The sequence below is a fragment of the Mytilus trossulus genome, chromosome 13 (assembly GCF_036588685.1).
Source record: "Mytilus trossulus isolate FHL-02 chromosome 13, PNRI_Mtr1.1.1.hap1, whole genome shotgun sequence".
NCBI classification, from domain to species: Eukaryota; Metazoa; Mollusca; class Bivalvia; order Mytilida; family Mytilidae; genus Mytilus; species Mytilus trossulus.
This window is the reverse complement of record NC_086385.1, coordinates 39,344,778-39,416,866: the sequence shown is the minus strand read 5'-3', so window position 1 is coordinate 39,416,866 and position 72,089 is coordinate 39,344,778. Positions and strand designations below refer to the sequence as shown.

Here is a 72,089-nt window from a genome sequence, read left to right as displayed (position 1 = left end):
ATTGATATCCGAAGAATATCAATAAATCTACAGTACTTCAAAAATGTGATTTTACAGCACTGGGTCGATATCTCTGCTTTTTGGACTATTAATCCAAGGGTTATGATAAGATCAGAAGCTAGTACTACGGTACTAGCATGACTTATAAAAAAACTTAAATTGTCCTTTAATACATTGTAATAAGTTTCGAAATTATTAGAAACTAATGTTTTAATTACCTCAGAAAAAGTTAAGCTTAGTAGGATTAATTGGTCCTTTTTGGTTATCTAAACCACCAACCCAAAAGAATGTTATACACCCTTGGCTCCCAAATAGTCAGTTGTGAGCGTATTTGATGAAGGTAAAACACTTCGGACGCATGAAATTTATAACACATTGTTTTAATTTTTTTTAATTTTTCAATAAACAAAAAATAACAAACTCTAATGCAAATTTAGAAAGGTGAAGTCCATAAAGTATAGTCACAATCGAATTCTATTAATCTCCAGTACAAGCTCATAACAAATTACATAATTCACATATTAATGCATGTGTACATTGTCGTTGTACATTGCTCATGTTGGTGGTCAGCGATTTTGCGATTTATCTAGATTAAAACCTGCAAGCTATGCTAAGGGTCGTTTTAAAAATAACTACATAAGCATGATGTCACTGCACATGCTGTAAACAGTGAAATAACTAAAAACTGTACTTCCAAGGAAAATTAAAAACGGAAATTCCTTTATCAAACGTCACTATCAAAAGCAAAAACGCATCAATAGAAATGACGACAACTAAGGTCATATTGTACATGGCATATGTCAGGAATCTGATGGTCAGTGGTTGTAATGTGTTTATGTGGTTCATAAGTATTTCTCGTGTCTCGTTTTTTTACAGATTGGACTGTTGGTTTTCTCGTTTGAATGGTTTTACATTAGTAATTTTTGGGGCCCTTTGTAGCTTGCTGTTCGGATCCGTGTTAAAGGGCGTACATCGACATATGAATGTTTACTATTATATATCGTTACTTGAATGGAGAGTTGTCTCATTGGCACTCATGCCACATCTTCCTGTATCTACTTAGTACAGCCATTTCCTTTTGTCAAAAATTATTGATTAAACCTGGTGTTACAGCTAGCAAAGCCTCTCAATTGAATGACAGTCACGTAAAGTAATGTGTTCATCCAAAAACATAATCTATACACTGTTAGTTTTGAATATGTACTATTTCTGTACTAAAAATCTGTAGTACGGAAATTTACTTCTTATATTAAGTACTATTTCTTCACCTTAAGATTATTGCAATAATTAGGTATCTGTCTTTATAGTGCTTGATTTGTACTGCACATTTTTGGTACAGAAATAATACCAACAGTGATCACAATAATCCTTCTATGAAAATCATAATTCTAAGAGATTTGAAATCGACAAACTTTTAAAACGCTGGAAATTAAATTATGTAGCCAAAAATCTGAAGTACTTAAATTTCTAGTACAAATCAAGTATTTTAAAATACAGGCACCAAAATATTACAAAAATTTAAACGTAACAAAATAGTACTGAATATTTCCTGCATCACATATTTTTAGTAAAGAAATAGTACCAAATTGATGCAAAAAATAGCTGTGAATAACGAGGTTTTAGTGCAGATTTTTCATATTTAGTTTAAGGATTTTATTTTATCGTTCAGCTATTTCCATAAAAGTTTAATTTGCATTATTTGTTTGGAGTTTTGAGAGTTCTTGCTATCAGAATTAGTGGTTAAGCCTATTTACTGTCGACTAGATTATAATTAAGATTTATTTATGTAACATTCTGATAGAACCGGCTTACTTTTAACCCAATTCTAACAAAAATGATTAAATGATTAATTACTGTTTTACGTCCTGTTACTGGGTTGATTAACGTGATAGTTCACATGGTAACAGTCTTTAGTTTTGCATTACATGATTGTGTAATAGTGGCAAATAAAATGCATTTTCAGGACGAGAACATGATTATTTAATATGCATATAAACACTATGATAACTAAGACAAACAACTGAGCTGGATTTTAACGTGCTACCTAGTTGAGAAGGTACCAGTCCACAGGGATATATTTAACCCATTCGTACACATCATTCCGATTCCGGAGCAACCAGTCTTGGATCTTGCTGTTAAGCGTCTCGTGCAGAGAGTAGAATCAGCACATACCAATTCTCAATTAGGTTTGGCGTTTCAGGCAGCTGGAGTTTGAATTCACGACCTCGTATGATCGTAGAAAGAGCGTTTCCAGGAGATTTATAAGTGCAATCGGTTTATTTCAGTTCGAACAATCCCAAAAGTACCATACTTAGAATATGTAAAACTTACTTATCTTATCGTTGGAAAAAACATGTAAACATGCAAATCTATATTCTGACAGAAAATATTACAAGGTATAATACGTTATGAATGATTACAAATGGTGCTTGTAAAATAATCCGAAACAACATACAGAACTTAACTTAATATCAATATAGGTTTTCAGATAAAGACAATTATATAAATATCAAGATAATTTGACTTACCTTTTTCTTGTTCACAGCTCGGATGTCGTTTTGATCCGTTTCATTCCCCGGAACGTTGCTACCCCATATTCTGTGAGCTACGCGAATGTAAACAACACTTATAATAGATAAAGGCACGACGTACTGCAACAAAAGTAAATATGTGAAGTAAAAACGAGAAAATTCCTTTGAAGGCCATTCTACTCTACAAATTGGTTTCTTAGTCCAATACTTAAGGTCAAATATTGTTTCTACGTTGTAAAATACTAAGTCAGGCACACTCGACACGGTACCTATTGTCCAGATCATAAATAATACAATGATAGCAATTTTCTTCCTGAAACCAGCTCGCAAAGGATACATCACAGCAACATATCGATCAATGGCAATAAGCGTCAGCGTCAATATGCTAATAATCACGGATAGATTTTTCACAAATGTAGCTGTTTTACACATGAACCTCGCTACCACCCATCTTTGTAGCAGTGCGGAATGAAACTGAAAAGGGGTGGAAAATATACCAATTACAACATCTGCTACTGCTAAATTCGCAAGAAAAACATTTGTCACAGTTTGCATTTTTCGTCTGCTTGCTACAACAAATATAACAAGGCCATTGCCAACAATAGCAATTAGAGATATAGAACCATATAGTAAAGCGAGAATTGTAAGTACGCCTGTCGATACGGGAAATATCCCTTTTTGACCGGATAAATTACGCCATGATTCCAAATATTGTAATTCCGTATTTGTAAGGTTTTCACTAAAATTGTATAAATTAAGAACTTCATCAAATTCTGACATTTTTTGGCTAATGGTATATTTCCATGCAAGTTTATTTGGTTTGTTATTTCTCCGCTTCTGCTGTTCGAATAGTCTTTAACTTTGACAGATGGTAGTGCTTAGGATACAATATGAAAAATCAATATCGAAAAATACGTCAATCATAGCGTTAATCCAATGACAATCTTTAAATAACGTGCAAATGTTGTAGTAGGTTGTTTACTTTTAACATGCAAATTGATATAAATTGATGTACACGGATTCTTCTAATATAAATTTAGTCCTGGTATCTATGATGAGTTTATATACACTAAAAAAAGGTTGACAGAATATATAATTAATCCGACGACAATTTTTAAAATAATGTGCAAATGTTGTTGTAGGTTGTTTACTTTTAACATGCAAATTGATATATATTGATGTGCACGGATTCTTTTAGTATACACAAAAAAAAGGTTGACAGAATATATAATTAGATCAATGACAATTTTTAAAATAATGTGCAAATGTTGAAGTAGGTTGTTTATTTTTAAAATGCAAATTGATATATATTGATGTGCACGGATTTTGTTAGTATACACCAAAAAAAAGGTTGACAGAATATATAATTAGATCAATGACAATTTTTAAATTGTAGGTTGTTTACTTTTAACATGCAAATTGATATAAATTGATGTGCACGGAATTTTCTAATATGCACCAAAAAAATGTTGTCCGAATATATAATTAGTCCGATGACAATTTTTAAAGTAATGTGCAAATGTTGTAGTAGGTTGTTTACTTTTAACATGCAAATTGATATCAATTGATGTTCACAAATTTTTCTAATATGCACCAAAAAAAGGTTGACAGAATATATGATTAGTCCGATGACAATTTTTAAAGTAATGTGCAAATGTTGTAGTAGGTTGTTTACTTTTAACATGCAAATTGATTTAAATTGATGCGCACGGATTCTTCTAATATGCAACAAAAAAAAAGGTTGACAGAATATATAATTAGTCCGATGAAAGTTTTTTTAAATAATGTGCAAATGTTGTAGTAGGTTGTTTACCTTTAACATGCAAATTGATATAAATTGATGTGCACGGATTCTATATAATTAGATCAATGACATTTTTAAAGTAATGTGCAAATGTTGAAGTAGGTTGCTTACTTTTAACATGCAAATTGATGTGCACGGATTCTTCTAATATGCAACAAAAAAAAGGTTGACAGAATATATGATTAGTCCGATGACAATCTTTAAAATAATGTGCAAATGTTGTAGTAGGTTGTTTACTTTTAACATGCAAATTGATATAAATTGATGTACACGGATTCTTCTAATATAAATTTAGTCCTGGTATCTATGATGAGTTTATATACACTAAAAAAGGTTGACGGAATATATAATTAATCCGACGACAATTTTTAAAAATAATGTGCAAATGTTGTAGTAGGTTGTTTACTTTTAACATGCAAATTGATATAAATTGATATGCACGGATTCTAATATGCAACAAAAATAGGTTGAAAGAATATATAATTAATCCGATGACTATTTTTAAAATAATGTGCAAATGTTGTAGTAGGTTGTTTACTTTTAACATGCAAATTGATATAAATTGATGTACACGGATTATTCTAATATAAATTTAGTCCTGGTATCTATGATGGGTTTATATACACTAAAAAAAGGTTGACAGAATATATCATGTATATTATTAATCCGACGAAATTTTTTAAAATAATGTGCAAATGTTGTTGTAGGTTGTTTACTTTTAACATGCAAATTGATATATATTGATGTGCACGGATTATTTTAGTATACACCAAAAAAAAGGTTGACCGAATATATAATTAGTCCGATGACAATTTTTAAAGTAATGTGCAAATGTTGTAGTAGGTTGTTTATCTTTAACATGCAAATTGATATAAATTGATGTACACGGATTCTTCTAATATGCAACAAAAAAAAAGGTTAACAGAATATATATTTAGTCCGATGACATTTTTTAAAATAACGTGCAAATGTTGTAGTAGGTTGTTTACTTTTAACATGCAAATTGATAAAAATTGATGTACACGGATTCTTCTAATATGCAACAAAAAAAAAGGTTGACAGAATATATATTTAGTCCGATGACATTTTTTAAAATAACGTGCAAATGTTGTAGTAGGTTGTTTACTTTTAACATGCAAATTGATATAAATTGATGTGCACGGATTCTTCTAATATGCGACAAAAAAAAGATTGACAGAATATATAATTAGATCAATGACAATTTTTAAAGTAATGTGCAAATGTTGTAGTAGGTTGTTTATCTTTAACATGCAAATTGATATAAATTGATGTGCACGAATTTTTCTAATATGCACCAGAAATTGGTGGACACAAGATATGATTTTTAATGATTTTTGTCCACGGGACGTTACATGCCATTCAATTTTGTATTACGTAAAAATAATCCGATTGATTTGCACGGATACTGTTTATATGTACCAAAAATTTGGTTGACACAAGATGTAATAGTTACTGTCTAATGTCAACAGGACGTAACATGCCATTCAATTTTGTATTACGTACAAATAAGCAGACTGATTTGCACAGATTCTGTTAATATGCACCAAAAATTTGGTTGACATAAGATATGGTTTTAATTATAATGTCCACGGAACGTAATATTCCATTCAATGTTGTAATAGGTGATGTTTTTATTATTAATACATCAATACACGGCTCATGTCAATCAAGATTAATATTACACCTGCAACTTTGTTTATCATGTCAAAATTGACTGAAAAGTTGAATAATAATTAGTGTTGTCAACGGTAAACCGATTGAACGACCAAATACCGAATACCCAAAACGCTAAGCGATTAACCGGACTTTTTTCAATTTTGATAGATTTTATATAAATTTGTATTGAAATCATTAAAAAAATAGGTTTTATTTTAAAAATATCGTCGTGGTTATTAATTTGACAGATCAGTTGTCCAGTGAATTGATTGCTATAGTTAATCCTATAAACATAAAAATTAATTAGAACTTGTCTCTCAGCTCGGGGCAGGATCTTAAAGAAACATAATATTTATACATGTTCTTTTAACAGTAACTCTAAATCAGTCATGGGATTACATTTTACGATTTACTTCATTATTTCGTTTCTGATCTAATATTGTGTAAACCTACATCTAAATGTGCAACCTCCATCGTGCAAGGCTTAGTCTTACTTTAAACGAAATGCTTACTAAAAAATTGTGAAATGCAAACCAATGTGAATGTGCTCAATGTATACGTGATAGTACGAGTAACATGCAAACGAAGTAAAGAAACAGGTCGTACGATGACCTATAGTTGTTAATTTCTGTGTCATTTTGATCTCTTGGGGAGAATTGTCTCATTGGTAATCATACCTTATCTTCTTTTTTTATAATTAATCGCTCTAAATGAAACACTCTACATCATTTTCGGAGACAACAAGTGAAAAGGAAACAGACTTGTTCAATTCTACGAGATCAAGAAGTTTTTTATTTTATTTTTCAATCTGAAGTTGGTACAAACGCTATAGTTGATACGGTGTAGTTGATTATTAAAAGTCAAACTTCGCTAGGAATCCTCACAGACAAGCCTGATAATGCCAGAGGACAAACTTCAATTCTAAAAGCGTAAATTTATGACTTTGATGAAAGTTTGTCATATTGACACTCAAACAACGTCTTATATATATATGTGTAGGGCACGATTGATAAGGCTTGCAAGCACCAACTCAAACTACCGGTTAACCGGTTAATCGGTAGACGATTATCCTATTAACCGGTTAATTAGGCAAAAGTGTACGATTTGACAACACTTATAATAATTAATATTGTTTATAATTCTGGTTAATTTTTGTTGTATAAATGAAAGAAAAATAAGAAAATGAGGTATGATTGCAAATGAGACATACAACTTTCCACATGTTCCACAAAAGATTCATTGTTTAAGTGGCACCGTGTAAGCCGTTAAAGAAGTTCTTACGGATTTATTGCATTATATATATTTACAGAAATGCAAAATTTTTAGTTTAAATAAATTTTGGACATTTGTTGATTTTAGATTGAAATCATTATTAAATGATAAAATCATATTTAAGAAGCAGCTGTGTTTGTCGTGGTGGATTAAAATAAACAGGTAATGAAATAGTTGTTAACGGCCAAACATTCTGTATATCTGATGCTTTTGTCTAAAATGAAAGTGGCTGTATTCCTAATCACCATCAACATTTATAATTATATTGTATGTACGTTATATCATTAGATACAGCATATGGATTAAATATTAAGAATAGAATGAACACAAGTGCAGACACGTCCATTTTAGACAAAAACCGTCCTAAAATTAGCACTTATGTTTAAATTGTGAAGATATCAGTATTTCTGCATGAAATACTTATGCTAGTACCTGATGCATCTCCATTTTATTATCAAAAACAGCCCATATTTATGTAACAAGGCATTCTAATGTCCATTATTTAAGTAAAAGTTAAAAATTTAAGAACTTAAAAGATGGGTCTAACTGGGCCTACTCCTTTTTAGATTCTGAACACAATATAGGTCGTGTTACAGATTTGTAAATCACATAGCAACTAGCCATGGTCAGGAAAGAAAATATACGAAACAATTTGTCCTTTTGCCGTTTTAGAATTAAATGACTGTGAGTTATGCAATGTTAGTAAACCCGAAATGAACACAAATTCACACTATTAGTTGACCTTCCCTTTGTTTGTGATATTATCAGTCAATCAGAACGTTTTGGTATATGCTTTCGAAAAATACTGTTTTCGATTCTGAAACAAAAAAATGAATAATACTTCTGTATGTATTTAGAGGCACTCAAAAATCCATTTGTTTTTGTTTGGATTCGGAGAATATCAAACTATTATTAATTAAAATATGCGGTCGATGTTTACGAGTTAATGGGAAATAAAATAGGAAATAATCGCACTGTTCAAAAGTCATATACCCTAATGTGTCAATATCTCCCTAAGTAATAGTGATAATATTTAAATATCTCTTCTGGTAAATAGTATCATGAAACTCTTTTTTACGGATTTAACTGATAACAAAACTGAAGTTCTTTATAAACATATAACTTTAGAACACAACATTATACTTGTACATACATGTAGTAAATAGACATTTATTATTGTAGGAGTTCTTATCATCCATTCAAATTGTCATTTTATTTTTCATTTGTAGTCTCTTATTATATTGCCGTCACTTGCTTACATGTCACATACACTGCTTTTCAAACGCCAGGAGCAGCTGAACAGGAAAACACATCAATTGTACATTAAACATTTCACTCAATGATTTTATTTTGATTTAGCAGTAACGTCACAGAAACAAACAAAAAGTCGGTTTAAGACGTCATAAATGATTACCTTTTTTTTCTTATTATTCCTGCCAATTATACGTAACTTCCATTATGCACAAATGTAATAGACACATGTTAAATATTTTATTTTTATCTAATCAATACATTTTTTTTCTTAAAATGCATTTTATTTTAAAGTAAACGTATTTAAGATAGAATGTAACACAGTCTTAACCGCAGGGAGAAAGAGAAGATAGAAAGAGAGAGATTAAGGACAATAAAACATATACTTTAAGTAGGAGTAGGTCAAGTAAGACCCCTGTTTGGCCCAAACATATAGCTGTTTTACAAAATCGCTGTTTATTGGAGAGTAAAATACTTCTGTTTAAAATATAAATAAGAGAAGTTTTTGACAATGCAATGCACATATATTGGTACTAGCATCATGAGGCCAAGCGAAGTTACTAAAATCGTCACGTTTTAGCATTTGATTGTAATTTTAGACGGTATTCGTCGTCTTAAATGGAAGTTGCCGAAGTTGTGTTCATTCTTAATATTAAAATGAAAGCTGTTTTGATGATAATGCATAACATAAATAAAGGATAAGAGTGAACACGGATATGGCCACATTCATTTTTGACCAAAATCATCCGAAAAGTGACATATCATGGCATATTTGATGGATTTTTCCTATGTAAGCTTTAATTTGATGTATTAAATGACTAAACAAGTTCAACTCTTTTACATAAACTGATTGAATTAAATGACGTAGACACTGAAGTGTTTAAAAGGTGTCCATAATCTGTCATCAGATGAAACTAAAGTTTCATGCCAAAATCGGTCCTTACAGGACCTACTTCTTTATGAGAAACGTTCAATTCTTTTAAACAGATAAAATTGCATTTTTTGCCAAACTTATGTAGGAATACGGCACATCATTGGCATCTGTACGTTTGATAAAATACCCTTCATTGATATAGCCAAGACCGACCAGGAAAAAACTAATTGTAGAAAACTTTTTTCCGAATCAGTACTAGTGCTCGTTAGAACCAAAAATGTACAAAAGCAAAACATTTTTTTTTCTAACAATAGATATATCGAAACATCGTTCCAAATTATGGAATTTACTTGGTCAACAACGGTTGAAAAGTGAAGCTTTCACACGAAAATAAGCTTAAATATGACCACAAAAAACAGCCCCTGATTGGACAGCTAAAAAATTAACAGCTACAAACCAAGAAAACAACATTTCCGTGCTAAACTGATGGATACACAAGGAATTAAATAATCATATAAGGAGAAAAAGAGTATTTCTGCATTACCTTTTGATATTATTGCAATGTTACCTAAACAAAAAAAAATATATATGTAACCATTACCAAAGTTTGAAATACGTCTATACATGTATAACCATAATCCAAGTTTGAAATACATCTATACATTTTCATACTGCATGCGGATTCATTGATTTTTTGTGGGTACCAATTTTCGTGGTTTGGGGAAAACCAATAATTTTCGCTTATATTTAATTTCGTGGTTTTGGCAAAGTCATTCCTTTAGAAAATTGTAATGCTTTGAATATTTAAATTCATGGTTACACTGTACCAACGAAATTCACAAAAATTGGTATCCAACGAATATTAATGCATCCACAGTATTGTACTTCGGATACAAATAATCCATCTTCATTACAAAACTTCGATGCAAAATTCAAAAACAGATTTAACAAAAGTAGGATTGATTTCCCATTTATTTATTTCACACAAGGGCCATTGTCATATAGTTCTCCATTTATTATTGAAAGCATGATATTACAGCACAACTGATTCCGCGTATCTGACATAATGACTAATTTCTGATCACTCAGATTATTACATCATAGGAATACGATGACCTTCAAAATGAAGATTCAAAAAAATAATTCTTTCAGGGCAACTTATTCAAAATAGATTTGCGTTTCCTTCAATTCTGTCATGTTCAGTTCAAAGACAATGACAAAATATAAACCCTACAGGAAAATAGCGAGCGTAAAATTCTAACTGGTTATTAACACCAAATCAATTTAAAGACGATTCAAAGGTTCAAAAGATTATCTGTCACAAAGGCCTTTGAGACAGATGTGTTGAATATGTAAATTAAAGCAAGCATGGTAAAGTTAAAGTTTCTTTTCTTACTTATTGTTACTCGTTCATTATTTCATGTTCATTCTTATTGGTGCAAACACACACACACATCAACCATTCACACATACATCACTCGTTCACACAAGCACTTCCACTCATTTTCACACAATTCGTCACTCGTTCATACATGCCATGCATTTCCACTCATTTTCACACAATTCGTCGCTCGTTCACACACACATCATATTCTTCCTCGTTAACTCTCCCAGTTAATTCTCTGTCTACAAGAACAACACCCAGAGTGTCATTTGTGACATACAAGTGAGAGGTTTAGCTAGCTATACAACCAGGTTCAATCCACCATTTTCTACATTAGAAAATGCATGTACCAAGTCAGGAATATGACAGTTGTAATCAATTCGTTTGATGTGTTTGGACTTTTGATTTTGCCTTTTGATTTTGAACTTTCCTTTTTGAGTTTTCCTCGGAGTTCAGTATTTTTGTGTTTTAATTTTTGACCACGTACCCCATAATATTTAGACAAACCATCTGACTTATCCGTACTAATAGTAAAAAGTGCACGATTGATGATATATAAATGGTCAATGCTCCGTGTTGACGACTATCATCTTTCGCTTATTTATAATCGATGGCTAACAACCGGTCCTAACGGGGTGATATACGTATTTTGAATAAAAATATTACAATTTTGATATATCTTTTTGCATGCAGAAAAATCATTAACTTAGAAGTAGTATATCAATTGTTTTATTTTATTGATATAGAGACAATGTTAACTGTTGTGACCCAATATTTGACACTTCTACCAATTATGTCAGTTTATCTTTTTTTTTTTTTTTTTTTCACACATTCTATCAACATAATGGAATTTTGGTAAAACTGTCATTCAAGTGAGAAATTTAGCTAGCTATACAACCATTTTTATTAATAAGGAATTGCCGTTCGTTGTATGTGGTTGAAGCTTATGATTCTGGTATTTGTCAAGGGACTTTCCTTTAAATTTTCTATGGAGTTCGGTATTTGTGTTTGTTATTTTTTTGCTACGTTAACAATGGTTTTCTCTTGTGACAAATACAACCATTTTTATTAATAAGGAATTGCCGTTCGTTGTATGTGGTTGAAGCTTGTGATTCTGGTATTTGTCAAGGGAATTTCCTTTTAATTTTCTATGGAGTTCGGTATTTGTGTTTGTTAAAGTTTTGCTACGTTGACAATGGTTTTCTCTTGTGACAAATGCATATGTGTGTTTGCCATTGCGTTCATAATGTCCAAACCAATAACAATGTCGTTATAAAGTCTTTAAATAATATTGAAATGAGCTTTTTCTAAAAACTGAATTAAGTCATTTTCTTAATTGAACAAACAACATGCATAACAAAATTAAAGTAAAATTGGCTTTTTTCTATTTCATTTGATCTTGGTAATGTCAATATATTCCGTCATACATCACAATAAATGTTTTAGTAAGAATTATCTCAAGTTCTTAGCAGTTCTTTCATTATTAAATTACTCCCTAATACATGTAATAACACGGGTAGTATTTACCAACGTATTATGACTAATACACTGACTCTTCCTTAAATTTTGACCAGGAGAAATAAATCTGATTGTCTAGCTAATTGACCATCACAATATGGTGGTTTAAATTAAAAAAAACAAAAATACTTAACTTCAAGGACAATTCAAAACGGAACGTCCCCAATCAAATGTCAAAATCAAAAGCTAAAAACACATCAAACGAATGGATGATCATGACAACAGCCATATTCTTGACTTGGTACAGGCATTTTCTTGGTGTATTAAACCTGGTTTTATTACTAGCTAAACCTCTCATTTGTATATGACAGTCGCATAAAATCTATGATAATGAACGTCCGTTTGAACTGTTACATGATCATACAGTAATAACTATTTTGTGAGACCGTAAGTGGTCTTCAGCATGTCATCATTTCAACCTTTCTATCTAATATACCCTCTGCATCGAGTGACAATCTTAAGTTTGCCCCACCTACATTATACAATATGCACGGTTAGTTAATGTCCTTGTGTTTTCTTTTTAGAAATATATTCCGTTTTAATTTTAATACAACTTGTGTATATGTGTAGCGGAATCGGTTTTTTATATATCTAAAATTATATGTTAGATTGCTTATTTCAATTTACAATTCATTTTCATTGTTATTATTTTGCTTACATGTTCGTATCTAGGGTAAACTAAAAAGTGTAGTTGATTTCCATTGGTTAATCACTAAGGGTTCTCGGTGTTTTACATAAGATAAATGATAAAAAAAGCTTTTTTTTCCTTCTCGGTAGTAATCAATAGTTGTTTGGATTAAAATATATTCGAGTGCACCTTTATATACAAGTTTGTATCGAAGTACGCGGTTGGTTAAAGTTGTTATTTCTTCACCTGTAATTAGTATATAAAGTAGATATTTTATTAATTCGGCCGCTTGATCGTATATAGCCAAGGTCTGTATAAGACATAATCGACATTTGGTTTGAATAAAACCGCCGTTGTTTATCTTTATTATTAAGGGCTTACGGGTGTATTATACCCCGATGTCTGAATAAGACACTGCAACTTGGTTTGAATAAAACCGATATGCTTTATTTCTTAGGGTGATTCTTCGTTGCTGTATTTGGTCCGCTTTTAGTCCATAGCGTGTTCTAGTAAGAATTAAGTAAAGAAGCTTTTATATTTTTGGGGGTTTGAATTTAATATTTAATGAGATTACGATAGAGTTTAACAGTTTAGGGTATTTACGGTAAAATGCCATTTGTTTAGAAGCCGAAACTTAATATTCATTTTACATTTTTGATAGGAGCTTTTACATTATTTTACAATGTAATAATTTATGTGACTTTGATACTTTGTATTGTTATTGCAATATAATTTACATCTGTTGATATTTTGAGAGACCTTATTAAATTATATAAACTTACTTATCTCGATCTCTTCAGCCAAGGAGACTCAGGGCCCAGTGGTTCGAACCTTTACATAAGGTTAACAGACGGTTTTATACAATTTATAGTCGGAAATATCAAGTAGACTTGTGTTTCGGGAATTAATCATTTCCGAGCCATAAGATCAATTACGCTTGATTTAATATAATTGTCCGATTACAGGTGTTTCAATTTGTAGTTAACTTAGGGATATTGAGGTCAATGTCAAGTATTGATTTATCGGTGTACTTATAGGTAAAGGTGTGTTCAAAGAGTAGACACACGTATTTATGGTATTGTTGATTTAAACACACGATAAAAAGGAACTCGTCATTACAATGTAGAAATACCTATAGTTTTAGAGGCTGAGTTAACATTATAGCTGACTTTAACAAATAAAACACACAGATAATAAAAGAAAGATATTTTATACATAGAAAAATACTGAGGTTAAACCGTCTCCTGTTACATATGCATTAAGACAATTTTGATATCCTCTTGGTCCTTGTCTAAAAATACAATGCCTTGTGTTCCATCTGCGGAGACAGTCATAACATGTGCACTTTATTCAATACAGCTGTTTATGTTTACGTCTTGGTAGCGAACCAAAGATACAATTTAATTGGTAATGTGAAATTTATACCATCTATATATGATTTTGATATAAAGTGTGATTAAACAGCTATTGCATGTTCATTACGTGCAAAGACCCCTCATGAAAGTGATATATTTGTTGAAAATATCTTTTATATTTGTTATTATTCACAGTAATTGTTATAGATGGTGCTTCTCTTTCAACAAACATTGAATTTAGTTTATATTCGAGTTATAGAAGCCATACAACGGATTTTTTAAGGATTTATCTTAATTGTTTATTACTTCTTTTGTGTCTTGAGGTGAACAATCAGTAAGAGGAAAAACATAAATGTACATAACAGCAATTAAAGTGTCGTTTCCATAGTTAAAATATAAAAATCACGAGATGTGCGTGGTATGATTGCAAACTATCTCCTAGAGACAAATAACGCGAAATGAAGCAACCGTAAGTCACCATACAGCCAAATTTGCTTTGTGTGTATATGGATTTTGTTTCATAAATGAATAAACCATAACTTATTTTTGACATTTTTACCTTTTTTGTATGTTAGTTTTGTTCACACGTCGTTGTCAACATAATGGAATGTATGCGGATGTCATACAAGTGAGAGGTTCAATCAACCATGTTAAACCCACTATTTCCTACATACGAAAATGCCTGTACCAAGACATATGACAGTTACTTTCTATTCGTTTGAAGTGTTTGAGCTTTTGATTTTAAGGTGGTATCGGAGTCTAAAATAAAAATGATAGAATTTGTTCATACTTTGCCAAAACTGAGTATCTTTTGATATATGTTGAAAAATATAATAAAAATGATAGGTCACCGCTAATTTTATCAAGTAACAGGATGTGACAAAATGACACATTTTGCATGGATTATACAGGAAAAAACACCATTTTGTGATTAGAAACTTAACAAAATGATAGAATTGTTAAATACTTAAGGAAAATATAGCTTTCAAACAATGCTTTGAGAATATCAAAAGAAAAGATAGGGTCACCGTACGTTTTTTTCGGCTAAAATGAAAAATAAGAAAATTCTATGTAGAATCCTTCAGAAAATGCACTCTTCTAGAGTTACCTCCACTAAAAATGCCAATTTAAAAAAATAAATAAAAAACAACCAAAAATAATCAACATTTGTAAAAATATTAATATTTATAAGTTATATTCTTATAAATTGGTTCTTTTAAATAAAAATTCATATTGAATATCTGCATTTCTGCATCAAATTTTGACTTGATAGAAAATCTGGACCTTTGGTTCTCTGTTTTTTATAATCAAAGATGGAGGAAGACACCCATACCACCTTAACATTTGATTAGGAACTTTCCGTTTACAATTTTCCTCGGAGTTCGATATTTTTGTTATTTTTTTACTTTTTTCTGTTCTGTTTATCTCAAGTATACGTTATTTTTTTTTTTACAATAAGTGCTAAAAACAACACGTTAATAATTTCTTGCGTCCGAAGCGCTTTTTCTGGATTTATCTTCATCAGGAACGCGTCAAGCCAAACATTTGAAATCCTCTTCCATCAAACATTGAACTATCATGTTTAAATTTGATGAATAGAAGCCATAAGACGGATTTTATAGGGATGTATCTTGATTGTTTATCATTCCTTCTCTATTTTGAGGTGAACAACCAGTAAAATGACAAATATAAAAATATACATATGATATAATGTATACGGCAATGAAAACGGAGACACTGTAATAAGAAAATAACGAGATATACGTGGTATGATTGCCAACTATCCTCAAGAGACAAAAAACGCTGACGAAGGCAATTGTAGGTCAACGTACATCCAAATTTCTGCTTGGTGCATTTATTGATTTTGTTTCATGTAATATGACAGATATTAGTGTAAACCTATTTTATGAAATAACTTCAAGTTAAATAAACTACACAATAGTGCGTTAATCGGATGTTCAGTAGTTTGTTGGTGTGATTCATTCGTGTTTTTCGTTCCTCGTTTTTCCTATATAGATTATACCATTTGTTTTCCATTTTTTGGAATGGTTGTACATTAGTCGTTTTGGAATCCCTTTATAGCTTCTTGTTCGGTGTGAGACAAGGCTCCGTGTTGAAGGTCGTACATTGACCTATAATGGTTTACTTTTTTTTTAAATTGTTATTTGGATGGAGAGTTGTCTCATTGGCACTCACACCGCATCTTCCTATATCTATATACCGTTGGTTTTCCATTTTTTATAGTTTTACATAAGCCGTTTTGAGAGCCCTTTATAGCTTATTGTTCGGTGTGAACCAAGGCTCCGTGTTGACTGTACGTTGACCTATACTGGTTTACTTTTACAAATTGTTATATAAATCCGTTTCCTAGATATCTGTGACAGATATTTAAAATACATTTTGAATGTAAATTACATACAATTATCGATTCAATTTTATGTTTACTTAGTAAGAAATGGTTAATAGTTTAAGTATCATTATGTATACCAGGACTTCAAATAGCTTTCCGATCAAGTAAACTTTATTAACATAGTCATGGTTAAAGTGACCTCTCTATTATAGTGGGGATATTTACTTCATACTTCGACCCTATTTCACACAATAACAATAGTTGGTAATTCTTTTAAAATGCTGATAAAGGCAATGATATTGGCATACCATCAATGATGATTGCTTAATTGCTATATATAAAAGTGAAAACGCTGCTTTGAGACATCAAAATTTGTATTTTGAAACTTATAGGTGCCAGTTGAGTTTTGAAACTTATAGGTGACAGTTGAATTTTGAAACTTATAGGTGCCAGTCGATCGACCCCGTCCTGCCTCTACAACGACAAGAACGCCAGGCCCGTATATAAGTCGACAGCAATGTCATACACCATCATGTAATCATCAAGACCTGTTGGTGATCTTCTGGTGTTGTCTGTTCTATGGTCGGGTTGTTGTCTCTTTGACACATTCCCCATTTCCATTCTCAATTTTAGCAAGAACCAACTCTTATTCAATTCTTCTGATGATAGTTTGAGGGAAAGAACAGTAAGCAGACCATGTTACATTACGTCAATATCAACATCCATACAATACATAAAATTGAGAATGGAAATGGGGAATGTCAAAGAAACAACAACCCGACCATAGAACAGACAACAGCAGCAGGTCACCAATAGGTCTTCAATGCAGTGAGAGACTCCCGCCCCCGGAGGCGTCCTTCAGCAGGCCCACAAACAAATATCTATAGTAGTTCAGTGTATGGACTTCGTACTAAACTCCGAATTATACACAAGAAACTAAAATTAAAAATGTGTAAATAGGACGTATCCTTGCTAAAGAAAATCAGATCTTTGGAATACTACGGTGATTGAACCACTGTGACATAATATTTCAATGGATATAAAATCTATTTCGTGATTCTCGACAATGAAGCTTAACTTTGCTTCCTAAACTGTAGGTGCTAATTATGATTAATGCTGAATATGACAGAAATTCTTTTTAAACGAAATAGTGAATAAAGAGTAAATAACAATACGCAAGGGAATCATAACTGCAATTATAATGAAAAAAGTAGATCTATATGTAGATTGTTCAGTGAACTCGTATTATAGTTGTCATAATCATTCATACCGAATATATGAAAAGGAAGATTGGGTATAATTGCCAATGAGACAACTCTCCACAAGAGACCAAATGACACAGAAATTAACAACTATAAGTCACCGTACGGCTTAGACACTAGTCGTGTTTTACAAAGTCTCAGTTGCAGCTGCAAGCTCTTGAATGCCGAATTAGTTGAGAAATGTATGTACCATTTGCAGGTCAAGTTAGATAGATCTTCATATAACTGTGCATGTGTTCTGTTAATAAATTCATCGAATTAGGCTGAGCATCGAACAGCGGACGGAAAGCTAAACTAAAATATTGTAGAAAGAATGAATAACAATATGTTAATGAATTTTAACTGTAGTGATAATGCAAAAAGTAGTTATATATGTAGATTGTTCATATATCTTCTATTATAATTGTTAGAATACATTAAAAAGTAAACTCACAAAAATACTGAACTCAGAGGAAAATCCAATCGGAAAGTCTATAATCACATGGCAAAATCAAACAACAAAACACACCAAAAACAAATGGACAAGAACTGGCATATTCCTGACTTGGTACAGGCATTCTCAAATGTACAAAATGGGGATTAAACCTGATTTTATAGCGCTAAAGTATAAACCTTTCACTTTGTTGACAGTCTCATCAAATGTCGTTAAATTTACAATGATGCTTGACTAACAGACATAATAGATAAAATAGTCAAAATATGGCCACAGCAGTCATCATCGTGTAACAATTCCAAAAGGAACAATTTAACAGAACACAAAAACATCTATCTTACAAATACATTCATCGATTCGCGTGTCTGACGTCAGAAAATTTTATATACGTCACATATTTTTTCGTTCAATGCTTATACAAACAATTTTAAAAAACATGGGCATTGTTAGCATAAAGTGTTAAAAATCAAAAGTATGTAAGAATTAATTTCAGAAATAGACCGATCTTTAAAATAGATCAAAATTTCTATGGAATCTAAGAATCCACAAATAGTTCATTCCACTACGCGATTGAATAATTTTGACGTTCTTGGTTCAACGTATTTTCTAATTCATAACAGAAATATAAAAGAATAACATATAACAATAACATACTGACGGGATATTCTAAAGTACAGGGTCACGTTATAAGAACCAAAGAAACACAAAATGTTGCATACATACAAAACACACCAGCAAAACATGACAGATAATACATTGACGAGATGTTTAAGTACCGAGCCACGTTAATTTGATATCACATTGAATAATCCAACAGTAAAAGTTATATCAATAACAGAACAAAGACAAATGAAAGAACAATATAACACGTTGCTAAGATGATAAACAACATCAGTACGCAGAATGTATACATCAAGACCGTCATACATGTATTATTTGTGAAGTTGATACGGAATATTTATTAACAGCCGGTCTTAGTATATATATTTTTTTTAAACATACGAGACGTTTTAATTTACATTAACCTGGTTCTTCAACTCTCTGCTAAGACACACTGATGACGTTTTACAAAGTCTGAGAAGCAGCTGCAATCTCTTGTACATCGAATGTATGTCACATATACAGGTGAAGTTGTTATATTGCTACTAAATGTAAGTTGGGAGAAATTGGTAATTTGAAAATAAAAATAAATGGTCTCGTTTATCATAGATTCTGGTACTGAGATGATCACTTATGTCAAATTCGAGGTATAAGTATACAAATGTGACAGAGGAAGTCGTGTCTGTAATTTCTTATCTTTCTAGTTCTGAGGATATATCAATGAAGCCCAATCAGAAACGTTTTGAATTGTCAATGGAAAGACCATCATCAATTTATCTGAATGTGAGATTAATTGATCTGGCTTCTTTGAACTGCTTGCTTTTGACAACTGTCTGATAAATTCGACTAATATGAAAATGAGAAGATTTCTACAAGGAGAGGCGAACAGCTCGTTTCCATAGGAATGCAGTCAATTTGTTGAAAAAATCAACAAATATGTTGTCAATATAACTGAAGCATAGTGATCACTTATTCCTCAGTGTAGCAGGGTTTACTTTTTGTTTACTAGCTAGCTGTTAATAAAATATGCAGTATGGTATCCCCAAGTAATAGTGTATGCTACCATTTTTTTGTATTGAAAAGGCATTGTGGATTATTTCTTTTAGACGATTTTTCAATTTCACATTGGAAATGGTGGTTTACGGGGTTGAAAATCTGTCTATATTCTTCATATAACTAATTTCAGAGAAAGATCGAGATTTAAAAATATGGTTTCAATTCGAGTAAACAGTTTCATGTATTTCTAAAGACCCTCTTGCGCTGCGGAAAGAATCTATGTCAATCCAATTCTTTCGTCGAACATTCAGATTAGTCGGCAAAGTACAGTTGTTTGTATGCAATTTTGTGAAGCTTAAATTCCGATACAAACAAGTTAAGTCCGCCGATTTACTGCTCAATGTAATCAATAAAGCAATGGAGGACTTATGATTCGCCAAAATAACATCCTTGTCAAATGATGTTTTGTATGTGGTATCACATGAGTGTTCATTTATTCCAAATTTTGTACACTACACTTGTAATGGTACGATTTGCATACAAAGAAAAGACACGAAAAGTAAAAATGGTTTAATGTACGCTTTGCCGATTACTACCTCCAAATTTAGTTTCAAAGGTGTTTTTTCTTTTCTTTTTCATATAGTCAGTTTTAAATTGTCTAATTTTGTTTGATTACACGCGGTTTCAAACATACTATCAAATGAGCTGAAACACATATTTATATTAGTTTGTATCCAACTATGACAAACTTGATCAAAACAATGACGAATTTCTAGACACTTATCAAACCATTTTTGCGCCCTATGTTATTCTTGTATGTGCATGTGATGTGTATATCCTATTTAAAATTCCCGTTTACCTTTTATTTAGTAGAAATACTTATATATATCATATAAATGATGTGCAGTGGTTGCCGTCTGTTTTTGTAGTACATGTATAAGTGTTTCTCGTTTCACGTTTTACATATATTAAACAGTTGGTTTTCCCATTGGAATAAATTTACACCAGTAATGTGGAGGGACTTAATAGCTTGTTGCTCGGTGTGAGCCGATGTCGAAGATCGTACCTTGACATATAAGGGTTTACTTTTATAAATTGTTACTTGGATGGAAAGTTGTCTCATTGGCAACCATACCACATCTTCCTATATCTATTTTAATTTTTCTTCGTGATTTATGTACTAGTATATTCAGTAACTGTAAAAAAAAAGAAGGTTAAAAATAGGACAATTACATACTAGAGGGCCCTCATGGGGTTTTTGATTATGTGATTACTTGGCCGTTTTTTTAATGATTATTTGATTATTAAGCCAAATATTTCATGATTATTTGACTACCTAGGACTGTATTTTTAGTTTATGATTATTTGATTACTAAGGATAAGCAAATATTTAATGATTATGTGATTATATTGGCAAAAAAAATGGTGATTATGTGATTACTAGGATCCCCCCCCCCCCCATGAGGGGCCTCATACTATATCTGCGATTTGTTCATATCGAGATGACATAACAGCTAAAGCATCCGTCCATAATACTGACTTTATAAATAATGTAAAACTCCTTTAACAAACAAACGACTGATTTTGTTGTTCTCAATACTCTTTAACTTTGTACTTTATTTGGCCTTTTTAACTTTTTTTGATTCGAGCATCACTGATGGGTCTTTTGTAGACGAAACACGCGTCTGGGGGAAATACAAATTTTCCATCCTGGTTTTTACGATGAGTTTGTTTACATTACAAAGTAATAAAGCCATATCTTCTTATATCTTTACATGAATTAATTCACTGGTATCAGTTTCAAAACTTACCACATAAATGAAAGTTAAATTAAAAACGTTGGAATGTTGTTTTTTTTGTTTGTACTACTAAAATATACTTCCATCGTGGCTATTCGAGAAATGATACTTCTATTCAAAGTGAGATAACTAGAAAAAAATATGTTTTTATCAACCACAAGACTTCTCTGCGAATCAAATTGAGAATAAAAACGGAGGATGTGTCAAAGAGATATATCAGCCCGACTAAAGAGCAAAAACAACCAGCCCAAGTTCACCAATGGGTTTTCAACACAGCGAGACAATCTCCCACCATGAGGTAAGCTTCAGTTAGCCCCAAGACAAATACGTGAATACTAGTTTAATAAAAACCGAAGGAGCTGAATGACATGGTATGGGGGATGTAACGAAGTCTGAAACTATTCATTTTAGATATTATCTCTTTGAATTTGATTGTCGTCTTTTTGTCATTGTTCACTGAAAGGGAATACAAGTGAAAAGTACTAGAAGATCTCATGTATGTATATGCAGTTTGGTTGCATTTAATTTTGATTGGTCGTCATGTCCAGTGGCAAATATTTCATAGATGTTCATGATATCGGAACAACTTTAAACGATACAAAAAAAGTAACATCAGCTAAGCTGTAATGTAGAAAAAGCAATGTTGACTGCCAAAAATATATGTTGGAACAAAACTGTTTGTCTCGCACTTGTTGTAATTGGTCATTCATATGTCATATGTAAGATGTTCTTAACGCAACAAAAGCATATTTGAAGTCTCATATTATTTTCAGTTACATATCCTTAATATGTTATTTTTTTTTAAATGGCCGGTGGAAATTAGGGGATATTCAAAAATCACAATTCAGTCAAAGAAAACTAATAAAGTCATGGCTTAAAACGAAAAAAAACGACAAAATCAAATTAAGACACAAGTCCGGCTTAGAACACGTAAGACTGAGTATAATATATGAATAGTTATACAAACTCAGTTCAGGTATTTCACATCCAATTTTTATACATCTTTTTTTTAGTTTTTGAGGTGAATACTGACACCTTTGTGCTTTATAAAGAATATTTCCATAAAAAAAATGGATGTGAAATACCCGAACGTATAAGAAGTCTGCATGTTGAGCTATATTTACAAATGATGTCCTTTTACCGATGATAAAATTTAGTAAATGTTTTGACTAGTTTGTGATATCGAAAACCCTGGTGTAATAATTTTTCCGTAATACATAAATTTCTCTCGTCAAAATCTAAAACATTGTTACATACACGAGCGAATCGTACAAGTTGAGATATATAAACACCGTAAGATGGTGACAAGGGAACGTCACCATCTAAAAATGGATAATTAACGATAGGAAATGAAAATCATCTCTTTTATTAAAAATTTTAGTATTCAGCTTTCCGTTAGTGATATATATATCAAGATCGAGAAAAGGGCAGTGGTCATTGTTAGTATTAGCTTTATTTAAAGTAAGTTCAACAGGATAAATGTCTTTAATATACATACTGAAGTCGTCATTATTGAGAGCCAAAATATCATCCAAATATCTAAAAGTATTATTAAATTTGTTTATCAGATGTTGTTTTGATGGGTCTTTGCCTATTTTTTGTCATACATTGTAACTCATAACAATACAAAAACAGGTCCGCAATAAGTGGTGCACAGTTAGTCCCCATTGGAATTCCGATAATCTGACCGTATATACGGAATCCCCAAAGCGAACAAAAATGTTATCTAGTAAAAATTTAAGGGCATATGTAGTATCAAAGCATGTCCAATTGACATAGTTTTTTTGTTTATTGCTTCTAAAAAATGACCTAAAAGAGTTTGAACATATATATTCTGACTTTTGAATGCCCATTTAATTAGGCGTGTGATTTTTTTCTTAATGAGAATGTGAGGCAATGTGGTATACAGGGTAGAAAAATCAAAACTTTGAACAGATTCAAAATCACCAATATAAGCATGCAATTTATCAAGTACTTCCAAAGAGTTCTTGACACTCCAAAAGTAATTAATTCCACTATTTTCCGGCGAAGGCCTTATTTGAACAATTTATTATCAGGTTTTTAATTGTACCAAGTGTGCTAGTAAGAAGAATAGACAATTTAGTAGTTGAACAATGGCTTGAAGACGAAATAAATCTATATTTGTAATGTGTTTTGTGTAGCTTCGGAAGCCAATACATAGTTGGGACTTTCATTGTATTTGTATTGTCTTGTTTCAATTACCATGTACATGTATGAGGCGATGCAAAAGGTCACCATTTATGAAGATATGAAGGTGTTTTGCAGATATTAGAATAATGTGCAAAAAAGTAAGTCTGGAAGAGAGGCAAAAAATATAGATAAAAGAATATAGAGGTGATGAAATATAAAGAAAATATTGTTTGAATGTTGCATGGTTGTTAAACGTACGTCCAGTGGCAAATACAGGTTGAATTTAATAAAGATCAATTTGCAGTAAAGTGAAAAGATAAAAATATAGAAACGATGATCTGAACCCCCCCCCCCCCCCCCCCAAAAAAAAAAATTAAATAAAAATAAATAAATAAAAACAACAACAAAAAAAACAAAACCCAAAAAACAACAAACAAACAAAAAAAGGTTTGTCAAGTTTGTTTATTATATATATAAAAAAAAAAATTGGTTCATGGTGCCCCCCCTCCCAGACATCGAGGTCCTGGATCCGCCCCTGTGTTGGTCATCCATGAAAGACAATCATCCAAGGGATGAAAATAGAGGGAGCAAGAGGAAGGGTTCCCGACATGGAATATTTCTATCTTATGAACTCTAATTTTTAAAGGTTATTTTTTTTTATCTCATGAATGTATATTTCGTATTTCATTTTCTATAGTAAATTATAAATACAGGTATTCCGGGTTCACGTGTTGCTTTTCCGTTATAAAAAAAGTTATTACCTCCCTTGAAAGTACTCTTAGGTAAAAGCAAAAACAAGAAAAATGGAGGCTGTGCCTCGGATGCCGATGCTGTCTTTTGAACTTAAACAGTGTCCAGAATATGTTGATTTTGGTCCAGTCTTGAAGCAGGTTAGTTTATCCAAAGCTTGGAGTTATTGTTTACTCTGTTGATTGTATATTTTAGAATATATTCGGGCATTTAGAGGTAATTATTCGAGATACAATTTTTCGTGTAACAACTGTCATGACTGTCAGAATGAAAAAAAAATACCGAAAATTTATATATTAAAAGGTTTTTAGGAAAAGATGATTACCGATTTCGCTGAAATTTTCTTATATAAAATTTTGATTTACAGAAGCTACCTGATCGATACAGGTTATTTTTAGTAACATAATTGTAAACAACAGCACATGCCAATGACTCATCATACTCATAGGATTGAAAAAATAACCACTTTTATATAACGTTTAATGTACATGTATGTAATACTTGTTTTTTTTATACTTGATGCAGCATAGTGCCAACTGTTTATCTGACAATCTGTAGAATAGAACATTTTGTTAAGGGTAATTTACATGAGCCTCTTTAAACATCATAATAAAGGTGAACATTTTTTTTTATCCTGTTTTTAACCATGCAGAACCAATTTGCCGGTATATTCAGAAAGTTGAATGTGGGCAGTTTATGGAAGAAGAAGATTGGCTAGAAGTTCTTGCTTACATTAAAAACAGTTCAGTTTATGTTAAGATACAAGGGGTTGTCATTTGAGGGGGTGGGTCCGATCCCAGATCCTGCATACACTATGTATGTAAGCAATTCTCATTTTTTTGTAATTTCCCGCATCCCTCTAGACTTCGTTTCCCGATTTCACATCACAATAATTTGACCTTACGTGTCACGCTTACAAAAAATCGGCAATCCCGCATCACTCTTACACCCCAATGAGACCCACATACAATATTAATCATCATATATACAAACAAGTCCATGTAAGACTGCTATATTATTGTATATTGCATAAGAAAAATGTAGTGATATTCTTCTTTAAAATTCATGGCATCTGTATCGATTGCAGAAAATTCTACATGTAAGAAGTGGAACTACTGTATCACTATATATATTACTTTGCAGACGCACTTGACACCAATCTTAATTGATTACTAGGATTATTTAGGATTGTTAGGTATCCTACCAAAAGTCTGTGTTTTCTACCAGGCATTCAAGGTTCTTGGCCAATAAGAAATGATGCATTAGTGCTGAAAGTGGCAATGTTAAAATATATATATATATACATGTTCATTCTTACTCTTCATATTTAATTCTTATCAGCTTATAATTTTAACCTTTTGAATGTTAAGAATCATTGTTAGTCATGCATGTTAGTATGGTTAGTTTTACATAGTTTTGAAGGTATGTAGAAAGTATAGGTTAACATGGTTAACTACACATTTAAAGTACATGTAGTTAAAAGAAATATAGAAACGTTATATATACATTTGTACATGTAGTTCAAAATAGAGAATTTGTTCAAACCAGACACTTTAGTCATGCTAGTACAATGCATACAGTATGTATGTGTAAATAATTGTCTTTCAATTTTAGTACATCAAGAACCATTATGGAGAAGATCCTGCTCATTATAACAAAGCTTGTAGTGATCTAGAACAGCTGAGACAGGTAATGATGTAGTCTAGAATACAGTGACGTGTCTAATAACACTGAACATAATATGCTTACGAAAAGAAGCTGTTCATAAAATCAAAATATATTGCAAGAGATTGGGATTTAAGTGTGAGGCTCTTGAAAGCTGATTACTTTTCAACCAGCTTATTTTAGACCCAAGTAGATTATTATGCGCATGTGGCTGTAGATGCAAATGCATGGACAACTGCTTCAAAGTGGAGTATATAAATAGAAAACTGTGCTATGCGTTACATACCAAAAGAAATGAACTTTTGAAAGCTCTACCGTCAAACAAACGAAAGGGCCATTGAATGTAGCCAGCATTCACCCCACGGGCGTAGATTTTTACTTTTTTGTTTACCAAAGACCCCTGTAAATATAGTCCTGTAAATATATATATTGTGAACTTTTAAACCGATTCTGAAAAGAAGTGCTCCTTTGAAGGAGGGAATTCCTTACACAGATACAGAAGGCTTTTCAATTTTATGAGTTCTTTTCTTTTGCCATGTTTGAAGAAGCTGGACATTCATTACAAGTTTCAATTCTTGATAACCATGATTACAGGAACTGCATTATTATTTGGTTAAACAGGAAGAAATATTAAATTAATAAAGAACATAATTGAAAATACAGATATCTGATATGTTGAAGTATGGAATTTGAGATACAAAAAAGATACATGAACATTTTGCTATATTTTAAATTACCTTTATTTTCAGAGTGCTGTCCATGTGTCACATGATTTCATGGGATGTAGTACATTGAAGAAGTACTATGCCCAGTTACAATTCTTACAAGGGAGGTTCCCCATGGGGGAGGAAGGAGAATGTGGGATCAATTTTACCTGGTATGCAGTCAGGGGCGTCACTTAAACAAGTTATTTTTTTAATTACTTATATAAGTAATTTTTTATTTTAAAAATAATAAAATTACTTAATAGAGTTATTTTAATTTTCAATAGAAACATAGACTAAATGTAGTTTTCATGATTTTAAACAACATTTTATATCATAAAATAAAGAATTTATCAGATTTGATAGGAGTATAGAGATAGTGGGTAACTTTAAAAATAATGACAAAAATATTACTTAAATAAGTTATTTTAAACATATTTGAAAAAAATAGCAATTACACTATTCTAAGGCACATATGTAATTGATTAAGGTTACAAATTATAAATAACTTCATGTCTTAATTAATTCTCAAGTATCTATCTATTTATATTAGTCTACCTTCAAGATTTTAGAGGAAAATGATAATTTAATAGTCCCAAGAGACCAATCTTTGACCCAGAAGCGTCGGTATGAAAGAAAAGTGCGTCGGAAAGTTAATTAGTGTTTCTGAAGAATTAGTTTTTATATATCAAGGGAAAAATAACCAGATAACTGTGAAAATTATTTAAAGCTAGTAAAATCTGTATTCTTGGACACCTATAAAAATAATATTCAGAAAAATAACTTATATAAGTTATATTTAAATTAGCCTCGTTTTCAACATTACTTGTATAGGTAATTTTAATTGTTACTTGTTTAAGTAATGCCCTTGACTGGTAAGTACATGTATTATTATGAAGTTGAATTTACACTTTGCTTACCAGACTAAACAAATATATTAATATCATATTTAGATAAGGCCATGATTTTCTGCATATCATGCATGATCGATCAGTTCATTGATATAAAAGGATTTGACTGCCATTAGAATAGTAAATACTGAAGACACATTGAACATATTATTTGAAGCAGAGAACATTGACAAAACATACACATAAATAAGCTGTTTGGTCCCTTTCAATTATTTCAAAACAACTTATTCAGAAAAACAATCCTAATTATTTTCTACACACTTCTTACCACAATCTCAAAAACAAAAAGGATAATGTGTTTTACACACTGACAGTGAAACACCTCTAGATGTGGCAACAGTTGTATATGCTTGTGTTGTTTCAGGGAGGATGTTTTCCTGGGAAGAGAAGTTACGATTCCTGATGTGAAGTTTGAACAGGCCTGTATTCTATACAACATAGGAGCTTTACATTCTATACTAGGCAGTATAGAAACTAGACAGAGTGCAGATGTATGTTATATATTTACTATTTATAGCTATATAGAATTAGGGAGACATGGTATGGTTACCAATGAGACAACTATCTACCAGGTTCAAATGATGTGGAAATAAGCAATTACAATGGCAAAAAACAATACAGTATAGTCAGCTTGTAAAACAATTCAGACCTGGAAAATAATTACCTAATTTATAACAGTACAATTGAAAAAAGATTGGCATAGATGAACCAACAACATCCCCTAAATTAAAGGCTCCTGACTTCAGACAGTCATATAAATGAATTTGGCAGTACTACAGTACACACAGAGAGGATGTAATCTCATACTCCCTACACTGTGTAAAAACTTGGTGTCACACCAGGAAACACCAGCAACTTTCTCCAAATCTTGGGAGGAAATTGGGAGAAACTTGGAGTAATTCCTCCCTAAAACTCCTTAATTGTTTATTACCTTGGACCTTGGTGTGGTTTCTCCCAACACCATGATTTTTTTTGCTATGTTTACCTTTGAAGATTTACCTACAATTAAAAGGTCATAAAACCCTCCCAGATAAGAGTAATTACTTGGTGTTTTTTGAGAGGGAAAATCTGTGTTTCTCAGTGTGACACTGTGGTACACCAGAATCAGTGTTGGGAGTATGAGATTACATCCTCTCTGTGTGTACTGTAGTTCAACTACAGTATAATTAGCCTGTTGACAATAAATCTATCCTATTTGACACGAGTTGTCACGTTTGTTTCATGCTGAAAGTTAGCAGTTCTCACTATGTACTCTGGATCCCCCACCAAAATAACTGACCACTTAGATATATATATGGATAAGAGAAAGAAGAGTGATGTTAGTGGCTTGTCACTTGAATTTGCCATGTGATTACGGACTTTATGATTGAATTTTCCGTGGAGTTCAGTATTTTTGTGATTTTACTGTTTTTTTAACACCATCAATCAATCTTATTTCGACACCAGCATTTGTATTATATATATATATAAATATAGACGACATTATTGACATGAAGTTATTATAATATTTCATGGATGGTTTTTTTTTTCATTCCAGGGGATGAAGGTATCCTGTACTCATTTCCAGTGTGCTGCTTGGGCATTTGAATATTTACGTGATCATTTTGGATCGTCTAATCTTAGTGTAGATATGTCACATGAAGTCTTAACATTTCAAGTACATTTAATGCTGGTTAGTATAAGTTGTGATAGTCACTGAATTTAGAGTCACATGTTTAAGTGATGAGTTTCACAAAAAATCTTAAGACTAAAGTGGATCATAACATGCATGAGTAATCTGAATTGTTCATGACTTATGATTAACTTAAATATCATGTTTTGTTGTGAAACTGACAATAGATATTTATTATAAATCTAAATAGTCCAACTATTTTAGCCTCTTGGTGATTTAGTATATGGAAACCAAAAAAATAAGTTCATTCCAACACATTGAAAAAATCTGTAATTTCTGTTGTGTGCTTGCAGGTCAGTTGATAAAATCTTTACAGATGGAAATTATAAATACACAAAAAAAAAAAATGCAAGCAGCAAAAGAAAAATACCCTTCCTACCAACTCTTTTTTGGGGAGCTTGCAACAGGTAGCACGTTTTTTTGGAATGATATGTTTGAGAATTATTAAGCAGTGAGATGTCCCTATACATACAGGCTGTTCAAAATATGGTATTTACATGATTTACAATTATTTTCACTGGTATGAAATGCTCAAAATGTTTATCAATTAAAAGACATATATATATCAAATCTGAAGAGACATTTATTTGTCTTTAATATATATTATAACATGACACCATGACACTACCATTGACCATGGAACATGTATATTAACTGCTAAAAAGGAAAATATGAGCCATACATGTACAAAATGAATGAAAAAGGTGATAATTTTTCATACAAAATAGAGGTAACTATTAGTATATATTTTGAAGGGTTTAATGATGAAAACAATTATGTCAATTCTTGTAGTATGTAGATTTTTGAATAATTTTCTTTTTTTTGTAGATTATAATATCAATTTTATTTGAAAATATGACCTTTGATATTAATATTTTTTGTATTATAATATTTACTCACACATAGGCCCAAGCACAGGAATGTATTTTAGAGAAGTCCATGATAGATAGCAGAAAGAACACAATCACAGCTAAAGTCTCAGCACAAGTTGTGGAATTCTACAGAACTGTCATCAAATCATTGCAGACAGAAAACATGGATGCCATCTTAGGCTCACGAAAGTATAAGGTACATTTTCAGAGGTGGATATGGTTGATTTTATAAGGAATCACTGAAGCTTGACCAAAGCAAGCCCTCTTAGGCAATCAGTGGGCCCCCACTTATGAAAATGTTTGGATGCCACTGATTTTATATGACAGCAACAGTTGTTGAATGGTCAAGTTATATAAAAAAGAAGATGTGGTATAATTGCCAATGAGACAACTATCCACAAAAGACCAAAATGACACAAACATTAACAATTATAGGTCACTGTACGGCCTTCAACAATGAGCAAAGTCCATTTAAAGCAAAGTTAGTTTAATTTGATACAGATTACATATCATCTTATCACTACTACAGTCTCACCAGGCTCATTTTCTAAATCTGCCAAAATATACATGAACTTATTGAACAGAGATCATGTTAAATTAATGGAATGTGATAAACTTTAGAAAGTTAGAAAATAGATGTATAAGACACCATTGTGAAATTTAAGAAAATATATTTCACACGTCTTTAAGCAGGATAAGATACAAATTGTTGCATATTTAGAAATACAAGAAGAACTCAAAAGTTAGGTTTGGAAGAACTTCCCTAATGAATTAAGAAAATATATTTCACACGTCTTTAAGCAGAATAAGACACAAATTGTTGCATATATATTTAGAAATACAAGAAGAACTCAAAAGTAAGGTTTGGAAGAACTTCCCTAATGAATTAGAAGTGTTGCGGTCTGATAGACTGTGTGACTGTGTAATATTACATGAGTATGTGTTTCAGTACAAATCATAATTAATCCACTTTATATAAGGAAGATTAGACTTGGTTATTTTGTAAACTTGGGAAACAAAACTTTTTTTTATAGGACTGGAAGAAGAGAGCAGAACTAAAGATTTTATTTTATGAAGTTATCACCAATTATTACATGGGAAGGAACTCTGAGGAACAGGAAAAGTTTGGAGAATGTGTGGCTTACTATACATTGTCTTATGATAAATTGAAGGATGCTATTAAGATGGCTAAGGTAGGATCATGCTCAACATTTATGAAGATATAAGAGATGTGAAATAAATATCAATCAGACTTCTATGCACCGGCGTCCATTTGACGTGGATGTAAGCATCTGTAGGTCACTGAAAAACCATCAACAATGAGCAATATCTATTCTATATTTTCAATTATTAAAGCCCCTGACATGACAAAATGTAAAACATTAATACTAAAAAAAATACTGATTTATGACAAAACAATAATCGGTAAACAAATATGAACAAGCAGAAATAGTGACAACCACTATATATGGCTAAAACAAAGTGAGGTGAAAAAATTATCCATAAAAATGATGTGCTCTACATTGAAATGAATGTATGAAGATAATTAGTAAACTGAAAAAATAAAAAAATAAGGAATATATCAAAATATATGGAAAATTAACATATGAAATATTACTAAAAATATGTTTAGATGGCACATGTACAGATCCTACTAAATTTTTAACAATTATATATTTTTAGAGTGAGTCGTCTGATATCCAGGAGTCGTTGAGATTTACAAATGATGTTGTGGGTGGCAAGTAAGTATTTACTGAAATAGAATGCTAATATTATGCTGACCTAAGCAAATACAAACATAAATTATAGATTAAAAGGAAGGTTGACATTAAAAGTCACTTTAAGTTGAAAGAACAAAACGAAACCAACCAATATGCAAATACAAAATTGAAAAGGGGGTTATCTACAGAAATATATGATGTCTAGTTCAAGGCTTCACTATTATGAGAAACAGAAAAGATTGTCTGACAGTGTAAACCCTGGCCTGTCTATGATTCATAATTGCATTAAAAGTAGAATTGAAAATCTTATCTGACATATGTATTGTTAATTGTGATTCTAAGTATATATACACATTGGTTATCCTTAATTTGTAATTTATAAGTTAAATCTGGATCCAATTCCATCAGAAAATTGTGCTCCTTGTGAAACAGATCCAGAATTTACTGACCTTCTTGAGTTCTCATGTACTTGTTCCTCTGGATTCTGATCATACTTATATACTCTGTGTTTTATTTCAAATGTTATAATTTACAATGGAATATTTTTCAATTATTTACATATTATCTTAATTGTTATTTTGTAGGTTTCAGTCTGCAAAGAAAGACAATGATTATGTATATCATGAAAAAATACCTGCAGGAGACACACTTCCAGAGGTCAAAGGTAAGTTCAAATCACATACAACCCAGGTCAATATCATATATTCTAATCTTACAAAAGTAAAATATTCAACTATAAGAATAATTAGCTGGGATAATTCAAAGTCCTCCCACAGTTGTTAAATCTGCATTCATCTTACTGTGGATTCAGTTATTTTCTTAGATATTATTTTCTGTGGATTGAGGAAAATTTGCAGTTTCATAGATATTTGATTTTTATGGTTTTGTAAATCTTAGCATACAAAACCTATAGAAAATTTGTAATTTGGGGAACATTTGAATAATGGTTCCGCTGTACCCACGAAACCCATGAAAATTGATATCCAACAAACAATAATGAAACCACAGTATACACCTTTAAAGATTTCAACAAAGGAATATACACATTTTTTGTCTTAAATTATCTGTACTGCTTTTCTCTCAAGAATATTTGAACCTCTGTTCAGTTCTTATATAATTTTTAAGAAACGTAATGTCAGTTGTTGTATTTTATAGAAAATTAAAATCATAGAATTTTAAAATATTTTTGATCCAGTGATAGAAATTATAAGAATCAATAATTTCCTATGATTGTTTATATTTTTAGGTGCATCTTTAGTAAAAGGTATACCATTCAACTGGAACGATCCTGAAGTATCAGGACCAGATATATTCCAGAAACTGGTTCCCATGTCTGCTCATGAGGCATCGTCTATGTACAGGTGAGTTTACCAAAAGGAACATGTTCATAAAAACACTATGTCAATTTGTAGTAGGCAAAAAGTTATTAAAGGTACCAGGATTATAATTTAATAGGCCAGACGCGCGTTTCGTCTACATAAGACTCATCAGTGATGCTTCGATCTAAATAGTTATAAAGCCAAACAGGTACACAGATGAAGAGCATTGAGGTTCCAAAATTCACAAAAGGTTTTGCCAAATTCGGCTTAGGCAATTTATTCCTGGGATAAGAAAATCCTGGCCCAAGACCACTATTAATGACCCTGCTTTTCATTGTCTATGAATATAATTCGTTTTGATAAGAGTGTATTTTTCCTTAATTTTTTTTCTTTCCCTTCCTCACTCATTTCTTAAGATTTTTTTTGTGTCGACATGAAAGGAGAGAGGTGTCAGATTTTAATGCCAAATTAGATTTTGACCCCAATTTCAGAGTACACTTAACATGATAAGAAATGATAGTGCAAGTGGTTTATCTGTGAACTATGGACTTATTCTTGATGAAAAAATATCTTTAGCGAAAGCATTAATTTTGATATACTGTGGATTCATTTATTTTCGTGGGTTCTTATTTTTGTGGATTGAGGAATAAAATTGAGAATGGAAATGGGGAATGTGTCAAAGAGACAACAACCCGACCAAATAAAAAAACAACAGCAGAAGGTCACCAACAGGTCTTCAATGTAGCAAGAAATTACCGCAACTGGAGGCTTCCTTCAGCTGGCCCCTAAACAAATATATACTAGTTCAGTGATAATGAACGCCATACTAATTTCCAAATTGTACACAAGAAACTAAAATTTAAATAATACAAGACTAACAAAGGCCAGAGGCTCCTGACTTGGGACAGGCGCAAAAATGCGGCGGGGTTAAACATGTTTGTGAGATCTCAACCCTCCCCCTATACCTCTAACCAATGTAGAAAAGTAAAAGCATAACAATAGGCAAATCTTGCGTTTTCTTTGATATTTAATTTCATGGTTTTGGCATAGTCTGCATATATATATTCCTAAAGAAAATTTGTAAAACATTCCAATTTGTTGTTCCCCTGTACACACAAAATCCACTCAAAAACATATCCAATAAATAATAATGAATTTGATACATTTGTTTTTTACCACAGTGAAGAAAAGGCAAAGTTAATGAGAACAGTTGGAGCAGAAATAGAGGCGAAAAATATGGCTTTATTGTAAGTATACCGAAAATATAAAATAAGAAGATGTTGTATGATTGCCAATGACCCTACTAAATATCCAACTGTCAGAGGCGGATTAAGGGGGGGCAGGGGGCCCGTGCCCCCTCTTTTTGGGAAAAAAAATGGTTGCTTATATAGGGAATCACTGAAGCATGACTGGAGTGGGCCCTCTCTTAGGCAGTCAGTGGGCCCCCATTTATGAAAATTTCTGGAACGGCCACTGACTGTTGCAACATTGTGAAAATATTCTGTACTATGTTTTTTGAATTGATAAACATGGAAAGAAAAGAAATATTATAGAAGAATTGAAACAAAGTCAAACAAATCATGAGGTGTTATGCCCCTTTTTAAAATTACAGTATTTTACAGATTAAGTGTCACCATGCAATGGCTAGGGCTCCTGACAATGGAAATAGCCATGGTCAATTATTTCATTCTAATCCACCTTAATAAATGTTTGAAACACCATGTCATCTATATCTATGAAGTTGGGGTGTTGGGATATGATTTGATAAAGATTTAAAGACATTCATTGTTTTGAATTTGAATTACTGAAACTATTTTAAAGTTTCAAAGGTGAGTTTAATACTTGTATTTAGAATCAGATAAAATTTAAACTGAGAGCACTCTTGTCAGATTAAAAACTTTACTTAACACACATTTTTTTCAAATCTTTGATTAATCTTTTTGTTTATAGACAGTTCATGTCCTCTTTGAACCTTGACCCCTCTAAACTGAACTTTGAACCCGAGAGACTGCCGCAAGATTTGCTAGAGAAGTGTGCTGCTGTTAGTGTTAGACCAAATGCTATTAAAGACTTGGTGGATGCAATGGGAGGTAATATACTGTAATCCAATTTTAATTTTTGTCTCGCCTTGACGAAGTCAAAAAGCAAGACATAGGTAGGCTGTTTCCGGCAAGGCGACAACAGCGATAGCATCAACAATGTATAAGTTTGTGATTAGGTCTAGTTTATGGTGAATTGCAAGTGTTTGGGGAATCATATTTGGTATGCAGTTGTAAAAGCATTGGCACATCTCATTTCCATGGAGACTATTTGACCCTGACCCTCAGTCATGGTCTATTGACTATGAAAATTTTGCTTATTTTACATGTATAAGTTTGTGATTAGGTCAGTTTATGGGGAACCACAAGTGGAAGGTCAATGATATTTGGTATGCAGTTGTATAAGCATTGACACATCTCATTTGCATGGAGATATTTGGCCATGCCCCCTCAATCATGGTCTATTGACTTACGTAACTTGTGTCAGAATGTATAAGTATTGCTATTTTTATTTCAACATTTGCAAAATCAAAATTACAAAAAGGCGAGACATATCTCTGTGATAACAGTTTATTAATTATATTGTTTGAAATTTATTGGGGGTTTTCAACAAGGTTCATGAAATGTTAAATTTGCTGATCATCATTTACAGGAAAAACAACAAAACTGTTCCTGAAAAACAACATTTTAACACCGTCTTCACTGTTAAAAGAAATGATGATTTAAAACATTCATCACTGAGAATGTTGAAAACAAGACAAGAATAATGCACACGTCACAAGTCACAGATAAAAAATCCCTGACAAAACTAATCACGGAAAGCAAATTTCCACAACCTCAAAGGACAATTTCTTAACTGTAATTACCACCCATCTTAACAGAGATTCTATTTGAGAATGAGGTCATGCCATTTGTCTATCTCTAGAATACCCATGTTCAAAACTTTGTATTTAACTAAAAAAATATTACACAAAATCAATAATCAACACCAAATTCATTAATGAAAAATAATTTCTCAGTAGGAAAATGCATACTGTGGATTCATTATTATTTATTTGATACCAATTTTCAGGGATATCATTGGATACTGGTTAACCATGATATTAAATATTAAACAAATAACAAATTTTCCGTAGGCGTGTATGCTGTCCTTATTAAATATCCTCAAATGTGTAAGTTTTTCATCATCCATGAAAATTGGTCCCCAAAAAAACAAATGAATCCACAGTAGTCATATTTACATTATTTTATTTCAGCTGTATCTAACACTGCTACAGACGTTGAGCTTGCTATACAGGAAATCAATGATTTGATAGAAAATGATGTAAAGGAAGATGAAGAGTTTCAGGTAATATTAAGTAGGGGTTGTCTCAAAATACCTCAAGGTTTTGGTATCATAGTTAGATTGTCTCAAAGTATCATCAGTTTAAGTTTTAATTTAAAGGTTTTTGTCTGTTTTCCAACCAAATGTGAGTGGATTTCTCTCTGCACTCCGGCTCCCTCCACCTATAAAAACTAACCGTCAGGAAATGAAACAACAGTAGTGTTAAACAGCAATCAATCAATAAATCAATCATATTTAGGGACTGCCTCATAATACCAATAGTTTCAGGGATATAAATGAGAGACTAATCTTTTGATTAGACAGGAGCTTTTTTTCTTTAATTCAATTTCATTCAAAATATATATTTATTGAACATGTTGAAGCAAAAAAAATTTACAATACTTTATTTAAAAATATTTTACGAGTTTAATGCAGCAAAATAATAGTTATAAAATTGAGAATGGAAATGGGGAATGTATCAAAGAGACAACAATATAGCTATTTTCCTGCTTTATTAAACTGTATATCATAGAGGTATAGTAACAATATTAAATGTCTAATGCCTGTCAAAACATAGTGTAAATGTGATTGTTGTAAGATTTCGTTAGTTTGAATGTCATGAAATATTTTGCAGGATTCCAAAAAGTGATAATCTCAATGGGTTTTGCAGTATGTTTATCCACTTGTTAAGGCTCAGGGCTTTGTTATAGTATTGATAGTTTCATCATTCTTTAAAGATTGTTATGCCCTACTGTAATGTAATCATTTTTTTTTAAATGGTATTAAGTTTCAATTATCTTTACTTTTAGAAACAGTTTGGAAAAAGATCCCAGAACCCAATGTTACCTGAAATAAAGAAAGACTGTGACAGGTTCCAGGAAGGTCATAAAAAAGGGAACCAGTCTAATGTGGATTTACATAAAGCAATGAATACACACATTACCAACCTAAAGCTTCTTGCTGGTCCCTTAGAAGACATAAAGAACCACCTGCCATCACTGGAAAGAGACAGAGGTAAGACATGATAGCAGTTCATTTTTATACTCAGTCTGTTGTTTCTTGTATTTGTTTCTATATCAAATTATTTTGACATTCTGAAGTAAAAAAAATGCATGTAAAAGTGACAGAAAAGGGTGCCTACAAGGGTAGATCAATATGAAATTATCAAATAACATTTCAGGGAAACCTTTGGGTGTCACATTTTATCAATGAAAAAAACTTTTCTTAACGTTCTGAATTTAAGATAATACAATAGTTGAAATCTGAATTATTTTAGTAGTTCAAGATAGTTATGTTAGCTTGTGGCATGTTATCATATGAAGATTACTAGAGATAACCTAAATATGTTTATTATAAACTATCGATGTTTAAACTGAAAAAAAAGAGAAGGTTTTCCTTAGTTTGAAAATAATATAATGTTGCTGCAACTTGGATGTAAATGTTGCTCTTAACCTATTGCTGCTCATTTAAAATTCAGACCAAATTGCAATTTATTTCATCTACATTGTACCTAACTGGATGACTGTTTAGAATTTTAACTAATTGCTGTAAAAATCCATAGCAAATTGCAATAGGGTAAGAATTTTGAATGAAGTGCAACAAGTGGAAAGCAAAAAGTCAGGAGCCTCTGGCCTTTGTTAGTCTTGTATTATTTTAATTTTAGTTTCTTGTGTACAATTTGGAAATTAGTTTGGCGTTCATTATCACTGAACTAGTATATATTTGTTTAGGGGCCAGCTGAAGGACGCCTCAGGGTGCGGGAATTTCACGCTACATTGAATACCTGTTGATGACCTTCTGCTGTTGTTTTTTTATTTGGTCGGGTTGTTGTCTCTTTGACACATTCCCCATTTCCATTCTCAATTTTACAGTAATATACATCTTTTGTTACATCGGTACAATTCATTATAGATCCAGAGTCAGAAGCTGTTGTGAAAGAGCTACAAAGGTTACTTGATAAAGTGGAGGAAATGAAGAATCAGAGAGCCATGCTAGAGGAACAGTTTAGGAAACAGGTCAAAGAAGATGATATAACCAATCAAATTGTAGCACAGGATGGTGGAAGTAATACTATGGTAAGTAGTTATGGGTAATAATTCAGAAACTAGATCATGAGAGCTGTGGTGTAGTGGTTAGTGCATTGGACTACTAACTCAAAGGTTCCGGGTTCGATTCCCGTCTGGGTTAAAAATTTCAGGGACTGAATTTTCAGTTCTCCCTTGACACCATTTGCGAGTATAGTCTTGAGGAAACAATGATATTCCATCAGAAGGGGACGATAAATGGTGGACCCGTGTTAAGAGAGAGCCATATCTCTTGCACGTTAAAGACACCCTTGTAGATTTTGAAAAAGAGCAGGCTAATGCCGCTTCAAGGCAGCACTCGCACCCACAAAGTGGAAAGGGATTAGTTTAAGTTGCAAAACGTGTTTTCCAAACCACTATATATAAATATGTTTAAACTAAACTAGGAACTAGATCAAAGTAAACCAATCAGATTGTAGCACAGAATAGTGGCAGTAATACTATGGTGACTAGTCATTAGTACATTTCAGGGACCCTTTGAATTATGGGTGAAATAGCCAATCAGATTGAAATACTTGAATAATTGCAATTATAGTAACTACTATGATGGCTTTTATTATAACAGTACTAGTTAAGAAACAAAAATTTGTCATGTGAAATTCAAGGATGAAAGAGAAAAAAGAGTTATCTCTCTTTTAACTTGAAAAAATTGTAGTCAGTTCCTTTTAAATTTTAGAACTTCATCTTAATAGACTTTCAAATCAATGTTCATTGTAATTGTTGCCATTATTTCATTTCGAAATTTGGTGTCCACCTAGGCCTATAACTTACATTACTTAAAACTTTGTTAATATTTTATCATCCTAAAACCCATACCGTGAACTGACTTCAGTTCTAAAACTGCAGAAGTGCACATGGCGTCAAATTGCAGAAGAAAAGGGCATGTCATCCCAAAAAAGGCATGGTGTAAGCTGGTAAAAAGGGCATGCTGTGGCACCATACTGAATTGCTTTAGATACACACTTAAATTAATGATTATTTTGCATCGTATAGTTGTACAATTTTGGATTTACAGGTAATGTTTGAAGAACAACTGAAAAAACATGACAAACAGATAGGTTACATCCATCAGAACTTAGATGCCCAGGATAACATACTGAGAGCTCTGACTGATGTAAATGCTAGATATGCTACTACAAGGAGAGCCACTGCAGATACAATTACCAGGTACGACTAACTTCACATGTCTTTTTCCTTTTGTGTATAGAGATCATAGATAAGTATACATGCAGCAATTCTAAAACACATATGCATGTACAATGTATTAGATAGATCTGATTGTTATGCCTCTGCTTTGGCTGAGGGGCATTTAATTTTACCAGTGTCTGTATGTCTGTCTGTTGGTATGTATGTCCCAAAGTTATGTTTCCATTCTCTAACTTCAGTAAAAACTCCATTTTATTTAAGTCTGTAGATTATATTTTTGTGTATTGTACATAGTAAGAAAACGAGAGGACAAAATAAGGACATGAACACCACTAGAAAGTATTGTTAAAATTTGAAAGTGTTTGGTTTTATTTGTGAGTTTTTTGCCCTTTTCCTTATAATTTTGTACCAAATTATTAAACGATATCTATTGATAATTTCAGGAGAGAAGCCACTATAGAGGGACTAAAGAACTCATATGATGTTTATGAAGATTTATTAGCTAAGTCACAGAAAGGTTTGGAATTCTATAAGAAGCTTGAAACCAACATCAACAGGTTGCTAGAACGATGCAGAGGAATTTGTAAACAGCAAGCAGAAGAACGACAACAAATTATAGACAGACTCAAACCTAAAGGTAAATAAATTTGATGTTATATAGTGAGGGATGGGATCTATGAATTTTCCAAAAATATGATATGAAATTTAAAGTTCTGTCTGTAAAAAACAATACATATTTTCATGCTTTGTATATAAGTATGTGCAGCATGTTTTTCATGGATGTTTGATTGAAAAGGTTGAAAAATCTGCCATACAAGCCAACATAATTTTTAACTTCATGAAACATTTAATTTCGTGGTAAATGCAATGAAATTGTTGTCTCAGAAAAAATATTAATCCGCATGATATATGTCAAAACCCAGACATCCAGGAAGATTCATTCAATGTTTGAGAAATCTTAAAACCATGTAACTAGATTATGCTTGAATGCACCACATGATTAGTTTAGGAGGCAACTGTCTACGATTCTACTAGAGGATAAAGAAGTGAACAATTCGGCTCACAGTAGGATCTTTAACCAAGAGTAAAACTTGTATAGGGCTCTTTTTAATTATTCAAATGGAATGGAATGGAATGAGTAAACTTCATATTGTTTGTATAAAAATTTCTACAAGATGAGCAGATATTATTGATATATAAAGTTTATGCAAGCATTAATTAGAAAATACTTTTTTCTGCATACTTAAAGGTGCATTGAAAAACATATTTATTTTTAAACCCTAATATAAATCATCATGATTAGAGACAGTCTACTGTGGATTCATTTATTTTTCGTGGATACCAATTTTCGTGGATTGAAGAAAACTTATATGTTCGTGGAAATTTAATTTCGTGGTTTTGGAAAAATCTGCATACAAGCCTATCGAAAATTTGGTATTCATTGATCATTTAATTGCGTGGTTCGTCTGTTCTGATGAAATCCACAAAAATTGGTATCCAACGAATAATAATGAATCCACAGTATTCAATAGTTGTCATTATATTTTTAGAACCTCCTGTAAGACCTGTAACTCAGAAACCAGCAGATGCATCAACAATGCTTCAAGGTCCAGGCAGTGCCTTACCATATGGTCCTTCTAATTTTTCGAATAGTCCAGGTGGAGTCATGCCTGGTAGTCCATCTGGTCCAATCGGCCCAATACCAGACTTGCATGCATCCCTGCCAGGTTTTGAAGGACCTAAGTTAAAGGATTATCTCCCTTTTATGAAACCTAAAACATTTGGAAAAGGCAGAGTGGCAACTGGATCCCTGCCTAGTAGTTTAATATCATCACCAGTTCATCTTCCTCCTGGGCCAGATAGTTTACCAGCTAGTCCATTACATGGCATGAGTGATGAAGATATTAGAAAACTGGGAATCACAGACCCAAAAGTTTTAGCTATGATAAGAGCTCATTCGTTACCTCCTGTGACTGGGTCATCTCAACAGCCATCAGGGGTTGGTGGGTACCAGCAGACACCAGGGGCAGGTGGGTACCAACAGCCACATGGGAATGGTGGATACCAGCAGCCTCCAGGGGGCCAAGGTTATCAGCATCCGTCAGCAGGGGAAACTGGTCAAGCTGTAAATTATCCATCACGGTCACAATCTCCAAGTTTACAAGGCGGCATGACTGGTACAGTGAGATTTGATAGATCTACCAAACCATCTGGTTACATGCAAAATCTTGGACCTCAGGGTATGCCACAATCACAACAAAGAATGGTCCAACCAGGTGTGCCACAGTCTGCAGCAGGATATAATATGTGTCAGCCACAATCAGGAATGCCACCAGGTATGCCACAGATGCAAGGTGGCTTTGGTCCAAATGTCAGTTACCCCTCAACTAATTACTCGCAGATGCCTCCAAGTACATCAGCAGGACAACAGACTCCAGGGCCAAATCAATCATTTTCTAGTCAGGCTGTATCTAGCCAGTCTAACTACCAACCAACACAAGGGCAAGCTGTTTCCCATCAAGGATATACCATGGGACATATGGGACAGGTTCAGACTGGACAACATGTACCTCAAACAAATGTGGTGTCTTCAACAGGACAGCAGGACCCAACTAGTGGTGCAACCCCACCAGGAGCACAATATGTTCCTTCAGGACACCCAGCACAGTCTGGTATGGCTCCACCAGGGTATGGAAATGCATTGCAGGATAGATTGAATCAGATACCATCATCTGCACAACAAAATTATATGGCACAGGTATGATTTTAATTTCCAAAAAATTAATTTAAACTGTCAATATATTACATTGAAAGGGACATCTCTTTATCAACTTTTCTTCATTCTGTTTTTTTTTTTTTTGCATAGGAATATTTTTCATAATGCGAGAGAGGCTAGGTAAACAATTTAAAACTACATTGATATCTTATAGCTTTTTGTTTATGTTTTGGTTCAGTTATAAACTCTTTGTATGGGGGTTGAAATATCCACTCTTTCATGCTCCATTTTCTCAGAATTTGGTTTTTTTTTAACCTGAAAAAATATCGTTATTTTCTACAAAAGATCGAAAGTTCAAAAACATGTAAACAGCAGTTCTTGCAAGATATATATAAGTTGGTTAATATTATCTTATTGCATACTGATTTGACTCTGAAAACAAGAAGACATGACTTGTGCAAATGTTGTGCAAGTGTAATTATGTCATACCAAAGGTTAAGCACAAAAGAACATGTAGTATGGGCAAATTTATATTGCAAATTTAGTCTTTATATTAGAAAGGAAAATTTAAAAAAAAGGTTACTTGAGAAAAATTTTGATAATTATCACATAAATATTTCTTGTACATTTTTAGACTAGTACAACAACATACAACCAACCCTCTGCACAGAGGTCATCACAAGGTGAAGTTCATTCAACACGTGGGATTTCACCACATCCACAGAATCTTTCTGAACAGTCAAAGTATACGCCTCAACAAACAATAAACTCTCAGCCAAGTCAGAGTCAAGGGCAAATGTATCAGCAAGGTCAGATGGGTGAAGGTCAAAACCAGCAATCTCAAAACTATCCTCCTCAAGGTCAAGTTCAACTACCACAACAACAGAGTCAACAACAGTGGTTACCAACAGCAGTTCCTGGAAATAATCAATATACCCAATCTGGACAGCAACCTCCTATTCAACAAGCCCAGGATCAAAGATTTCAACAGCCAATTGCTAGTCAACAAACCCCTGGTCAGCCATCAGGACAGAGATTTCAACAGCCAAATGTTGGTCAACAGCAAACGTTTCAGACACCCCAAAGGTTTCCTCAGGCAAATATTAGTCAAGAACAACAGGGACAAAGATTTCAACAACCAAATGTGAGTCAACAACAAAGTCAATATTATGGACAGCAACCTAATAATCAACAAGGTCAAGGTGGTCCTCAAAGTTCAGTGCAATATCCAAATAATCAAGGGCAAAATATTCGTGTGACCTCTCAGACTCCACCCCCACAGACACAGGTTCAACAACCAAATGTAAGTCAACATCAAAATCAATATTATGGACAGCAACCATATAATCAACAAGGTCAAGGTGGTCCTCAAAGGTCAGCACAATATCCACCAAATCAAGGTCAAAATACTCACTTGACCTCTCAGAATCCATCTCAACAGAGGCAGATTCAGCAACCAAACGTAAGTCAACAGCAACCTCAATATTATGGACAGCAACCTGGTAATCAACAAGGTCCAGGTGGTCCTCAACATTTAACACAGTATCCACAAAATCAAGGGCAAAATACTCAAGTGACTTCTCAGACAACGCCCCAACAGTCAAAGATGTCATTGCCACAACCATCCCAGTTCTCACAGGAGCAAAGAAATCCTCAACAGTTTGGACAACAGCCAACAAGCCAACAACAAAGTACACCACAACAGTTTGGACAACAGCCAACAAGCCAACAACAAAATACACTACAGCAGTTTGGACAACAGGCTTTGCAACAACCATATAATGGATATGGTGGTCAGCATCAGAATAGTCAGCAAACTTCAACATCTGGTAATGGTCCTGCACAGATGAGTCAGGCCGGTCAAGGTCAAATGCAATATATGTCCAATCAGTCTAGTCAAGGTTACTCAAGAGGTCAGCCAGTTCAAGGACAACAGACACAACAGCCATCATCAGGTCAAGGATTCGGTAGTCAACAGGGAAATCAGTTTTCAGGACAACAAGTTCCACAAACTGGACAACAAATACCAAGACAACCTGGACCACAATTACAGCATGGTACACAGCCACAAATTCCACAGACTTCATCCACTTTTATTGGATTTGGCCAACAGCCCCAGGTCCAACAATCAAGTTCATTGCCACAAGGCCCTCAACAAATGCAGGCAATTCCACCAGGAATGCCACAACAGGGTGGATATGTACAACAAGTGCAAAATATGACTACAATGGCAAATACGATGCCACAAAATAAAGGAGGCATTCAGCAACAAGGTCAGTCCATGCCAACAGTGGCACAGTCTGGTCAACCACCTATTGGGAGTAGCCAACAACAAGGACAGACACAGGTGCCACAACAACGATATCAATCACCAGTGCCACCGCCTAGTAATGTACAGCCATCGGTATCCATGACTTCCCAGCACCATGGTTACCCTACAGTACAGCAACAGACAAATAATCAACAGATACAGGTATTTATATAAAGACATTTAAAATGCATTATTGAAATCAAAGTTAGATTTGCTGAGTTTGCTCTTTCAATGCATATTGTACTTGATTTATTATTATTCATGAGATACCAATTTTTAGTGGATTTTGTCAGTAAAGTTGAACCACAAATTTATAAAGTACAAATTTGCTATAGGATTGTGTACAAACTCTACAAAACCATGAAATCAAAGGAGTAGGTCCGGTAAGGACCGATTTTGGCCTCAAATTTCAGGTTCATCTGACAAAAGATTTTGACCACTTTTTAAACACTTTAGTGTCTATTTCATTTGAATCAATTAGTTTATGTGAAAGATTTGAACTGATTTAGTCATTAAAAACGATCCGATTCAAGGTCAACTATGAAAAGTCAACCAAATATGCCGAAAAATGACACTTTTTGGATGGTTTTTGTCAAAAATGAAAGTGGCCGCATCAGTGTTCATCCTCAAACTCTATATATGTTATGTATTATCATAAAATAAAACTTCCATTTCAATATTAAGGATTAACACGAATGCGGCCACTTTAGTTTTACACGAAAACCGTCTAAAATTTAACTAAAATGCTAGAATCTTGAAGAATTCAGTAATTTAGCATGACTTTAAGGTGCCAGTACCCGAGATATGTTTGTTGTATAGTAAACAATAGACCATATTTATGTAGCAGAAGCACTATACTGTTCAATAAATAACTAAAAGTTTACATTTTATCAATTTTGAAAAACTGCTATATTTTGAGGCCAAAAAGGGCTCTTACTGGACCTACTCCTTTACATGAAACATGTGAAAAGACTATTTTTATATGCCCGTCAAAATTTTGACGGGACGTATTATGGTATACAAATGTCTGGTGTCCGTCCATCCGTCTGTCTGTCTGTCCGTCCGTCCGTATGTCTGTCCGCCGTAAACATGTCGCACCGTAACTTGAGAACGACTTATCCAAATTTCATGAAACTTAACATAGTTGTTTCTTATGATGGTCAAATGATCTGTATACTTTTTGCTGAAAATAAGATTAAAACTTTTTGAGTTACGGCACTTTGTAACTAAAACAGGGGTGTGTTTTTTTTCACATGTCGCACTGTATCTCAAAAACGATTCTTGATTATGACTTAGAACTCTAAACACTTCTTAGTTATATTAATCTTAATATCTGTATACTTTTTGGTGATGATTCAAAATTTTATTTTTGAGTTATTGAGTATTTTGTAAAAAGGGGGGAGGTTTTTTTTACATGTCACACCATATCTCAAAAACGATTTATGATTATTGCTTAAAACTTTACACATGTCTTTGTTATATTAATCTGAAGATCTGTATACTTTTTGGTGATGATTCAAAATTTTATTTTTGAGTTATGGAGTATTTTGTTAAAGAAGGGGAGGTTTTTTTTACATGTTGTGCCGTATCTAAAAAACAATTTATGATTATTGCTTAAAACTTTACACACTTCTTTGTTATATTAATCTCAAGATCTGTATGCTTTTTGGTGATGATTCAAAACTTTATTTTGGAGTTATTGAGTAGTTTGTTAAACGGGAGGGTTTTTTTACATGTCGCGCCGTATCTCAAAAATAATTTATGATTATTGCTTAAAACTTTACACTCTTCTTTGTTATATTAATCTAAAGATCTGTATACTTTTTGGTTTTGATTCAAAATGTTATTTTAGTGATATTTAGTTTTTTGTAAAAAAAAAACAGGGTTGGGGGTTTCACATGTCCCGCCGTGTCTCAAAAGCAATATATGGTTATTGCTTAAAACTTTCTCAGAAACTATTTATGATTATTGCATAAAACTTCCACACAAGACGTCGGGCGTATCATGCGCTCATGGCGCAGCTGTTTATTACAAAAATTAGTACCCACAAAAATAAATGAATCCACAGTAACATGTTATAAAGATAAAGAGTATAGCAATAAACTTAAACATTGCAACACCAGATACAAACCACCAACATCAGAAATCCTAAAAAAATATACATTTACGAAAAATCTAACAGTAAGAAAGAACTACACATTGTCCATATAGCCTGTCTTGGTACAGGGACATTATTATTATAATATGGGAATTATACCAGGTTTATATATGAATAAACCCCAGCTTTCCGTGTCAAAAAAAGGTTTATGTCAATTATTATTTCCTAACACATAAAAAAAAAATAGTGATCACGTAGCTTTTTTTCAAACTATCCAAGATTTATGCAAATTCTCAGATTTTGTAAGAGTGATACTTTGATACTTTGCTCTTTAGTGTGAATAAAACTAGGTAGCTCTTTTGATATGCATTTAGAAAATATAAAACTGTTGAACTTATTGATTAAACAATATCTCTGGACTTTGTGAGGGATATTTACAGCTGTTATATTAAAATCTATTTGATTTATTGTAGAGACCTCTATCTGGACAGTCACAAATGTCACAGCCATTACCTCAGAAAGGTGAGAATATAAATATTTATAAATTTATCTGCAAAAGCTTCATAAGTGTTGCTTGATTAAAAAAAATAGAAAGGCCACATAAATTAGAAGTTGAAGATTATCAAGAACCCAACATTCTGAACGGTTTTGCCAAATACAGCTTAGAAAATCTATTCCTAGGGTAAAAAATCCTGAGTATTAACTTTTTAGCTTACTTGAGCTATCAATATTACCTTGTGTGTGAAGAAACACAAGGTAGAAACTATAAACAGCAAAATATAGGTAAGTGAGTGATCCAGGCTTTTAACATGTTTTAGAGCCTATTGTTTTAATTTCAGTTGTAATATCTACTCATTCTAGTATTCAATTTTACAATATATGGTTGTTTGTCAGCTTGTTTAAAATGTTCATGTAGTACAAAAATGTTATAAGACTGATTTTGTACAAAAATAATATTCAATTAAGGTGGTACCTAACACTACAGGGAGATAACTCAGCTAAACGTTTTAATTACGTTGTGTTGTACAAGGAATATTAAGCTTCTCAATGATCGAAATTGGTGTTTGTCAAATTGCTATATACCCAGTGTAATTTTTCTGACAAAACGGTTGGTTCAAAATTTTTATTTTTTTTTATATTTTTGTTAAAGTGTCAAAGTAAATACTTTGACAAAATTTTATGAAAATTAAACGAGCCAAATTAATGTTAGTGAAAGTGTTGGGTACCACCTTAATACATAAATGTCCTTAGATTTTTTTTATAATCTTAATTTTATCATTGAAATGAATTCTCCTTTATCTTAGGTACACCACAGCCTAGTTATTCATCAACAACAATACAGCAAATGAACCCACTATCTCCACCAGATATCCTACCACAACCTATCCTACCAAGCCCAATGAAACCAGTAACAGAGATCCAGTCATCCTTACAGGAAGTTACTATGGAAACAAAAACGTCATCTTTACAAGATGTCACAGAACTAGAGACTACATCAAAGATGGAATTTCATACCAGAGCTAGAGAATCTCCAATAGTACAAAGAAAACAGGTATATTGTGTGGAAACAGGAATTTTTGTCTAAGATTTATTTGTAAGAGGTGTACTTCTATACCTTATACTATATGTAAAGCCATGAAGTGAAATGATAAAATAAACCAGTTTGTTTAGATAACAAGCACTTTATCTGTAGGTATACCATGGAAATTTTCATATGCAGTTGGAAAAAAATTGGCACAAAATTTATTCTACATCTATGAAAAGCAGCACTTTTTTTAAACCCATTCATTATATCAAATTATTAGTTCCTACACACATTGACAAAAATTGAGTGGGTTCATTTGTTTTATAATTAGAAAAAAATATCTTTACGATCTTAGTTTTCAGTTAAAATACTTTTTTCTGTAATTTGTCTATGATTGGTGTATGATTCAACATTGAAATGAATTTGAATATATCATTGTAGCCTGAAAAGTCACATTCCAGATCCAATTCTAACACCAGCCAATCAGAATTCAAGTTGCCTTCAAGGAAACATTCCTGTTCTTCAATTGGTTCATCTCTGGATGACATTTTATCATCAAGTCCAGTAGACTCCACCCATGAACCACCTGATTCAGTTCTAACACCCAAGGTTCTCACAGCACAGGAAATAGCACAACAGAAAGAGGATGCTATTTTGAAAGGAAACCTGGGAAGACAGTTTTCTAAAGATCCTTATCCTGATTCGTCTAAAATGGATAAATTTGTTGCAGAGACTGAAAAATTGGCCAAGTTTGTTGAAAGTTTAGATAAAGCTACATGTTCTGGACCCTCACATTTAGATATAGCATGGAAGGTAATACTACACTGTTTAACAAGGCCTATAATAGAATAAAAAGAATTGCCACAGTTTAAATGTATCCGCACGTTTATTACTTATTGTGGAAAAGTAACGTATAATCTCAGATCAGTGTTCTAACTTAAACATGTTACACTTTACTTACTTGTGCATTACATATACATTTTAACATAAAACAGATTAGAAAATAACTAAAGATATCTTGAATACTCCCCATATATAAGCACATACTGTGGATTCATTTATTTTCGTGGGTACCATTTTTCGTGGATAAGGGAAAACTTGTATGTTCGTGGATATTTAATTTTGTGGTTTTGATGCAGTTTACATACAAGCCTATAGAAAATTTGTCATTCGTGGAACATTTGATTTCGTGGTTCACCTGTAACCACAAAGTCCACAAAAATTGATATCCAACGAAAATTAAAGAATCCACAGTAAGTTAAATCCTGTGGATAATAATAATATTGGGAGGACACATATTGAAGTTATATCCAATAAAGCACATGGTAAAAACAACACTGTGCCCAATATTAATTGAAACACAGATCATACCGATAATGGAGCTGATTATGGAAATTAAGTACTATAAAGAAAAGAGAATAAGTTGGTTTACTTTAAAAAGAACTATACTATATATTTTAGGAGGTGATAGAAGACTATGATATCCATGGTAAGAAGAACTCAATGGCGATTGGTCGATGTTATCCAATGAAAAACAGAGATCAGGATGTTTTACCTTGTAAGTGTTCTAACTTTTTGAATGTATTGGTACAGATAATTGGTACACCATAACTAATAGAGAAACGGGATTTACTGCTATCACCTTGTCCATCTATTGGTTCATTCTTCAAACTACAACTTTTGTTACATATTTTCCAAGTTTACGTATTAAGAAATGATTTGATATTTTATCTTTGACTGCATAATGCTGTTGTTCTAGTTAAACATTTGTTACATACTTAAAAGTTGATGTATGAAGAAGTTGTTGTATGAAGAAACGATTTGATATTTTGTCTGTAACCATATAATGTTACATTGCATGCTAGAAGTAAATTTATACCCTCTGAGCATAATTGTTTTTGATTTAAAACAAGTGCAGTATACTTTTCAAGACATTATTTGTTATATTTTGTTAAGTCTTCAAAACACTGTATATATAAATAAATAATAAATGTTTCATTGATATAAAGAATCTGAAATGACCAAATCTACATTTTGCTAAATTTGCAAAGTTTGCATATTTAAATAAACATAAATTTTACATAGACGTTTTAGCTACAATATTTTCTATCAATATATCATATTCTATTCAGTATAATGAAATGTTGTACAGTAATTCATTTTACATAGTACTTTTTTCCCCAGATGATGTATCCAGAGTGTTACTGACTTCACATAAAGATGATTATATAAATGCTAGCTGGATAAATGTAAGTCATAGTCTTAAGAATTTGTTATATTTGTGGGTGGTTAGTATGGGTAAGGAACACAAAAAAAAGAAATCCCAAACAGTCAATGAGGACTCTGGGGTTGTTTAAGCCCCACCCCTTTCACTTATTAGAGCAAGATCGACCAGAAAGCTAAGAAAAATATTTGTTATGTTGTTTCATCCACTTTTAAGGATTTAATATGATCTTCAGAATTCATTGCTGTAACATAATTTTCAGGATTTAGCAGAATCATGTCCCAAATTTATTGCCACACAAGCTCCATTACACTCCACTATGTTTGACTTCTGGTTGATGGTTTATGAGCAAGGGTCAGAGGTCATTGTAATGCTGTCTAGTGAAACAGAAAATAAAGACACAAAGGTATGTTATTAAAGAATTGAATGCTTCTTTTTGTAAATTTATTGGGTGGTAAAAGCGTTGACCGAAGTACATTTTGTATGAAGCGCGGAAGCGCTTCATTCTAAAAATGTACGCACGGTCAACGCTTTTACAACCCTATAAAGTTTCAAAAAGAAGTATTCAATACTTATAATTACATTTTTTTTAGCTAAAATCATGAAAACACGATTTTCATCCAGTTTTATTTAATTCACCTGTGCACTTTATTGTGGGACCTCGTGTCATCATGCATGATAAATGTTATTGTCTGATGCAATTGTTTACGGAATAACATGCTAGCCAATCAGAATAACGTATTATAATGAAACTTACATCTAATGTAATTATTGATTGATTTGTACTTTTTAAAGGATTATTGTACAGTATTGACATTTTATCAGAAAATACAAAAGCACATTTTTCCAATGGTTTAAAAGCTGAAATAAGTAATTTCCTGATATTGATGTTTTACATAGAAAAAATGGCAAAAATTTAACTTGTTATTTCTTGCTTTAATTGTTTTAAAAGCATATTAAACATACAAGCTGCATTAAAAGACAGCTACCATATGCAAAATGAATATCATTACATCGGTTAACTTATATCAGGTTGAAAAGAATTTCTTTGAAATTGAGTCGATATAAGAGCCCTTCAAAGCAGACATAAATTCACCTTTTATTTTATATTTCAACATTCCAAAGTCAATCAATATAGAAAACATGTACATACTGAAGTCGATTTCTATCTGACACGGCTCATAAGGGACCACCAAAATCTGTTATGGTATTTAACTTTGAATAAAAGCCAACACACACATGACAACCTGATAAGGCTATGGCAAAAAATGAAAAATTACTAACAAAAGTCTTTAAAACATAACATTAAAAGTAAAGACAGGGCAACACAAACCGAATTTAAGATCAGTAGTGCTCTTGGGTGTTCAGGAGTATAAGGGAATGTGTTGAAGAGACATAAACCCCAAAACACCAGAACTTATTCAATAGGTGGTTGATAATTTGTGATAAAATTTAATGGTGTTACATTTATATAAAGATGTTTTATAACTCACAATTGTCTTTCAATTAAGCAGCAGAAAAAAATGTTCTTTTCTGTGCAAGCTACAAATCTTATATATTGAATTGTTTTAGAAATTTCCTGAATATTGGCCACCAGAGAAAGGCAAATTAACCCACCATGGTCCTATCACATTAACACTACAGAGCTTGAAAGAGACACAACTGTGGACAGAGAGAATTATCTACCTACAACACCAACAAACAAAGACTGGCAGAACTATAGTACATCTACAGTATAAAAACTGGCCTGTCAGGTAGGGACTATAGTACATCAACAGTATAAAAACTGGCCTGTCAGGTAGGGACTATAGTACATCAACAGTATAAAAACTGGCCTGTCAGGTAGGGACTATAGTACATCTACAGTATAAAAACTGGCCTGTCAGGTAGGGACTATAGTACATTTACAGTATAAAAACTGGCCTGTCAGATAGGGACTATAGTACATCTACAGTATAAAAACTGGCCTGTCAGGTAGGGACTATAGTACATCTACAGTATAAATACTGGCCTGTCAGGTAGGGACTTTAGTACATCTACAGTATAAAAACTGGCCTGTCAGGTCAGGACTATAGTACATTTACAGTATAAAAACTGGCCTGTCAGATAGGGACTATAGTACATCTACAGTATAAAAACTGGCCTGTCCGGAAGGGAATATAGTACATCTACAGTATAAAAACTGGCCTGTCAGGTCAGGACTATAGTACATCTACAGTATAAAAACTGGCCTGTCAGGTCAGGACTATAGTACATCTACAGTATAAAAACTGGCCTGTCAGGTCAGGACTATAGTACATCTACAGTATAAAAACTGGCCTGTCAGGTAGGGACTATAGTACATCTACAGTATAAAAACTGGCCTGTCAGGTCGGGACTATAGTACATCTACAGTATAAAAACTGGCCTGTCAGGTAGGGAATATAGTACATCTTCAGTATAAAAACTGGCCTGTCAGGTAGGGAATATAGTACATCTACAGTATAAAAACTGGCCTATCAGGTAGGGAATATAGTACATCTACAGTATAAAAACTGGCCTGTCAGGTAGGGACTATAGTACATCTACAGTATAAAAACTGGCCTGTTAGGTAAGCAAATGTAATATCTATAGTATGCACTGTAGGTGGCCTTCCAGGAACTTGTAACTTGTTCACTACACAAACTAATCTTCCAGATGGGAATACATGCATGTTCTCGCTACATTGAAGACCTGTTGGTGACCTTCTGCTGTTGTTTTTTCTATGGTCAGCTTGTTGTCTCTTTAACACGTTCCCCATTTCCATTTTCAATTTTATGTTACATGTACAGTATATAATCTGAACATTCAGGTGTTGATATCTTACATGATCAGGTACATAAATTAGTAGAATGGGGGGATGTTTATGTTTATATCTCCAATATTAACAGATTTTTCATGCAGGACATATATGTTACAAAATCAGTACTTAATTTGACCTTTGAAGTAGATATAGGGATATGTAACATGCACATTACAAACACTGGTTTACAGAATATGGTAGCAAGAACAGTCTTCTTTTAATTTTGCTCATGCTTGCGTTGAAATTCAAATATTCAAAAGAAAATATAGATTATAGAGTATTTGTTTACTTTAAACTTGATTATTGTGTATAATTCATAGGCTTCACTGATTATCTTTTATCACTAAACTAGTATATATTTGTTTAGGGGTCAGCTGAAGGACGCATCCGGGTGCGGGAATTTCTCGCTACATTGAAGACCTGTTGGTGACCTTCTACTGTTGTTTTTTTATTTGGTCGGGTTTTTGTCTCTTTGACACATTCCCCATTTCCATTCTCAATTTTATTTGAAAACAAATAAAAATGTTTCATTTCCATTTTTATTACAGTGGATTTCCAGAGAAGGTCCCTAGTGTGCTACAGTTCATCAATGAAGTCCATAACTTCTATAGACAGCAGAGAAGTCTACAAAAACCTGTTATGGTTCACTGCAGGTAAAGAAATAAGAATATAAATGATTTACTCACCAATCATGGACCCTTGAGCATTTGAATTTTCACACAATGAATAATTTTTTAAAGCAATATAATAATCAGTTACGGCATGATAGAATAAAAAAAGTTAATGTATGCACATCTTTTCTGTATAATGATCTCGTCTATAGATAAAGCTTTTGAACTTCAATTTTGAACTTGACCTTGAGAGAGAACATGTTGGTAAATTGTAGGAGAGATAATCATATTTTATAGATGGATTACTTCCCTTTGTATGGTATCGGATAACATTTCCAAATCTTGTGTTTTTAGGTTATATAATATTCTGTACTTTGCTTGTTACCAAGTCACATTTAGTTGTCTCTTTCAAAATATTAACTCTCTTGTAGCAATAAAAAACTTTATTTCAAGAAAATTTTATAACAACCTGTTCTTTGCTTGTTACTTGAATGAAATCAGGTTGATTTTATGAATTTTTCAGTGGTAAACATAGCTCTTTTACACTGACTGCAGCAATCACAGGTTTGACAAAGGACTCAATAATACTTTATAATTATTAGATAATGCTAGAATTAATTTTTGCCATTTATCAATAATGAACAAATATGAGAGTTTTATTATTACTCTTGCGAACAAACATGCACACTGGTCTAATGTTATGTTATCAGAATGCTAGTTCTTATTATTACAATACCCACCAAGTCACATTATTCACTTATGATTAAAAAAAAACGCACATAATTTCTGAAATTACAGTGATTTTTATGAATTGTATAAACTTAATATTAACATTTCCAATTTCAGTAATGGTATAGGTAGAACTGGTACCTTTTTGATGATTTATACTGGAATGCAAGAGATAGATCATGGTAATGGTATCATCAACGTACAGGCAGTCGGTAAAAAGATGTTACAACAACGCAGATATGTCATCAGAGAGAAAAGTCAACTTAAATTCTGTTACGGAGCTATCTTGTACCATGCACAGGATATATTGGCAAAACGTGAGTTGGAAATTTTAGAAACTATGTTTCAGCCTTTTGATTTAGGGTGTTTAATAGCCATACCAAACTAGTTCTAATCATAAACTTAACTCTTAACCCATACCTCACTTAGACCAATCTCTAGCCTAAGCCCTAGCTGTAAATTTACAATGAAGAATCCATTTACTTGTTCTGTTTTATAGATAAATACAGAAAATTATTTTTAAATATTAGATGATAAAAGCAACATGTTGAAAAGAAACAGATACATACTGATACAAAGTCCTCCTGAACAATGTTTAATTTATTTATAGTATTCTATAATTTTACAATCACTGCCTCCCTCTTTCCTCTCTTCAAGTTGAGCAATTGTAAGAAATTAGTTGTTATAAAATTAATAAGGTGTCTTATGAGTGCTGATGAGACAACTTCACCAGAGACCAAATGACTAAGACATTTGCAACTATACATCACAATATGGCCTTTCAACAATGAACCAAACCCATACTGAAAAACAAGCTATAAAGGCACAAAAATGACAAATGTGAAACAATCAAATTGTATGATACCAAGAAATTTGTTGTTGAATTATTTGTCCTCCATACTATATGAATTCACAGTATTTGAAATGTATTTTATTGATTTTAATTTCTTATCTATTTTACAGAGGGGATATTGGTCCATAAAGCATCTTTTGGAGACAAGCTTCCTCACCCTGGAGAGAAGTCGTACCAGTGGACACCAGCAGAAGATGTGATATTTGGAGCATGCAGTATAAATGATCTTAAGAGCAATGTAGAAAAACTTGGATTACATTTAGGAATATCAAACAAACATTCTAGTCCAAAGAAAACTGTTATTCCCAAACAGGAGCTCTCCAGTGAGGAGGTGGATAAACAACAGAAACATTTTTTACCTTCAAAGACAGAAGATCATAAAATGGAAGGAACTCTAATGAGCAGTTTACCTGATGTTGTTCAACGAACAGATGCGGCTAGACAGAGTGGTGATAATGACCAAAAGTTGACTGGGTCCCTGTCTGGCTCTAATGCATCACTTTTAAGTGTTGGATCAGAATCAGAAAAGATAACAGGTTCACCAATACATAAGATAAGGTCCAGAGATGGTTCACCGAAGCCAAGTTCTCTACATGGATCACATGAGGGATCACCGAAAATGCAGTCATTGATGGATTTACAGAACCCAAGTTCATTTACACTTGGAGCTGACGGAGGAAAGAAGAAAATAACCAAAGCAAGTTTTCTGGATAAAACTTCAGGTTTAAGTGATAATTTGGACAATGATGATCCCTTTAGTTCAATAGATCCACTTTGGACGATGAAAAAATAATTAATATTTATATGTTTTTTATATTATTTTTTGTAGTATGTGATACAGTATCAATATATTTCTTTCATTTCTTGAGGCTTTTGCAATTAAGTACACTTTACATTATGTTAGGATCATCAAATTGCAATCGACTGCCTGCCTACTTCTCTCATTTTTGATTTTATGCACAAAATGTCCTATTTGAACTCTTTTTCAGGTTATAAGTGTTTGAATATTGATATGATTTTAACTGAGTGTAAAACTATGTATGTTTTAGGTGAACCAAATTAATGTTCACAAAAGTAGGAATTTACTAAAGGCTTGCATGTGGACTTAAAGTAACATTTGAAATATGACAGATATCTTTTTGCTTGTGTGCAATTGTTGTATTTTTCTGATCAAATGTTTAGACTTTATCATATTTTGTGATAAGAATATTGTGCTTTGGAGATGTATTTTTGGGCTTTAATTGTTATTATGAAGTTTATTTTTAAGAAGGCATAATATTTATAAGACGAATATCAAGCATTATATTAAGAATGTAGAGAAGAATGCACAGTTTAGTCAGAGTTTGCAAAGGTTTCTGGACAGTCTTTGCACATTTATGTACTGTTTTCAATTATTCTTTACTAGTTTGGAATAAAACTTCACAGGACAATTTTTTATGCCACATTCAGTTCAAGTGAGAAAAAGCATGTAACTGTTCCAACAAGCTTATAGTTTTGATAGTTGTCGTGCAAGTATATAAAGATAACAGAAAACTTCATTTTGATAAACAATATTTATATGGAATATTACAGAAACAAGGCAACATTTATTATGCCTGAACATCTTATTCTTGCTTAAACTTTAATTTGCATCAAACCAGGTCTTATCTAATTTGTCCCCCTAATTTAAGGTTGCAGGGCTCTTGAAATGTATGACAGCATAATAGTCAATAGACTTTTCAGATTGTAATAAAAGTAATTAGATTTTTATTCTCATTGACAATATACATAATTCAATGTTTGGCAAAATTATTTATTGATGGCAAATGTACTGTAACTTTAAACACTTTTGCATGTATTTAGATTTTATTGTAATGCATTTTTTTAGCAATGGAACAAAATGTGGGATGATTTTTTGGGATGTATTATATTATTCTGTGAACAGGGAAGGGGGAGGGGATTCTCAGTATGAATAGTAAAGAATTGATGGGCTACTTATTTAAACTAGCAAAGTATACATTGATGATTTTTAGTTGAAAGCACATATACATAATCAGAGGGCATTATACTGTGAATTATATGATCTGTTGTTTTTTTGTCATTAATTATTTGCATTTATCGGACCACAGATGAATTATAACGTTGTGATTGGTTGAACGTCTTCACATGATTACCCCTTATGAGACCGTATGGGGTTAGTAAGTTTCATATGGGGTTCATGACACGTTATAATTATTTGTATATAAAGTCCATTAGAATAAACAACACTCCAGTGAATAAGGTGCGTTTCAATGTTACAGTTACTCTGAGTTTGTTTCTATTGATTGAATTATCATTCACCAAAAATAAAAAAATTGTTTTGATTTTTATTGGATATATGGTTGAGCTGTTAACTTACCAAACTACTGGTATAATCAGATATTATTGCACACATTTATTATTGCGATTTTGTCATTTTAGGCTGAAATACGTTTATTATTTTTCCGATATTGCGAAAATATTGTTTGATTTATATAAAAAAAAAAAAATAGAATTCAAATTATTGCTATTATAATCCTGTTGCATTTTTTTGCAATAATAAAAACATCGCAATTATTTCTAAATTTACAGTACATGTATATGACACTTGAAATTTAGAAAGAAATGTTGGGTGGAATGAGGGGAATCACACTATGTTTTAACAACATTTCTATCGTCTAAATTTGACATTTTATTTTTAAAATGCTAAATTATAATGTATTTATTAAAATCAGGAAACCACATTAATATGAGCCAGTGGACCAATTTACTAAATTGTGGGTTTTTGCACCTAATATTTGAAAACATCCATAGTTTTTTTTGTTTTATTTTGTGGCCGGTTTGGCCCAGCTGTGGAACGTTAGTAAATTTTCCTGTGTAATTGTTAACCTGTTTTGGTAATATTCTTTTTAACTTTATAAAACATATCATTTCGGGCGTATCAGTTAGGACAATATTGGTTTATATAATACGATAAAAATCATGTAATTGAATTTAGAACCTGGAAAATTTAAATTAAGAAAAGAGATTGCTGTATAAAAAAACAATTCTTAGAGTAATCAATTATCTGTATACATGTATTTAAATACAAAATATTATTTATTCTTTTTATTGCACAGGGATGAAGACATAATTATAATAAATATATGCATTTCATGAACGCACACAGAAAATTAAACTATTTGTAACCACTCTTTTTTTATGGTGGATAAAAAACATCTCATTTCAATGTTTGGTGGATTATGTAATTTCACCCTTACTGCTACTGTCCCCTCAAAAATTATGTAGGTATTCTGAGAAAAAAATATTCAATTAGAAAAAAATCTTTTTTGTCTATTAAAAGTCAATTTATCAATTTTATGATGCAAGATCATGAAGATAGAAAATGACATGTCCCTCCAATAGAGTAGGCACTAGCATGAATAGACCCCACCCAAGCTATATAGTATATCATGTAATACATTAAGTGCTTTAAATTTTTATATGGTGTATTATGTGACAGAGTAAAAAAGTGAGACATAGGTATTCTGTTTATAGCGACGACTGCATCATCTTTATGTTAGTTTGAGATTATATGAGTTCAAAATAAATAATATTTGATATGCATGCGCTTTACCACTGGCACACCACATTTCCATGGAGATTATTTGGTCCTATACCTTTAGTCATTGACTGCATATTTTGCATAACTTAATGTTAATCAAGTATTGATTTTTTTGCAATATTTGCATTTTACTATCAAAATAACAAAAAGGTGAGACATATCTCTGTGTTAATAGTTTATATAATTTTATATTTGCAAATCTGTTTTCCCATTTAACACTGCAAATGTACTTATTTACAAATTTATAAATAAATATCAGCAGCCTTTATTGTGATAGTGTTGTGTATAATTGTTATCATTGTTTAGCTTCACGACGCTATATATGTATATTATGTTAATATGAAGACAAATTATTTATTGTTAATTGTGAAATATATAAATTACAAACTAATTCATTCTTAATTTTTTTTTCTATCAGGCCTGCAACACAATCATTACAAAGTTATCCTACGTTCCATCAGCGGCGGCTGCAGTGTCCACAAATATTCACTCTGTGGTTAAAGTTTTGATATTTTAATAACTTTCTTAAAATATCCTGGATTTCTATCTAACTTGGGCAGAAGCTTGTTAATGATTATAAGATAGTATCCAGTAGTCAATTTTGTAAAACAAGAATCCTGTTAATCTGTACAAGGCCATTTCGGGGCCTTTTATAGCTGACTATGCAGTATGGGCTTTGCTCATGGTTGAAGGCCGTACAGTGACCTATAGTTAATTTCTGTGTTATTTAGTCTCTTGTGAAGAGTTGTCTCATTGGCAATCATATCACATCTTCTACTTTATATAAAACTGATGGAATCACATTAACTATAAGACGAAAACAAGGGAACAACAGAAACAGAACTGCAACAAAAATAAATGCCAACATACATAGAAACAGACTGGAAAATAACAAATACTGGATTCCTGACTTGGTACAGGACATTTTAAGGCAAAATGGTGGGTTGAACCTTTTTTGATAGCTACCCAAACATCCCGCTTATATGAACATGTAAAATATAATAAATTTTATCTAAACTGTAAAAATGCTCAACCTGAATGTTCGTGTATTCACCCATTTATTTATTTGTTATCTTATGTGATTATTCATTTATCCAACAACTTCTCCACTATCCACTTCTTCAGATCTGCAAAAAAATAATTTTGTACATCACTGTGTAGGTCAACTTATAGGTTGTGAAATTATAACAAAAACAATGAGGTTTAGAGTGTATTGAACTATACCTATGTCTGTCAATTTGTTCATCCGTCCCTCTCACATTGGATACATGATGGTTTGTCAGTATTCCAGCATACTGTGTTATCATAATTGTAGCACATTTGACACTACAGCTGCTAAAATACGATTGGTTTAAAAGACAATGAATTTAAGAGTTCATATAATGGCTCTTACTATGCACTTGCATTCAAGTAATTATAGTTTCATATGGCTATATGTAACTCATGTGTGGCTGCTGACACTGCTTAACATTTATACTTACGGTCTTTCACAGATAAAATATATCCTGTGTTCACAGTAATCATCATTCCAGTTCCAAGCCTGATTCTTTGAAAGTTCTAAACAGTTTTCTCCAAGTCCTTTATGACTGTTGTCAGGTTGACCTGGTCCCCAGTTTGTGTATGTAAATTTGGTATGAGTTTTAGCCCACATCCATTCACCCTCAGTTACAATATCGTTTCCACCCAGCCAAAACTTCGGAGGATCATAACTACCTTAAATTCATAACATGGATCGATATTGTCATCTCTTTTGTTTAGAATTTTCATAAATGATCTTGCTAAAGTATCATTCAATCCTATTGTGTTCTTAGCATAGAATGAATGAAAGGGCTGTTTAACGGCTTATATATATTACATTTTAACAAAACAATTACTAATGCGGATGCACTCGAATTAATTAACTTAGATTGTCAGTTTTCCTATCAAAGGTCGGAGGTTTTCTTTGGGCACTCCGGCTTCCACCACCAGTAAAAACTGACCGCCACGTAAAAGCCTAAATGCGGTGCCTAAAAGTGGCGTTAAACACCAAAAATGAAAATCAAAACTAATCTAAAGCTGATAGTATTGTATTTTAAAACTCCTTGGTTTTACAGCATGGTACCACTGTTATTTTATGTAATCTTCTTACCTCCCAGGTTTTGTATCATTCCATGCACGAAATGGGACTCTGTCGCTGTCTCTAAGTTTGCCAGTTGTGACCCCATTGCTCGACAGTATATCTATGATAAAAACAAGCAGAAAAATATGAGGGATCTGAATGGGGTTTACAGGATAGAGAATAATCGGCAAAAATGTAAAGAAAAGAAAAAAATGGGCCAAAAAAAAATCCAACAGAATAATGGAGTGCTCAAATATAAAGAAAACATAATGCACCAAAAATATAAATGAATAGAGAACAAATACTACCACAGCAGGTGAATCTATAAACGTGTATTCATACTCAATATTTTGGTAGGCCCTGAATCCAGGATATTAGGTTTGGGGAGCTCAAACTTAAATTTTGTTAAGTTAAAATTATCGAAGTATTCTTTATTAAGCTGAGGAATGCTTTTTATATTGAGAGGGCCACACGCCCGCCACGCCCCAGTTGAATCCACTCCTGAGAATTTGTGGTAATTTATGCATGTTTATTAAATGAGAGTTCCGGTCAGTTCGTGAAATCAACTTTTTTTAATACGTTTATTATGATTGTTGCATATATAACACTATTGTAATTTGAATTTTTTGTCACATTACAAAACAAACACTTTATGAATGCAAATAAAGTTTCACAATCCAGCTTGTATAGAAGACCTGCTTTCACTTGACTTTTTTTTCATTGATTTGAGCGTCACTGATGAGTCTTTTGTAGACGAAGCGCGTCTGGCGCAAATATAAACTTTCAATACTGGTATATATGATGAGTTTATTTGCAAACACAAGAGTTTACCTCTCTGTAAAATTCTCCCTGATCTAAACCTCTATTATTATTAAAATAAATGAAAGACGGTGTTAGTTCTCAGTTTAAGGTATAATTAAGGAACTCATATATGCATTAATACTCACGGTTGCTTCTGCCCATGTCGCTAAAGTTCGTATCATTTTGTAACATGACTGATCATGTTTGAGATAACCATTCGGGCATAAACAATATGCTTGAAAATAGACGAAACAGTGTTGTTAAAAACTTCTAATTCTAAATATTTTCATCGAACCTAGCCTTATTGGTACAATAATGTGCATGAAATTTCAAGTTAATATCACCACATTGCAACCTATGTAGACTATCTTAAATAAAAACTTTAATATACTTCAGGACGAATGGTCAGTCAGAGGAAAGCAGTAACAGACTGACGGACGCTTTTACCAGAAATATAATGACAACCTACTTGACGTGGAACATGCCATGAATAATTCACGTGGAACATTATTTTTTAAAAAGGACCTTTTCGTAGATTAATCAAAACACTAAGTGAATCGTTCAAACATTATTAAATCAGTCAAACTCTTAAATGAATAAGTCTAAAGACATTGGTAAACTAGTCAAACACTTTAGTGGATCAACCGAAACTCTTAATCGGATCAGTCGAAACACTTTACAAATTGTCACTTTATAGCTTGTCGGTCGGCTTAGCGAAAAGGCTTCCAGTAAATAAAAATAATATTCAAGCCCCCTTTAGTGTTTAACCTGAATTTTAAACTTGCGCAATATTTGTATATACATTGATTAATTAATTTTTGACTGCTCATCGTGCAATAGAAATTATTTCATGCAAATCCATTTCATGCAAATCCATAAAGATATATTTTGAAGATATTCACCCCACTTTGTGTACATATTTCGACAGCATGTGCTTGACGATTTCAACATATGTATTCAGGGAGATTTTCAAATAAAAAAATGTCTGTAAAATATATATAATCTTACCATAATTAATCAGAAACGGTGCAAACAGAGCAGCTTTAATTATAGTAAACATTGTCCTTCCATCAATACTATTAGATCATCAGAGAGATAAGATCGACCTTGATATGATTTATGTCAAAAATAGACTTTGTGTTTAAATTGGTTAGTAGGACTTCATCACTATATCAGCCTGATATATTTCATATGTGCGATAATGATACTTCAGAAATCAGCGTTTTTAACAAATTTTGTAATTTATAGTGTATGCAAGAACCGAGTTTAAGCTAAAAACTCTCGAAAGAATTAGAAAAAATAAAAATAAATGGTATCGTTGCCAATGAAACAACTGTCCACCAAATGACGCTGAAGTAAGAAACTAAAGGTCACCCTACTGTTTTCAACAATTAGTGAGACCATACCGTATAGCGACCTACATAAGGCCCAAACTAAAACATGACTTGAGATATGCACACACAGAATATGGCGGGTTTAAACTTGTTACTGGTCTCCCTTTATTACCATCAAAATGTGCCAGTGGTGCAACAACACATAGAATTTTTGTCTTCATGTCCATGGTAAATAAGGTTCACTTTATATTTGTAGTAAGGCCTTGTGTTTGGAGACTATCGTCATAAAATTAAATTCGTATCAGTGCAATGGGAGAATGTGAAGGCACCAGCCTCGGATCAGGCATACACAGAATGTGTTGTCTTCATTTCCATCGTAAAGTAATAAGGTTCAGTTAGCAAAACTCGTGCTTTATTGACCAATGCTAAATTTCATTAGTAAGATTGTGATACTATAAAACTCATTTTGTTTTCTTCATATACAATTATTGTAATTTATAAAGTCTGTTTGATAGCTAAAGGGTTCATTGTACATTGTCTTCATTTCATTAGTTCGTTAATAGTGTTAAGTTTCTATAGTATTTTTAGTACATTTGTAGTAATGCCTCTTTCTTTTAAAAAAAAACAACTTTAGCATAAAACTCAATAATTGCTGGTTTCATTTTACACTTTTTTAACCAGGTTCAATCCACAATTTTCTACATTTAAAAATGCCTATACCAAGTCAAGAATATGACAGTTGTTGTTCATTCGTTTGATGTGTTTTATTATTTGATTTTGCCATTTGATTTAGGACTTTCCGTTTTGAATTTACCTCAGTTCAGTATTTTTGTGATATAACTTTTTGCATTTCATTGATTCATAACTTTTTTCTGATTAAACATAAAAGAGAAGATGTGGTATGATTGCCAATGAGACAACTCTCCACAAGAGACCACAATACACATTTTACAACTAAAGGTCACCGTACGTGGGCTTTGTTCATTGTTGAAGGCCGTACGCCTTCAACAATGAACAAAGCCCATACCGCACAGTCAGCTATAAAAGGCCCCGGAATGACAATGTTAAACAATTCAAACGAGAAAATCAGCGCCTTATTTATGTAAAGGCAATTTTCATCATGATATGATTATGATATATTGACGCATGCATGTCGTTTGTCGAAGACAGTATGTTGAACTGAACATTTTATTTGTTTTTAAGTTACTTGGGTAATAATGTGAAATGTCTATGAGATAATATATCGGGGTCAATGTATTTCTACACGAGACTTACAGAATATGAATGATAACAACACATTATAAATTTTATGCGGTCGATTGAAGCGCGCATTTACCTTCTCCAGGAACACTCAAAGCGGAACATTTGAAAGACAGGATTGTAAGAAGTTACCAGTGTATTTATGTGAAATGTCAAGAAGAACAGATCCTGGTCATGTATGTATACAGGAGACATCAATCTATATATCAAATAGGGTTTTACAATGTTTTAACTTGTACCATTTTGGTTTATAAAAGTTATAAATAGATTTCACAAAAGGCATCAAAGATCTTCCTGTACCCCTATTTTTGACATCTTTACTATTATGTCTGTTTCTTTTGTTTACACATTGTTTTCAATATAATGGAATTTAATTCGACTGTCATAGAAGTTAGAGGATTATGTAAATGTAACACTATTAAAGAAAACAAAACACTATCTATAAAGTTATTATAAGAAACTTTACAACTGTTCACAGTTTTGAAAGTTCATTTAGGATTTATTTATAAAAAACAAGATGTGGTATGATTGCCAATGAGACAACTATCCACAAAAGACCAAAATAACACAAACATTTACAACTATAGGTCACCGTACGGCCTTCAACAATGAGCAAAACCCATACCGCATAGTCAGCTATAAAAGTCCCCGACAAGACAATGTAAAACAATTCAAACGAGAAAACTAACGGCCTTATTTATGTAAAAAAAATGAACGAAAAACAAATATGTAACACATAAACAAACGACAACCACTAAATTACAGGCTCCTGAATTAAACAAATTATTTGTTTATTTGACGTAATTTGTCATTTATCCAATAATTTCACCACCATCAATTTCTTCAGATCTGTAAAAAAGAATAGAATAGTTCAAGAATTTAACACGTTCAAAATAAAGGTAATGTCATTACAATAAGAAAAAGCAGGGTGTATGAAGTCATACTGTCTATCTGTCAATTTGTCAACCTATACTTCCATCCCATATTGGGTACCCCTTTTTCAGTTTTCATTTTAGAAATGTATAATGTTACACATGGTTTCAGTACTTATGATAACTCTTCTTATTTATGTTTGTTTTGAGGTCATTTATACTTTCAAATTGCTATTTATAATTGATTTGGGTATGAAGACGTTGCACATAAAATGTGTACTTACGGTCTTTCACATATAAAATATTTTCTGTGTTCACAGGTTTCATCATTCCAGTTCCAACCCACATTCTTGGAAAGTTCTAAGCAGTTTTCTCCTTGTCCATTGTCAGGTTGACCTGATGCCCAGTTTGTGTAGGTAAATTTGGTATGAGTTTTAGCCCACATCCATTCATTCTCAGTTACAATATCGTTTCCACCAAGCCAAAACTTCGGTGGATCATAACTACCTGCAAGTTTTAACAAGGTGCGATATCATCATCTTTTTTGTTTATTTTTTTACATGAATGATCTAGATAGTTTTCTATTAAATTTTTTGATTTCTTAACATTGGAAGGAATCCAAGGATTTTCAACAGCTTATATTAAAACGTTGTTACAATAGTAACAGTCTTTCCTTTTGCTAATATTATTGGTTTTATCTATTTTCTTGGATTTATAGAATAGGACCAAATTGACTGTTGAAGCCTCTTTGTTTGTATTTTATTCTAATATTTTCTTCCCTTCGGGGCGCTTGAGATTATTACCAGTTATTTTGTAGGGTCCATGTTGCTCAGTCTATACTTTTCTATTTGTGCTACGTGTACTATTGTTTATATAAGAAAGACAATGTGGTATGCTTGCCAATAAGACAACTCTCCACAATATACCAAATGACAAAGAACTATCAGTTATAGAAAACTGTACGGCCTTCAACAATACGCAAAGTTTGTCAGTTCGTCTCTTTCTTTTTTAACCATGGTTTGATAATTGTTTTCGACCTATGAGTATGTATATGAACACTCTGGTATCTTTCACCTCTTTTTTGGCAGCTTGTGTTAATGCATCTTCTTACCTCCCAGGTTTTGTAACATTCCATGTACGAAATGATCCTCTACTGCTGTCTCTAAATTTGCCAGTTCTGATCCCATTGCTCTGCAGTATATCTATTATAATTTATACAAACAGAAAAAATTATAGGGTATTGAAAGTGCAAGTCGCTCAATTACATTACGTTTATCATTAATTAAACGTTTATGTACGTAATACGTATCTTATGTCATTTCAATATAAAGAGGGGTGTTCTTATCACTTGATCAAATCAACATTTTATATATAAAAACACTTACTGCAAGAACGTGTATCCATCTTGAATTTTTTTCCAAATTTATTTTAATTGAAAAAAATCTATGGAACCTTTATCAGTCTGAGTATACATGAAATATGGTGTTTCCACAGTATGAAATATATTTTAGTTACTTATAAATTCATTACTCACGGTTGCTTCAGCCCATGTTGCAAATGTTCTGATCATTTTGTAACAAGACATGTCATGTTTCTGGTACCCATTCGGACACAGACACCAGACTGAAAATATATCAACAAACTAACGAAAGTGATAATTGTACAAATACTGAAATAAATGTTGCATGCTTATAAATTAAAAGTATGAGTGGTGTTTACTTCAAAATTTCGTTGTTTTTCAAACAGTGTGTAAGTTGAGACTTAAGAGTGTTGTTTTCTGAAACATTTTAAGTTGAGAGTGTTGTTTGTGTATGCTTTCTAATTGTGAAAGTGGGGTGAGCGATACCAGAGGAACAGTACAACTCATAGATCGAAACTAAACTGACAACGCAATGGCTAAAAAATAATAAAACAAACAAACAAATAAATACACAAGACAAAACGTAAAAAAACTAAGGACTAAGCAAAACGAATTCAACCATGCAATTACGGAACAATGGATATTTTATACTTTAAAAATGTTTGCTGAAGATAAACTTTATTTTAAGTGTGTATTTAGTATTGTCTCAATATTTTCCGAAAAATATAAACGGATTTTTCTATACTAGTAAAGGGAAACGCCTTTAAAAATTTTAAACTTTAAAGACCGAGTATGTGAAGAAACTGAGAGTTAAAAGCAACATCTTACCATAATTTATCAGAAACAGTGCAAACAAAGGAGCTTTAATTATAGTAAACATTGTCTTTCAATTCACATAACCTTATCTCTCTCAAAATGATAACACATACCTTGGCATAGAATAAGTCAACACATGGGCTAGATGTTGCGATAAATTTGGTCAGTAGGACTTAGATATTATAACCATAAATGTAGATCTGGTATTTTCCATGTATACACTTTTCACTATATAAGATCCAAAGATGGATGAAGCAGATATATATTTATGTATATGGTATTGTATATTTAAAGTTCGTTGGAATTGATGTGTTTATTACAGTCCCCAAACTTTGATATATTTAGTGAAAAGATACTACCATATTCGGAGTGGACCATAAAATAAATGTAATCCTTTCATTCAACTATTTCATAGTCAGTGTTCCTGACTTGGTATAGACATTTTTCCCAAAAACTGTATGATTAAAGCAAGCTGGATAGTACGACACTTGATTATAATTCCGTTATATTAACAAAATAGGATGAACATCTGTTCGGTGTGAGCCAAGGCTCCGTGTTAAAAACTTAGATTTATAATGGTGTTCTTTTACAAATTGTGACTTGGATGGAGAGTTGTCTAATTGGCACTTAAACTCCACCTTCATACATATCTTTAATAAATAAATGCGTCCGAAATTAGACCTCGCAACTGAAAATTTTCAAACAGATATTGAAGACATAAAAAACAACTAAATTTAACATTCAAACACACATACAAATAAGGCTGCTACCATTTTATGTGTTATGAGGGGGAGGCATTTGTTTTTAGTTGTTAACTCTGTCCTGCCTTTTATTTTCACTCAATTTTATATTGATCTTTATTTTTCTCTCAATTCGGTACTGTCTTTAATTTTCACTCTTCAGTCCTGGTTTTTTTATGAGTTATAAAAGAGGGACGAAAGATACCAAAGGGACAGTCAAACTCATAAATCTAAAACAAACTGACAACGCCATGCATGGCTAAAAATGAAAAAAGACAAACAGACAAACAACAGCACACACGACACAACACATAAAACTAAAGAATAAACAACTCGAAACCCACCAAAAACTAGGGGTGATCTCAGGTGATCCGGAAGGTTAAGCAGATCCTGCTCCACAAGTGGCACCCGTCGTGTTGCTTATGTGATAACAAATCCGGTAAATAGCCTAATTCTGGAGGTCACATTCATGAAAGGAAAGGGGATTGTAGTTACGACGTAAGGAACATATCCGATATCACTTGTGAAACGGTTATTCCATAACGGTCAACCAACTCGTGATGGCATCCGTAAAATTTACGAAGGGATGATTTCAACTTCACCATTTGGAACTTTTGGTTTAATAGCAACCCTCTATCAAGAAAATCATGATAGGAAATGCAAGCACGGGAATATCGTATCAATTAGGAGATGTATACCCCGTATGCAGGTGCTGCTGGGATGTTGCTACAGAAATGGAAAGTTCACAACTGGAAAGCTGAAATCATCTCTTTTGTCGTAAAGTTTTGTTTTTTAACCGACCCTCATTGTCAATTTCTAGATGTAGGTCAAGATATAAAGCCGACTTAACTGTATCTGTAGTATCCTTTATCTCTAGTTCGATGGGATAGATGCGATCCACATAGTCACCAAATTTTGAATTATTTAGTGAAAGAACATCATCTGTATAGCGGAAAGTAGAGTTAAAGGATATTGCTAACTGCTTATCTTTCTTCCTAAGAAGTTCCTGCATGAAGTGGGCCTCATAATTATAAAGAGACAAGTAAGCAAGTAGAGGGGCACAGTTTGTTCCCATTGGAGTGCCGACAGTCTGTTGAAAAACACGTCCTCCGAACGTTACAAATATGTTGTCAATCAAGAAATCAGGCATCTTCATAATATCAGTTTCAGAGATTTTTTTATTTGAATCAGAGTGATCCTTTACAAAGCAGGATTTATCCCTCCCTTATACTTGTATCTACGTTGACCATTCTTTTTTATGAAGCAAAGCAATACCAACTCTTTCAATTTGTCTTTAAATTTGGAATGTGGAATACTTGTCTAAAGAGTAGAAAAGTCGAATGTTTTAATACTGTTACAAGATGAAAAAGAGTTAGATTGTATGTACTCTAAAAGATCTTTGGAATTTTTAAGTATTCACATCTGATTCACGCCACCTCTAGAAAAGGCAGTTTCACAATAACTTTGAAGCCCGTCTTTAATTGCTGATAAAATAGATGTTAATAATTTAGAAAGAGGTTTCATGGAGCACTTGGAAGATCCAGCAATATATCGTTGTTAGTAAGGACACTAATGTACGTAGTTTAGGTATCCAATACAGTGATGGAAGATCCAGTTCTTCATCTTTGGTTGAAATTCAAAAGGAACATAGAACAGACCTATGATTATCCAGGATTTCCTCTTTGGTAAGTGTCGTGAGGGTATATGTTGAGTTTACAAGTGAATTGTCAATACCTAATTCGTTTATCAAGCAGGTAATGTAGTGACTTTTACACACAAGAAAAATTGTCATTCTCTTTTTCATTTTGCAAAATGTCGCATCCTTTCCTGTCCTGTCTTTTTTTTTCAAACTTTATCAAATCGCTCATAAAAATCACATGACATTAAAGAGATCTGATGAATGCAGTAGGAGCCTAATACATATAAAAAACAAAAGGATATCGAAATGTTGGCCAAAAAGACACACCAAGTGTAGGAGCGCCATCTGTCAAAAACCAGCTAAAAAATATAAAAAAAAACAAAAAATGTTCTGCTTCAACAATTGAAATAGCCTGACTTGTTTTGAAATACACTGTTCTAGTTCAAAAAAAGAATGTGAAATGATAGTTTTAGTTTATAAATTGCGTAAGTTGTCAGTATTGTACCTCGAAAGCAACAATTAATTATCATTCCTACCAATTCTGTTTTCAAATAGTGAAGAATTGCGCCGCTGGTTATAAGTTATCCAATCTATCAGTGTTAAATAAAAACAAATTAATTTCTTGAATCTGTGGTAAAAGTATTTCAGCGAATCTGTTTTTGTTAATTTATTGCATTTTGAAAGAAACAGTTAATAATCCTTCCTCACGGTTTCTGTTTAGAAATAATTTAGTATTACTTATAACAAATACGCATTTGGGATTCTTAACATGTTTTGCAATTGAGTGAATCGATGGCCAATTATTCTTGCAAAATCCTGCTATCAAAGATTTTCTCTCATTAATCAAGACGGGTATCTTTGTATATTCCAAGTTAAAAATATCAATTGAACAACCAGCCAAACCCTTATTTTTTTGTGTTTTGAAGGAAACATTTAATAATTCTTCCTCATGGTTTCTGTTCAAATATTTTTTTTTGGGAATTCTTAACCTGTTTTGCAATTAGTCGAATTGATGGCCACTAACTGCCTGATTTTGCAATTATAGATTTTCTTTCATTTATCACGACGAATATGTTTGTATATTTTCCCTTAATGTTTATGACCCCTTCTGTAGCTAGTTTTGTACGAAATTTTCAAACTTCAAGTGTATAAAAACTACAGATATAATGAATAATAGAGATAAGCCATATTGTACATATACCAAAGGGAAACTTGATACAAAGCATTATCATTTACTGTGCCATTGCATTTAATAGAAAAAGAATACTTTGGGAAAATCCACAGCCTTTAATATAGCGATTTTTTTTGTTTATAAAATTTGAAATATAGATTACTCACTTCCTTATATATGATGTGCTAGTGTTTATTTTTTACAAAAAGTTCTAACCAACCTGCAAATTCCAGAAACACCTCATGATGAGTCACTAACGTGGAGCGCACCCTTAAATTTAGAAAATTTTATAAAAAATCGCCAAATAGGATGATGTCATGCCGTGCTAGCATTGATTTCCTTAAATCAAAGTTTATTAATGTAGTTATGGATTAAAACAAATATCAATATGGACCAAATCAAGTACTCCTTTTAGGG

General features: G+C 32.4%; 3 protein-coding genes across 3 annotated transcripts; 1 reads left to right on the top strand and 2 right to left on the bottom strand.

Annotated features, from left to right (window-relative positions):
• The first annotated feature begins 24,679 nt into the window (after positions 1–24,679).
• Positions 24,680–59,970, top strand: LOC134695020 (tyrosine-protein phosphatase non-receptor type 23-like). Its single transcript, XM_063556155.1, has 29 exons — positions 24,680–24,775; positions 26,250–26,324; positions 27,050–27,177; positions 28,280–28,406; positions 29,453–29,587; positions 30,494–30,655; positions 31,494–31,652; positions 32,143–32,201; positions 32,765–32,844; positions 33,427–33,541; positions 34,681–34,746; positions 35,450–35,589; positions 36,795–36,886; positions 37,672–37,876; positions 38,774–38,937; positions 39,962–40,113; positions 40,536–40,729; positions 41,643–42,850; positions 43,443–45,281; positions 47,691–47,739; positions 48,522–48,769; positions 49,184–49,555; positions 50,204–50,300; positions 50,927–50,991; positions 51,229–51,372; positions 52,539–52,720; positions 54,336–54,440; positions 55,245–55,444; positions 56,091–59,970. Exons 1-29 carry the CDS (start codon positions 24,689–24,691, stop codon positions 56,771–56,773), a joined length of 7,332 nt encoding a protein of 2,443 aa, XP_063412225.1. The 5' UTR covers positions 24,680–24,688; the 3' UTR covers positions 56,774–59,970.
• A 690-nt stretch (positions 59,971–60,660) lies between these two features.
• On the bottom strand, positions 60,661–61,785 carry LOC134694368 (perlucin-like). The gene is made up of 3 exons (XM_063555372.1): positions 61,710–61,785; positions 61,063–61,294; positions 60,661–60,708 (listed from the first exon to the last, which is right to left on the bottom strand). Exons 1-3 carry the CDS (start codon positions 61,783–61,785, stop codon positions 60,672–60,674), a joined length of 345 nt encoding a protein of 114 aa, XP_063411442.1. The 3' UTR covers positions 60,661–60,671.
• A 4,101-nt stretch (positions 61,786–65,886) lies between these two features.
• Positions 65,887–67,563, bottom strand: LOC134694367 (perlucin-like). Its single transcript, XM_063555371.1, has 4 exons — positions 67,481–67,563; positions 67,058–67,148; positions 66,231–66,453; positions 65,887–65,923 (listed from the first exon to the last, which is right to left on the bottom strand). Exons 1-4 carry the CDS (start codon positions 67,529–67,531, stop codon positions 65,887–65,889), a joined length of 402 nt encoding a protein of 133 aa, XP_063411441.1. The 5' UTR covers positions 67,532–67,563.
• Positions 67,564–72,089: the final 4,526 nt, after the last annotated feature.

Bases quoted from the DNA above. Each gene is read 5' to 3' on its own strand.
- LOC134695020 (XM_063556155.1), top strand. From the start codon at position 24,689: ATGGAGGCTGTGCCTCGGATGCCGATGCTGTCTTTTGAACTTAAACAG. The intron at 40,114-40,535 runs GTACGACTAACT...TGATAATTTCAG, and splicing joins ACTGCAGATACAATTACCAG to GAGAGAAGCCACTATAGAGG. The intron at 52,721-54,335 runs GTAGGGACTATA...TTTTTATTACAG, and splicing joins TATAAAAACTGGCCTGTCAG to TGGATTTCCAGAGAAGGTCC.
- LOC134694368 (XM_063555372.1), bottom strand. From the start codon at position 61,785: ATGGGGTCACAACTGGCAAACTTAGAGACAGCGACAGAGTCCCATTTC. The intron at 61,295-61,709 runs GTAAGAAGATTA...TATGAATTTAAG, and splicing joins AATGATACAAAACCTGGGAG to GTAGTTATGATCCTCCGAAG. The intron at 60,709-61,062 runs GTAAGTATAAAT...ATTTTTTTGCAG, and splicing joins TATTTTATCTGTGAAAGACC to ATCTGAAGAAGTGGATAGTG.
- LOC134694367 (XM_063555371.1), bottom strand. From the start codon at position 67,531: ATGTCTTGTTACAAAATGATCAGAACATTTGCAACATGGGCTGAAGCA. The intron at 67,149-67,480 runs GTGAGTAATGAA...AAATTATAATAG, and splicing joins CAACATGGGCTGAAGCAACC to ATATACTGCAGAGCAATGGG. The intron at 66,454-67,057 runs GTAAGAAGATGC...TAAAACTTGCAG, and splicing joins AATGTTACAAAACCTGGGAG to GTAGTTATGATCCACCGAAG.